Here is a 72,089-nt window from a genome sequence, read left to right on the forward strand (position 1 = left end):
ACCATTTTAACAAACAACTTTGAACACATGAACAGTTGAAGCTGCTTGCGTGTGAACACACACAAGACATCTGAATACGTTACATTAAGATATTTCGCACACTAACCCATCACAGGAACAGTTAGTTATTGTGAGAAGGCAAAATAACAGACTTGAAACAAATAACTTCACGTAAATATATACAAGCTTTAGCACACGTCTTTCACCGCGATTAAAATTTAATGAAGTACCAAAGTAGACTTGTCTGAGCTTTTTGTCTTCGAGATGTATATATTTTCAGGTTGCCCAATTATTTTATAAAATAACATCACTCAACTTAGCTATTAATTGATGAGACATCATTTAGAAAGTTGTCTGGCATGGTGAACATCTGAATCATGTTTCTGACGAGCCAGGTTTGCAAGAACAGTACACCATTTGTATATTTTAAATTGAGGTACAGAAGAGTTTGTTGGTGGTATTTCGTCAATTTTGTGAGCTCATTTTCAGTTAATTTTTCTTGACTTGCACAAAGTTAATTAGAGCACTTTTGGGGGCCTTTTTCACTATACACAGCAACTAAGTGGTACCTCAGTCAATAAAGAGATAAGGCAAGGGTAATACCTTGAACGATAAGAGAAAACAATTATTTAGCACAGAAAATTGGTAGTAACACACGGCTAACACAATTCCAAAGAGCTAAATAGATGGTCACCTGCACTTGCAATATCAAGTACCACAGAAATCGTGATAAAGGATAGGAAATGGTTTCAATGACTGGGCAGCCAGATTGGTGAGACAGTGAAAAACGCAAATAAATGCGTATACGAAAAACCAATGACCTCAATTGCGCAGGTAAAATGTTATTAAAATGCTACCAGAATTTTATTGCATAAAATACATAAAAGTTGCAAAAAAATTCGGACAAAGCAGTAACAAAGACGGAGGGCGATACAGCACCCGTGTTGAAAATAACAAGTGATATACATGCATATTTAAGCTCAAGACAATTTTTTATCCAATATTTACAAAAAGAGCCCATGCACTGACGGCATAAAAGAAGGTTCCTGCGCCTGCATAATGTAGCACAGTACAAAGCAGCGTTATGAGAACCGAAAACTAGAGCTTAGTATGTTTACAACGTACGAATACTTGCATACCTACAGGCTTGTGACATGTCATGCCTTGAATGGATGAAATTCATAAATCTCACACAAATGAAGTTACCATCACTCTTATTGGCTTCCTCAGGGGACTCCTTGAAGTTGAACTAGAAAAATGTACATCAGTGTTAAAAACTGAGAAGATAAGACCCTATAGCGTTCTTCCTGAAATAAACAGCGCAAATATTTCATGTATCAATTCTATGGACACTTCGCCAATTCGGTGTACATTTATATTTGACAACCACCCAAACAGAGACGAGAAGGATGAATTAAGGTAGGAACACACATGAACGCTGACTCAACTAGAAGTTTATTCGTGAAGACGAAGATTTTAAACCCATTGGCCAACTTCACAAAGAAAAGGCCATGGATGCGCAGCAGAAAGAGCCCGGCAGAACAAAAAAGGACCGAAAGACATGTCCTGTAGAACAAACATGTGCGTCAAAAACACACAAAAAAAAAACACATGAAAGCTGAAAGGTTTGTCCTGTAAGTGATATTAACGTGAAATGCTGCAGCAACTCTTTCCCACTAAGGGTCACAGAAATCTTGCTTATGAATTTTTCTTCGTGATCAATAAATAATTCTTCCATACGTTCTCTTGTGTGCTGGTCTTTGTGATGAAACAACCGTTCTTTCTGCTCTATACATCAACACCAGAGGAGTTCCAGAAGCAATATTTAGTGATCACAAACTAAACAAATGCATAACCAAGTTATCTGTTGCCCTTAGTGGGAAGGACTTGCAGTTCTCAAGAGTATTTCTCGTTGGGTAGTATCACTCATTGGACAAATATTTCGCTTTTTCGAAAGATTTGTCCGATGTTCTCGTTTTTCACACACGTTTATTCTACATGACATGGCTTTTTCAGATTTCTTTTTCTTGTCGCTCGTGGCTGTTTCTGCCACGCATACACGGCTCATTACCTTTGTCAAGTTGACCAGCGTCTTTAATACCCCGGTCTTCAAAAATAAACTTAGCTGAACTTGCGCTCGTGTGTGCTCCTAGCTATTTCGTCGTCCGTCGTCCGCGTCTGTTCGCGTTGCTGTTTCCTGTACGCACGTATCACTTGGTTAGGCTGGTAAACATTCTTGCAAGCAAAAGGAAATACCTCCCTCAAAAGGTAGCCCGTCCTTCACTACTAAAAGCCAGAGCAAACCGAAAGTAAGCCTTCACAGCGTCCATGCGGCAGCTAGTAAACCTCAGAGCAGCACAAAAAATACTTAAAAATCCCACTTGATGGAGAGTGGCAGCAGAGATGCGAGTTTGCTAGTGAATCAGCCACATATCAACGGGTGTCTCTTGCACGACGCCAAGCTGCTCTTGACGTAGAACACTTTAGCATCTGGGCATTTGCTGCATGTGTAACCTGCGAGAAGGGAATGCGGACAGAAAATGAGAGTGCGCGGATTCAGAATCTGCCACACACTACACATAACTACGCACAAAATAGAAGTACACACTATACTGGCAAGTAAAAATTTCCGACTCCACGAGTGCTGTCTAGAAAAGGAAGAAATGGGTCACTACGGTAAATGTTAGCTAAGACACGCACAGCGATGTTTCACAGCGGGGAGAAATATTCCCGGCTCTCTCGCAGAACCAAAGACCACGCGACAGTGCATAGCCAACACCAAGCAGATATCGAATCTTTGGGTAGAGGTCCAGCAGCAGGAATGACCTAAAGATACGCAGAGAGCGATGCGAGCGTGAGCATGCCTGTACGAGTGAGAACATGCACTGCTTCTTTGAAGCTAGCCGCTCCGGCGTGTCTCCGATCATCCCACGCGATTTGTGTGCAGCACGTCGCGTACACGCCCTTGCGTGTTTTGCGCGGTAGCGTCTGCGCAGTGAGCTAGCTTCATGCACGCGTCATTCTCCGCGCAAACGGTGCTCGAGTCGACAACGCGCCGAGTGGCGCTCCTTTCGCTTCTGCAAGCAACGGACATTCGGATCGGCCCAGCTCAAAGAGGCAGCAGAGAACGGTGGCATGTTTCGGTTATCCCCAATTAAAATTGTACAGTACGCCTTCAACAGAAACGCGCCGCGCTAGATAAAGATGCTTACCGCGGTAGTTTTGGCAGTGATAGGCGATAAGGCGAGCCCGTCGGCGGCTGTGTTCTTTGCCGACGTCGTCACCACACCTCTGTTCATTTGCGCTGTGTATCCGTGAACAGTCACCGCGCGGAAGCTGCGACTTATCGGTTGGCCGTTCTCCGCAAATCCCAAAGACGCGAAATATATTTTGCGGTGCGCCGCATCATTAGGCGCAACCTAAATCGAGGCGCGCTTAACTGCTACGGCACAAAAGGTAATCACACTAACCGTATGGTATACAATGAACCACTACGGATTAAAAAAATAATTATGATGTCCTACGTGCGAAACCAACGATCTGATTATGAGGCAGGTTGTAGTTGGGGACTCCGTATTAATTTTGACTTCCTGGAAATTTTTACGCGCATACAATGCACAATGCACAAGCGTTTTTGCATTCCGCTCCTTTGGAATGCGGCCGCTGCAGGGATCGTATCCACGACCTCGAGCCCCAAATTGCCACGGCGGCCGCCATAGTTACGAAATGCGTAAGCGTGACGTGCAACACCGCCGTCCGGTACGAGTGTGGTACGAGTGTGGTACAAGCGTAGCACAGCTGCACACCTGCTGCACGATTATTTGTCGGGTTTCTCCTAAGCTCGTAGTGTCTGCCTAAATACGTTGAAAGGCAGCGCGCCTCTCACGTATCGGAACGCGATAACAAGCGCTTAGATGGCCCACGTGAGCCCCTATGAAAGATGGCGTGGCCTCTGTACAAAATTATCGCTGCTCAGAGAAGCTGATCCTTATGTTCCAATTGTGTTCTCTCATACAAATTAAGGAAAGGTCATTGGACAGGAACAAATGAAGCGATGCAATTTTACGCACATGGGGCGCCGCTGCCTCTTCGCCTACTATTTTTCAAACGAAGTGACGGCGGCAGCGAGCGTTAGTATGGCGCGCTTTCGCTCTGGGGCATACGGTTTGCTTGAAGAAAGTGAACGGTGTACTTAACATGTGCCGCTTGTCAACGTCAAAATAGAAAAAAAAGGCTACGTGCCCAAGAAAACGAAATTAATTACCTATCTGCTGAAGTTCGGCTGCGACTGTTTCGGGGTGCCGTCTCTCCAACAGGCATCATGACCTCTGCCGCGCAGCTCATCAAAACAGCCAGGCTCGCACATCAGTCGAACACTAGTAGCTGGGTCAGGCAACGACTTCAACGGATAAACGTCCCACTTATCGTCGTTAAAGCATTTCACTAAAATGTGCGTCATGATGTCCGAAAAGAAAAATACTTTCATCAAAAGCACGACGCGTGATCCACCACACCACGGCAACCAACCACGGAGGAAGGAAACTAAGGAGAGGCCCTGACGTCACTCTTTGTGAAGCAAAAGTGAAGCCGGAATTTGGCGTTGCTCATGGCGATGCTCCGCCTTTTGGGCCACCCTCCTCGCTTGTTTACATCTTTCGCGAAACCACGCCGCGCAACATCTGGCAGAGCACGGTGCAGGTAACAAAGCGCAACAAGACACGGTGACTAACGCAAATCCGCCCACTCAGCGCCTTTGCCACGGCCCGAAACCTACCAGAGCAACACGTGTGAGCGCTCAAAACCATAACAACGCCGCCATTGTGGCCCAAAAGGCGTGGCCATACAACAGAAAAAATAAAAAAGCAGCAAAAAAATGAGAACCTACTACGTCATTTCCGCCACACTTTTCTCCTAGCGCGTGGAGGGGGTAGGGCCTCTCCTTAGTTTCCTTCCTCCGTGGCAACCAACTAACTGAGTCCGAAAGCCGTTCACAGCTTCACTATCGTATGGAGTTATAAAAACCTTTCAAACACAAAATAACCGCACGGAAGAACCACTAATTAATTAGTAATAATTTTTCATCCCCTAACCTTCATAAAGTTTTAAGAATGACCTAATTTGTAGCGTAAACAACAAATACTACGACCAAAATATGTGACTACGAAACTAGCGGTAACGATGTGTGCTGTTGCGAAAGTGTGCTCAAAACAAAGCTACAACGGTTGCAACCGCGTGCACACACACACACACACCCGAACGCTACCTTGACGTTTGTTGCGCCACCTAGAAATAAAAGTTCCTACTAAGTTTGTTATTTTTTCAAAAGTAATGCTATTAGAATCGTTTATGGCACCTCAGATGACGAGGTGACAAGTAAGGTATGATAAGAGTCCGTTACCTGTATTTCTTTCACTTCCCTTTGGTGTTCTTCTGTTTAACTGAACATACGGGACCTGTCCTGCAGGCTTGGCAGACGAGAGGACGACATTTCGGCGAGGCTCAAATAATTCGCATGCTTCTTGCAAGGCGAGAGTCGGGAGCAGCCGCCGATACAGCAATTAGCTGCGATACTGTTGCGGCTGTTTCTGAATCAGAAGCTCTTTGAAGTCAATGGTTATAGCGGCTGCGCGCTGCGATCTCAAAGCGTGTTCGTTGTTTGACCTAGTACCACCGCCGTTGGATAAAAAAAGCTATATTTACTTTGCGGATAGAGGGTGCGTCGCAGGAAATCCGAAGATCTCTCACCTGTATGTTTGCAGCGTGTGCGCCGCTTGCATCCTACGGTTCCCACAGCGCGTCGGATGCTCGAAGGTAGTGTCGTCGCGTGTCGGCGCCTGTCTTATCGCCGGCCGCGCTGCCACCGTGTCTACTTTTGGGGAACTCCACATGCGCGTATCGTGTTTGCGAGTGAACTTCGCATTCTTCTGCTCCACGAAACGTGCTCATTTTGGATCGTACCAATTGCTATGTCATCTAGTGTATGTTAAAACGACCATGGCATTTGTACACCGGCGAAGAAATAAATCGTCATGAACTTGGGTGGTCATGAAGCTAGTCTAACGCTGCAGTTTTTACAGAGCGAAAACGGCTACGAAAGTAGGGTGGTCCCGGAGATAGGCGCTTGAAAGCGCCAGCTGTAGCGACAGCACGAGGACGTGGCACGCTGCGCACGTGCCAAGCATTTCAGAACTTACTGGCTTTCAAACGAGAGGAGCATGCGCACGTTCGTGACCTAACGGTTAGAGCATCGGTGTCGACGGTCCACGATCAATGCCACCTCATCGGTCACACATTATTTTCTTTTTATCAAAACGAGGCGAAAGAAGAACCTACCTGCCGAAAAGTGACAGGAATGAGGTTGGAACGCTTCGCATTAAATTTTTGGAATGTCTTCATATGCGAGTCCTAATTATTGTATACTGGACTCAACGGTTACACAACAAAAAACCAACTACTAAAATCAACACAAATTACCCAATAAATTGTTTGTTGAGAACAACATACGGTTATATTGTTGTGCAAGTTTTGCGCGAACTCAATTTCTTTTAAAAATTTGTTGAAATCCGTTGTTTCAACGATTCCCCAACAATATATCAATGGTTAATCAACAGTCATTTTTGTACCGAAAGTAACACGAGACTGCCGGGCACAAAATGGACATCACGGCGACAGAGGTCGTAGCGTTACTTGTGCTTGTCTTGCGACAATTCTAGACGAGCGCGCGCAAGTTGACGAGCGTGGTCAGCATGGGCGATTGCATCACGGGCATAATCGCTAGTTGAAGCTGTGGCGGACGGAAGCACAGTGTCCTGTGGTAGCGTTGGTTCGCGGCCATACAACAGGCAAAATGGGGGAAAGCCAGCAGTTTCGAGACGGGAAGAGTTGTATGCAAAGGTAATGTAAGGTAGAGCCAGGTCTCAGTCACGGTGGTCGTCGGAAACGTATTTGGATAGCATGTCTGTAAGGGTGCGGTTCAAGCGCGCAGTGAGGCCGTTCGTTTGATGATGGTAGGAGGTGGTAAATTTATGCCGTATTGAGCAGGCACACATGATGTCGTCGATGACTTTGGCCAAAAACGCACGGCCACGGTCTGTTAGCAATTGACGCGGCTCACCATGCATCAAAATAATATCATGTAGGAGGAAGTCCGCAACATCAGTTGCCCAACTGGTCGGAAGAGCACGGGTTACGGCGTAGCGTGTCGCGTAGTCCACCGCGACTGCAACCCACTTGTTCCCTGATGTAGATTCCGGAAATGGGCCGAGAAGGTCTAAACCGACACGATGAAAGGGCTCGGCAGGAATGTCGAGCGGCTGCAGGTAACCAGCGGGGAGCAGGGAAGGCTTCTTACGTCGTTGGCAAACTCGTTTTCGTTGGTACGGAAAGGGGAAGACCCAGCCAGAAAAAACGGCGACGTACAAGGTCATAGGTTCGAGATACGCCGAGATATCCTGCTGTTCGTGCGTCGTGGAGCTCTTCTATAACGGTGGAGCGGAGGTGCTTAGGTATTACAAGTAGGAACTCAGAGCCGTCCCGATGAAGGTTACGACGGTACACAGTACCGTCGCGGAGGACGAAGAGGCGTAGAGTAGCATCGGCCGGAGAGTGCTCAAAACGGTCGATGAGTGCTCTGATGTAGCCGTCACGGCGTTGCTCGTCGGCGAAATGAAGCAGCTGTGATACAGAGAATACGCAAGAAGCACTGGCAATATTAGAGGAGTCAGAGTCGTCAACAGGGTAACGCGACAAGTTGTCAGCGCCTTGTTTCAGGCGGCCACACTTGTACACCACGGAATATGAAAATTCTTGTAGCCTCAAAGCCTATCGACCAAGCCGGCCTGTAGGATCTTTTAGCGAAAAGAGCCAGCAGAGAGCATGATGGTCAGTGACTACGGAAAAAGGGCGACTGTAAAGGTAAGGACGGAACTTCGCAACCAGCCAGACTACAGCAAGGCATTCTCGTTCCGTAATGGAATTGTTGCGCTCCAATGGTGTGAGAAGGCGGCTCGCATAAGCAATAACGCGATCGTGGCCACGCTGCGCTAAGACGGAACCTACGCCATGACCGCTGGCATCTGTACGCAATTCTGTAGGGGCATCAGGGTCGAAGTGGGCGAGAATGGGTGGTGAGGAGAGAAGAGTAACGAGACGAGAGAAGGCGGCGGCTTCTGTAGTACCCCACGAGAATTGTACGCCTTTCTTCAAAAGATTAGTTAGGGGTCTAGCAATTGCCGCAAAATCGAAGAAAACGTCGAAAGTACGAGCATAGCCCTAAAAAACTTCGAACGTCGGCGGCTGTCTTCGGAACCGGAAACTCTTTGACAGCGCGAGTTTTGTCGGGATCAGGCTGTACTGCGGAAGCGTCAACAAGATGGCCCAGAAGAGTAATTTGCCGGTGGCCAAAACGACATTTCGACGAGTTAAGGTGCAGCTTCGCCTTTCGAAATACATCAAGTATAGTTGTGAGACGTTCAAAGTGAGTGTCGAACGTTGGCGAGAAGACGATGACGTCGTCGAGGTAGCAGAGGCATGTGGACCATTTGAAACCTTGGAGCAATTAGTCCATCATACGCTCGAAGGTGGCAGGGGCGTTGCATAATGCAAACAGCATTACTTTAAATTGGTATAGGCCATCAGGTATGATGAACGCGGTTTTTTCTCGGTCTATATCGTCAATAGCAATCTGCCAGTATCCCGAACGAAGATCAATAGACGAGAAATAGCTGGAACCGTGCAGGCAGTCAATGACGTCGTCTATACGTGGGAGCGGGTAGACGTCCTTCTTAGTAATGTTGTTCAGATGACGGTAGTCTACACAGAAGCGCCACGTGCCGTCCTTCTTAACCAACACCACAGGTGACGCCCAGGGACTCGAAGAAGGCTCAATGATGTTTTTATCGAGCATTTTGTTGACTTCGTTTTGAATCACTCGGTGTTCCGACGCAGAAACTCGATACGGTCGTCGGTGAATAGGCGTACCATCGCCAGTAGGAATCCGATGCTTGACCGCGAGCGTCTGGCCTAAAGGGCGATCATCGATGTCGAAATTATCTCGGTAGGACGATAATACTTGGCAAAGCTCTTCAGCCTGCGCCGAGGACAGGTCCGTCGCAGCCATTTTCTTTATAGTGGCATCGGCACCCGAGGCTGGCGCGAGGGGCCTGCTAAGCTCGCGAGAACCATCGGTCGATAGCGCTGCCACGTATTGGTCGCCGAGACAATCAACGGTGGCAAGGCAAATACCTTGTGGTAGAATTTGCTTTGTTAATCCAAAGTTACAGACAGGCATGCGAGTGCGGTTCTCAGTAATGTTAAGTATACTGTGAGGCACTGTAACGTCATACCTTATTGGAATGTCCGGCAGAGGAGTGACGAGGTACTCGCCATCAGGAACTGGTTGGAAAGACAACATTTCAATGTAGGCTATTGACTTTGGCTGCAGGCGAAGAAAGCCGGTGGGACGTAAGCGGCTGTGGGATGCGTCAGAAGGTTCTGCGAGCATCGGCAACTCAAGGCGTAGGGTACTGGAAGAGCAGTCAATAAGAGCAGAAAGTGCGGAGAGAAAATCGAGGCCGAGAATGAGGTCGGGGGGGCAATGAGCAATTACGGTGAAGAGGACAGGAGTGTGGCGGCCGGCGATGCTGACGCGTGCCGGACACATGCCGATGATAGGCACAGTACCGCCATCCGCAACGCGGACGACGCGTGCCGACGCTGGGGTGAGGAGCTTGTTCAGTCGTCGTCGGAAGGCAGCACTCATAATTGAAAGATGTGCTCCTGTATCGATGAGTGCCTTGACAGGATAGCTTTCAACGTCAACGTCAAAAAGGTTTTGGTTCGTGGGTAACATGAGGAGAGGATTTGAGGGCAGGGTCGACAACGCAGCTTCACCTCCAGAAGCTGCAGTGCCTAGTTTTCCGGCTGGATCCGGGAGGCGATAGAGGGCGAAGACAAGCGACGGGGTTGGGGCGAACGAGACTGATGGCGTCGAGGTGAGGGCGAGCGGCTGTACCGAAGGTTCGGAGCAGGAGCATCAGCGGCAGTGGATTCATGGCGGGTTGTATAGGGAACGGAATGTCCAAAGGTGCGGGAATAAGCGGCGGTGTACGTCCGAGGAGGTGGTGGCCATCGGTTGCGGCAGTGACGAGCGACGTGGCCGATGCGACAGCAGTGGAAGCAGATCGGCCGGTCATCAGGGGTACGCCAATCGGACGGGTTGCGGCGAGATGGGGCGGAAAAGAACTGCCGAAGACGAGGAGGACCGCTAGAGAACTGGGGAACGCTGGGTTGAGACGTGGAACACACGGAGTTCAGACCCATGTTCTCAAATTCCTGTCGGACGACGGCTTGGATCATCGCAATGATGGTTGCTGGCGGGCCGGGAGGCGTCGTGGAGAAAGCTGGCGAACAGGTGGCCTCGAGTTCGCGGCGAACAATACGGGTGACGTCGTCACAGGTGGTGGTCTGACGTGGTCGACCCTCACATGTCGACGTAGCAGCAGTGTTGGGTAGCCGCGTGATGTGGTGTGTGATACGGCGGCTATTAGCTTGTTCAAGGCGACGGCATTCTTTGATGATGGCGTCGATAATCGAGACGTTGCCGAAAACAAGCAAATTGAAAGCGTCTTCTGCGATGCCTTTTATAATATGTGACACTTTATCGGCTTCGGACATAGCATCGTCAGCTTTGCGGCATAGAGCTAAGACATCGAGGATGTAGGAAACGTACGGCTCCGTAGATGACTGAACACGAGACGCAAGAGCCTTTCTCGCAGCAGCCTTGCGCCCAATGGGGTCGCCGAACAGTTCCCGTAGCTTCTCTTTGAAATTGTCCCAACTGGTTATCTCGTCGTCATGTGTTTGGTTCCACACGCGTGGGGTGCCGCCGAGATAAAAGATGACATAGGCGAGCATAATCGTTGGGTCCCACCTGTTATTAGCACTCGTGTTCATAGAGTTTGATCCAGTCGTGAACATCCTGGCCCTCCAGGCCAGAGAACGCACCTGGGTCGCGATGTGGGGCGACCGTGACGATTGGAGCAGTGGGACAAGCCGAAGCCGTTGCATCGGTGGGCGCGTCACCGGGAAGCATGGTGACAAGCTTGGTGTGCCGACCACTTCTGAGTTCCGTGGGGAGGACGGGGTTCGCTGACCTCCACCACAATGTTGCGTGTGGAAAGACACAGACAGAAGAGGCTATTTACAGACTATTTACACCGGAGCCAGGCAGGCAGGCCTACACCAACTTCATTGTTGATCTCACGGCGGCTCGTTTCTTGAGCATCGCTCGATGATATCGTAACACTATATATATATATATATATATATATATATATATATATATATATATATATATATATATATATATATATATATATATATATATATATGCATGGTGTTTCTGCTAACTTTAGGCCGAGTGTAAACTCTATGCACTCTATGACGACGCGACTAAATGCATGTTGCTCCCTTTGGTAAGTAGCGTGTCGCGCTATTTCTCTATTTTGCTTAATTAGCTGATTAGTCAAGGATAATTAACCAAATTCTGAACCAAGGAAGTTAGGAAAGAAATTGCATTTAGAAAGTTGCAGAGCAGTTGGCAACACGTCCGAATAAACAGTTTCTTTCTTTCTATCTGTTATTAAGTATTAGTGTTTTTCAGCTTACTGCGGATGCTCGCGAAATACAACAAACACCACGTGACATGCACGCCTGCGACTCGAGATTGCACTGCTCCTAAGCCTTCCGCGCACAAACGAAAACATACCATTTAACCGGTGTGAACACCCGTCTCCTTATCGCCATCATGAACCGCAGTGAGGGAAGCACGTCGCTGGCGTCAATACCACAACCAACGCCTTCGTCACTGCCCTGTCGCCTTTTAAGCGGCAACACACCCTGCTCGATGGTATGCTCGTTTAGGAGCGCTGCAAGCACGGCACGCGCAAGCGGGTATGCCAGGTGATATTTTTTTGTATTTCGCGGGCATCCGCAGTAAGCTGAAAAACACTAACACTTAATAGATAGAAATTTAGAAATTGCCTAATGGGACGATTTACAAAGTGCTCTAGAACTTTCTAATTGAAATTTTTCGCCTAACTTTGTTGCTTCAGAATGGCTAATTTTCTTGACTAATTAACTACTTAGGAAAAATTCAAGAATTGCGTGACACATACAAGAAGTTTGTAACATGTTGCTACATGTTGGAAACTACTCACGTGTAGATACGTCTATGGTTCAAGTAACGTGAAACAACACCCTGTATATATGCAATTGTGATCAAGTGATCAGTAATGCAACACATATGTGAAAAAGACGCACACATACATATGTGCGTGTGTTTTTCACATATACTTCGAAAGTCAATATTGCTTGTCACTCAAAGTTATTTAACAATGAGTTAACATCATTTAGTCAACGACTTTATTTTTGGAAACTACTCAACATTGGCTCAATAATACTCAATACTATTCAACAATATATCAACAGAATTTAGTCAATGACTTCATTGTTGGAAACTACTCAACAATGGCTCAATAATACTGAATACTATTCAACAATATATCAAGAGAATTTAGTCTACGACTTCATTGTTGTAAATTACTCAACAATGGCTCAATAATACTCAATACTATTCAACAATATACTAACAGAATTTAGTCAACGACTTTTTTTGTTGTGAACTGCCCAACAACTTTACTGTTGAATTATTGCTCTGTGGTTTCAATAATTGTTGAGGTATGGTTGAAAGGCTACTGAGTCAACAATTCCTCAACAATATGCCAACAACATTTCAGTAGACATTTTCATAAGGGAAGCCACGACGTATTCTTCATTCGTGGCTTTCTGTTGGGCCAACACCGCACCAAGGCCGCCACCATTAGCGTCGGTGTGAACCTCTGTCGGTGCAGTTGGGTTGTAATGGCGAAGAATCGGCGGTGAAGTCACCACATCGCGTAACTTGTCAAAGGCTTCATCGCATGCTGATGACCACGCAGAAATGCCGTTGGTTGCGGTGTGCAACTTCGTCAAGGGTGCGATAATAAAGACGACGTTCCGCACGAAGCATCCAAAATAAGACCAAAGGCCTATAAACTTCGCATGGCCATGATAGATGTGGGCTTCGTAAACTCGGCGACTGCGCGAAGCTTGTCAGGATCAGGAAGGGTACCATCTTTCGAGACAACATGGCCCAAGACAATTATTGTCGGGCAGCGAAACGGTTCTTCTTCAGGTTGAGCTGTAGGCCAGCTGAAGAGAGACAGGTCAGGCTGTCATGCAGATGGGCGAGATGTGTCGGGAAATCCTGTGAGAAACAACTATGTCATCCAGGTAACATAAACAAGTGTTCCCCTTGTGTGCGCGAAGGACAGTATCAATGATACGCTCGAAGGTAGCGGGAGCATTGCAGAGCCCGAAAGGCATAACGTTAAAATCGTGCAGGCCATCGGGAGTGATGAAAGCTGTTTGAGCGGTCAGGCTTAGCCGTGGGATCCATGGGATCCATCAGCCATGGGAGCCAGAGCAGGGGTCTAAAAACGAGAAGTATTCGGTACCTTGCAGACAGTCAAGAGCATCGTCGATCCGAGGCTGTGGTTAGACGTATTTTCTTGTAATTCTGTTCAGGCGGCGATAATTGATACAAAACCGAATGGTGCCATCTTTTTTTCGCAGTAGAACGACAGATGACGACCAAGGACTTTGAGAAGGCTGAATGATGCCGCACTGCAGCACGTCGTCCACTTGTTCCATGACAACGCGGCGCTCTTCTGAAGAAACGCGATAGGCACACTGTAGCAAGGGGGCATGGGAATTGGGCTCGATAGTACGAGAGACATTTGTCGTGCGACCCAAGGATAGTTCGTTGCAGTCGATCGAAGAAACGAACTCGTTCAGTAGAGTAAGAAGTTGAGTGCGATGAAACGGCGAGAGGTCTGCGGTGATGGTGTTGTCGAGAACTACTGAAGGTGTTATTGATAAGACGGAAGTTATGGCGTCCAGGTATAGAAGGGTGGCGCCATGGCGGACGTCAGGGTCTTTAATACACGTGACAGCTTCCACAAATCTTAAGGTCTTACCGCGCGGTATGGTCACTAGATACCGATGCGGATTAGAGATGGGCATCAAAGCGGATTCGGACCTAATAGTGAGGATGGCGAACGGGATTAATTGATTGATTGAAAACATCTTTATTTCCAGGATATTCGTAGAACTCGTGGGTGGGCCGCCTATTCCGGTAGCCCACTGGTTACTGCTGCTGCGCTGGCCCTCCCCACCAGCCAGTGCTGACGGTCAGGATCATCGCTGAGCAGAATAGCCTCCCACTGCTCTTTTGAGGGATTTGGAATGGGGTCAACTATGGGATTAAATTGGCAAGCCCACACCATGTGGTAGAGGTTAGCTACCTCTCCACAGTGTGGGCATTGCGGGGAGTATAGTGTAGGGTACCACTGGTGTAACTTAGCTGGCGTTGGGTATGTATTAGTTTGTAGTCTTCTAAGAGTGTTCTCTTCCAACTTATTGAGGGATTTATGTGGTGTTGGGTACTCCTTCCTGGCTGTTCTGTATGGTGCGAGATTGTCAGCATACACTGCTAAAGCAGTTAGGTCCCAGCACTCTTCACGGTCATCAGGGGGAGACGCCCGGTATAGAAGAGCTCGGGCATGCCTGTGAGCGGCTTCGTTTCCTCCTGGTAGTTCCCGGTGACCGGGAAACCAGATGACTGAGGCTTAGCTGGGTGGATGCTTAGTCAGCAATGACAACCCTGACTGGTGAATTAATGCATTATTGAAGTTGCGACAGGCGTTCTGGGAGTCAGTGAGCACATCGGCGTTGGGGTTAGAAGCTATAGCTACTGCAATAGCTGCTTCCTCTGCGTGAGTGGGGTTGGATGTTTTCGTCGAGGCGCAATTCACCATTAATCCTGAAGGCGTTCAGACCACAATAGTCATTACTCCATTCTTTGGCCCTGCGGCGTCCACATAGAGGGTGTTAGGTTGCCCGTCCCATTTCTTCTGCAGGGCTTCCCCTCTTGCTTTTCTCCTTTCGATGTTATATGCGGGATGCATGTTCCGCGGTATGGGGTACACGTTGATGCGTCTCCTCACATCAAGTGGTACTTCTTCCCTTTGGTCTATCGTATAGGGCAGATTAATATGGATCTTTTCGAGCAGATCTCTACCTGGTTTTGTGAGTGCGAGCCTATTGAGTTGTGAGAGGTATTGTGCTTCCCACATCTCTTTGAGGGTATTATGTACTCCTAGAGCCATGAGCTTTGCCGTAAGCGTGGAGTTTGGTAGCCCCAGTGCCGTCTTGTAGGCCTTCCGGATCAGTGTCTTCAACTTTTCAATTTCCGACTTGGAGAGGTTAAGGAATGCCGTCCCGTACATTATCCGAGAAATCACGAAAGCTTGCACTAAGCGGATGGCGTCCCTTTCCTTCATGCCATGCTGCTTATTTCTGATACGATGCATCATCCGGAGGATTTGCTCGGTGGATGTTTCAAGCTTTTTCATAGTGGTGGTATTCTGTCGCCCCTGCGGGATATACAGCCCTAGGATCTTGATCTCCGTGGGTTTCGGTATTGAGTTGTTGTCTATATACACCGTGATGTTCTGTGCCAGGGGTATCCTCGGGTTCTTCAGGATGAGCAACTGAGACTTTTCCGGCGCACACTGGAGGCCTCTTTCCCTGGCGTACTGGTCCACCGTGTCCGCTGCTGCTTGAAGACGCTCCTCAATCTCGGCGTCACTCCCCGAGTTGCACCAGACAGTGATATCACCCGCATACAATGTGTGTTTGATACCCGGGATTTCGGAGAGAAGGCCTGGGAGATCTTTCATAGCCAAATTGAACAAAAGGGGTGACAGTACCGCCCCTTGCGGAGTTCCTCTCGGGCCTAGATTGATGGGATCTGATTTTATTCCACCGAAGATTATAGTGGCTTGCCTTGCTGATAAGAAGTTTTTGACATAGTTGTAGGTTCTGGCGCCACAGTTGGTGTCGGCGAGGCTTTGAAGAATATTTTTATGCAGAACGTTGTCAAACGCTCCTTTCAAATCAAGTGCCAGGATGGCCCTTGTCTGTGACTTGGGGGGTGTCTCAAGGAGATCCTTGTACAGGTACAAGAGGGCGTCCTGGGTCGATAGGTGAGGGCGAAAGCCGAACCTCCTACCTAACACTCAATGCGGCGAACGGGAGAAATAAGTCCTTGCGGTGAGCAAGCATGTGAGACGGTGTAAATGGCACAATTGAGTCTGTCACGGCAGTACACGACAAGGTCACAAGCACCGACGTCTCCGGAGGTAGATCAATATCATCATCAACAAAGACTTTGCGAACACTGAGTTCGGCACTGACCGATGGCGAGTCACATAGCGGCGAAAGGGCCACTTTCGTGTGAGAACAATCGATGATGGCACTATTACGTGTCAGGTGGTCCCACCCGTGGGTGAGATTATGAGAACAGGAGGGCAACACAAAAAACTCGATGATGTACAAAACGTATTGGATGACTACACGCGTGGTGCATACAGCTCTAGGATGAATGCGTTGCGCGCTAGCAGTGCAGAGTGTCATGCCAGATGGAGAGGTTGTGACTTTTTTCAGCTTGCGACAAAGATTTTCATGGATGACAGAAACTGCGGCCCCAGCATAGATACGCGCTTAAGCGGATGCTCCGTCGACGTGGACGTCAATGATATTCTGTGGTGAAAATTGAGGCCATAAAAGATTCGATGAGCTTGCAGTTCTTGCCCCGGAACTGCGCTAGTCAGTTTGCCTGGCCAGTAGGTGGCCGACGACGCATAGGTGATAGCTACCGTCAACGTGGAGACGGAGAACGGCCACTGTCTGAACGGGGGTCGCGATCGAAGGGTCCCAGCGGCGAGTCAGCGGCATCTTGGCGGCGTACCTCAGCGGCATGTTGTGGCGCGTAGGAAAACTGGTCGAATACGTCACGGTGCGAGGGCTTGTTACGACGACAAAAGCACGCAACGTGACAACCAATGCCACAGGCGAAGCGAATAGGCCTGTTGTCTGGCATGCGCCACGTGCTGGCTCGACGAATAAGCTGGGGTGACTGCCGTGGAACGGGAGGAGGGGGAACCCGGTGCAGCAGAACTGATAGTTGCGCGAGTTGGTACGAATTCATACTGAAATAGCTAGCGCGCACAATCGACAAGGAAAAGTGAAGGAAGACACACGAGCGCTCGTGTGTCCCCCATCACTGTGTCCTTGTCGTTTGTGCGCGCTAAATATCTCACAATGAACCCGGTGCGTTGGTGGTGGGACGGGATATGACCGTGGGGGTGGCGGTGCGACAGCGGCAGCGTGGTTCCTGGCGGGTTGTCGGCATAAGAGAGCGGTGCCGTCGGAGGTGCGAGTAGCGGCTGGTAGTCAACATAGGAGAGCGGTGCCGCCACAGGAGCTGGCGGGCGAACGGGGGTAAGTTCGTAAGATATTTGGGCACGGATGGCTTGTGCGGCCGGAGGCAGTGTTGGAGCAGGTACCTGGCTGTGAGGGAGCAGTGACAATAGGCGAGCCACATCCTCGCGAATGAAATCCTTCAGCTGAAGGACGGGAGCAGAAGTATCGGTATGGCCAGCGACATCTGCAATGGCCGAGACCGAGTCAGCCAGTGGGACGTTTTGGCGGGCGATGTTACTTTGGCTGCGCGATTCGTCGAAACTCTGGCATAGGTGGAAGAGTACGGCGAAGCTGGTTGGACTCTTGGCCAGCAGCATTTGAAACGCGTCGTCCTCAATACACTTCAGAATATGGTCAATTTTCTCGTCCGCCGACATCGTTCGATTAACACGGCTGCAGAGATCCAAGACAACATCAATACAGCTGGGGAATATCTCGCCCAGTTGCTGAGCTAGCTGGCGTAGACGCTGCTCGGCGCGTAGCTTGCGGACAGGGGGCGGCCGAACACTTCGGCGAAATGTGTCTTGAATGCGGACCAACTCGGGAGAAAATGTCAAACACGTTATTTTTAAACCATAGATTTGCGACGTCAACAAGGTAAATTATGACATTATTGAGTTTATATTGGTCATGCCACTAATTGTGAGGGCTTACACGTTCCTAGGAGAACAGCCAGTCTTCGATATCATGTTGTCCGGTCCCGCAAAAGATGGCCGGGTCGCGCTGAGAGAGAACGCCGCGCAAGGGACAGGGGCAGCTATGGCTACAGTCGGTGCGTAGGTCGCATCAGTCATAGTGACGGTTGGCAACGTACGATAGCGGAGCTCCAAGGTGACCTGAAGGATTCCAGCAATCTCCACCAAATGTAATGGTGTTTAATTAAAGGTGATGAGCAGCACATAAACAGCAGCCTAGCAGCTGCGAACCCTGAACTCTCTTGCTAATCACCTCACGGGTCGTCGTCGTCGTCTCCGAGCTGCTATCGGAAACACGAGGCGCGTCTGCTTCATTACAATTGCGCCGGGTGTGAAACGGAGCTAGCCTTGCGACTCAGGGAGCAGAGAAGATGAGGGGGTCGAAATGACTCTTCAGCCGTCTAACATGCATCTGCTCCATTACAACACGCGCACGCGCACACACACACACACACACACACACACACACACACACACACACACACACACACACACACACACACACACACACACACACACACACATATATATATATGCAGTGCCACTAGACCATCAGTTGATCTTCGAATATCGAAGAGGCCGGACGCGTGTCGATAGATCTGAAGAAACACGTGGCAATGTGTTTAAGTCGTAAATGCGGAACCTCCGAGAGAGGTGCGACTTATGGCGAATGAATTTCTCTAGCATTTACCGCTCACTCACCATAAATTTTTTTACAAGCAGGTTATCTAAATTTGTGCACTTATTACCAACACTATGGCATTCTTCCAATAAATATAGTAACTGTTTCATGGTAGATTACCAACTTTATTTTGTCCATTTAGTAAATCGCATAATAATAGGCACGCAGTACATAAAAAGTCCTTTGTAACCTCCAAATTATGCACTGGATATTGTGGGAAAGAGGAGTAGGAAGTGGCTACGCGGAGTCAGTCATCCCATTTGCAGCAAGTTCTGTTGGTAGGGCATGTACCGTTCAGATGCGGTCTTGCGCCGCATGTTGGGTTTTTCTTGCAGTGTCCTCCATGATCTCGGCAGGTGTATAGCTTGCCTGGTGGTAGAAAAATAAAATGTTAGTACCAAGATAAATACTTTGAAGTCACTCTTCAGTTCGTTTTAGCGATATGTTCATGAGTTTCTCTCACAGGTTTGGTGAAACTTCATGAACATGATCGCGGTTCAGTAAGCGCATTGATTACTGCTTACACTTGTTTAAGGAAAGACACAGAGAGGGAAACCAAATGACAAAGGCTGGGAAGTTTAAGGGCCCCGGATTGACACATACAGGGTGATCATCTTTAAGCTTTACAGCTTTAAAAATTGCGTGCTGCAGATAACAAAGTTTAAGTCCTTTAGCTAGATTTTTCACCGAGGCGCACATTACAAGCATAATAAATCGAAACAGATACGCAACTAATTAACATGAATTTACTATTTATCTTTTGAAATAATTACTTTACGGCACATATTGTAATTTACGAATTGTAGCACGTGAGCTTGCACAATGTATACACTTGGAATTATTTTTCAGAATGACGCCAGTTTGGAGATATGCTCCGTCTAAGTTGCCGTAAAAAAGCAGTGCTGCTTCGCTTACCGCTTTAAGAAAAGGCTATTTTATGCATTGAAGCACAAAAGGAACTGAAACATCATGTATTTCATCGCACATTCTGCGAAATAATATCTAGAAACTGGTGTTATTCTGGAACTTAATTTCAAGTGGATTCGTATTTTAAGCTCACCGGCTAACATTCGTAAATTACAATATGGGACTTAAAATAATTAATTATGATTTAAATAGTGCTTTGTGCTAATTGGCTGAATATATTTTTTTCGATTTCACGTGCGAGTAATGTTCGCCTCTTCGACAAATTCAGCTCAAGGACGAGAATTGCTTTACGTGTAACAAAGGATTGAAAAAATGCCGGAGAACTTGAAGATGATCACCCTCTATATATATTTGCTTGCAATCTCGAAAACTGCGCTCTTACATGGGGAGACAAACTTTCCCGGTCATATTTAATCCCCGCGATCATTCTGTGCGTTAAAAGCGAGCTCCGGTTGCTTTCATATAGCATAATTATGTTCACGCATGCATGCTACGCAAGTTGTGCCCGTCCCTTCTAATCACAGCCGCTCTCGCAGTAGCTGAGACACGGTCACGGAGAAAGATAACTAAGAGAAATCGCACTACTCGGGCCAGCGCGGTCGAGTGTCGAATTAGCTTTGCGCATATGGCGAGGAGGAAACCAGTCTCAAGCACCATGCAGTAGACGGCACGAAGGTAATCTACCGCGCTCGCGGTGAAGCGTAACCGGCGGTGCGCGGCCACGTATCCAGATAATAGAGAGTTATAGCTGAGCGGGTTTACGGACTAGCTGTACCAGCAGGCGAACGGAGACGGCAACGGAGCGCCGTGCGAAAGGAAGAGCCTTAGCTCAGCGATCGCTCATTCGGTCGAGTGGAGTAGGGAGCCTACATTCAAACTCTGTTCGACGTTGATGACAACACCAAAATTTGACCGCTACTTAGCGCGAAATTTAGTGAGTAGCCATTATGATTCCCAATCTCGCTAGAAGTCGATGCGCTTTCCTGCTTTTTTTTAGTCACGCTATGATATACTCATACGGGCGCGTGATGTAATAAATTAATTTAATTTAGTTTGATACCAATGCCCACACAATAGCTGCATACATATTTAATATATTAGGGGCCTATATTCAATTTCGTTTACCACAAAGTAAGTTTTTTTCTATTGCATGTCGTTTGACACATGTAAAGCAACAAGTAGGCCTCCGTGTTTTCAGATAAACCAGAAAAAATCCAATAAGCACTCGCCAGTAAAATTCGTTACACTTCGAATTTATTCGTTAAACTCAGATTTTAACGGCCAATATGACCCCTGTTCTGTTCTTTACCGAAAACCTCTCGATAAAGGGGCTTTTCTAAGCGGTCACTGATACATCGGCCGGTCTGGCCGATATAAACTTTACCTCATGTCAACAGTATCTCGTAGACCGCACCCATCGCACATTTAACAAAGGGCCTATCAGCCACGGGAGCGCGTGAAGACATCTTGATCATCACTGGCACCACAAGCTTGTGGTAATGAATGCTTATAGGGTCTCGTGGCGGCACTCGAGCGCCAGGGGACCGAATCGAGTGCAGAAAGCCTGCTGACGGAAAGCATGGCATGCTCAGATGACGCATTTCTGCATCGAGGAACAGAAATTTTGGGCAAGCGAAGTGGGAAGGAAACGGAAGCTTTCGACCGACTACGTAAAGCAGCTTAGTGATTTTGAAGGGTCAATTAAACAAATGAAAATCAGACATCCACCCGTTCGTAGCAATTGCTACAAAGGAAACCCATACGGGTTCCTTGAAAGGAAAGCCTCGCAGTTGAAGAAAAATTGGTCCTGGTCCGGGACTCGAACCCGGCACCACCGCCTTTCCGGGGCAGCCGCTCTACGATCTGAGCTAACCAGGCGGCTAGCAGATAGCAGGGTCAACGTCACGTGAAGGTGTCATTGTTTGCAAGTTCTTTCGGGTGACAGCATTGCCCACGGCAAGGGCGCCTTGAGAAATGCGGAGCATCTACAATCGCAAGGCCACGTCCAGCTGAAGAAGCCCCATCTAGACACAGGTGTGTGCTCTTTTAACTGTTGGCGCTTTGAATTTACGGCTCTATGAGAGTGTATGTAGCATGCTTCGCACAGCCTGACACGCTTTCTCCGTTTATTGTGCACGCTTCATTCTAAGCCAGGTTTCTTAACAGACTTCACGCGGTCGCAATCTAATTTGTTCACATCGTCTTGATATTACTATTCTTTAGGCCAATTGTCACAGCAAAGCTCGTTGCATCACACCAGCCCAATCCAACAGACCTGACGCGGATGACATCCCGCACAAGTTTTACTGTGTATTCTGTCATACTGGGATTCCACTGCAAAAGGTCAATGGACCTCTTGGCAGCCTCTTTCGAAGCAAGTGTCCGATGGCGCGTGCGTTGCCAGGTAGTGATCAACTATATCGGAAACACATACATGAGGTCAGCGCGAAATATATTGCGCCAATAAGCTCCTCGATGAAAAACCTCGCCATTTACATCACCATCGAAGATTCGACGGAACTCCGCGGACGTCTGCGAGTGGCGCTGCTTGCAACATTATATGACGACGAGCTTCCTGGACGTGGGACCCTCATGATAGGCTTGCAACTGGTTCAGCAGTGTAGTGCAGCTTCAATTGGCATGTTGATACAAACCCTTCTTCAGAAAGTTGGGAAGGCCTTAACCGACGAAGCTGTGTTGCGCACTGATTCAGCTTCCTACATGCAGAAGCTTCACAAGGACTTGTACCTCTCCAGCCCCGATTTAAAGCTCATTTAAGGTAGTTCACGATTTTGTCGTGCACTTGCGCGCCATGTTGAAATCGTCGCGACAGCTGCGCCGTAAGTTTGGCCTTGGGTGCGTAGCCATGGGCATGAGCATGAAGTAGCTGAAGAATGTCCGTTAAGGTGGTTCTCTTTTTATGAAGCCCTAGAAGATGTTCTGCACTATTGGCGTGCCATTTTGTCTGTCTTGAGAAGTGACGATGCCCAGGGAAAGAATTGTGAGAAGCTCAAAACTTATTTTATCGCTTGAAGTTGTGCTCGACTTGCTGATTCAGCTGAGGCTTCTTAAAAGGATTCGTGTGCTGTGCATTTAATTGTTAAGGAACTTGAGGTAGAGGGTTCCCCGGTACACCTTGTTTACCCCATACTGGCGTTCGTTTGCACGCACTCCTCAGTCAATGGCGTGACCAACCTGAGGTCTTCACATCATATGTCGCAAGTCTGTTGGATCTTTATGACGAGAATGACCGCTCAACGACTGTCCCAGACCTTCTATGGATACTACGCTGCTGTCGCTGAAAAATGGAGACAGACAGATGACAGGAACCTTTGCGATGCACTGCAGTACACCAATGAATCGCTATGGTAGAGGGTGAAGCCTCTATACACACGGTTCACATTTGAAGCCTCTACACGGTTCACATTTGACAAGCCAAATGTGAACCGTGAGCTACCCCGCGCGTTCGAAACTTATGAGCCAACATTTTAGTGTTTCTTGAAACTGACGACATGAGCTAGCGCATGAGCGATTTCGAGAGCTACGAGACCTACAAAATCTATAGCCCTCTTAAATCCCTATCGTTTTGAAACTTCACACTCGTGTTCGAGACCAATGAGCGAATATCTTAGTGTTTCTTGAAACTGACGACATGAGCTAGCGCATGAGTGATCTTGCGAACTATCAGAGCTACGAAATCTATATCACTGTTGAATCCAAGTCGTTTTGGAGACTTCACACTGTCCAGTGGCAAGTGTTTTCTCTCTGCGCGCTGAGTCTTCTGGATCTTTCTGTTTCTAGCACAAACGTTGAAAGGGCATTTTCCAAGCTGATTAATACCATTCGAAAGCAGCACGCTTCCATCAGTGACAGCAGCCTCATAAAGTAAGCTTGCGTCTAATATAATAAGCTTTAAGGGTGTAATACGCACAAAGACATGCGTTTTGTATTCAATTATTTGTGCTTGTGTATATATGTGTTTGTGCGTTTCGAAATCGCTTCGTGTGTTCTGATGTTTTCCTCCCCGGATATCATTTTATCTAAGATTTTGGAGTATTGAGAGTAAGGAAAACTTAAACTCCGAATTTCGGAAAATGTGAGATTTACGAGTAATTAACTCCGATAAATGCCAAATTCCCGCCGAAAAAATAAACTACGAAAAATGCCCTCCGAATTTGAAGAAACATAAACTGCGAAAACACGAAGCCCTAGTTATAACGCACGGTGGCCTGCTCCTGGTAGTAATACCTCACCGCCAGAATGCGAACTGCATTAAGCGTTGTCGTTGCTTTCGACCTGTATGCAATGTATAATGGGTATGTTGCGAAGTGTGCTGTGTAAAATAAACGATCCGAGGCTGATCAGCTCTTTACTGCTTACATTCGATCTTCATCTTCTTCCTTTCTTTCTTCACTAACTCTTCCTTTTACCGGGACAGTACATCCTCCGGGTCTCTTATTGCCATCCTTCCGTGTATGGTAAGGCGCTAGGCTACCTACAGTTGTAACTTCTGTCTGGCCTGCTGCTCCATCAAAAACCACCGACTTCAGTATACCTTGCTCGTTCACCATTTTGAGGACCACATAAGGACCCGTGAAATCATTTTTCGAACTGTCAAGGCCTTTTTGTACTGGCACCAATGCTCCAGGTTTTATGGTGGGCATGTGTGTTGCATGGCGCGAGCCGTAGCATTTCTTCATTGTACATCTATATCTATTGCATTCCTATGACATCTTCCTGCGTTCTGGAATATGGATCTTGCCTACCACGTCAAGTTCACAATCCGCTGGTAACCACGTTGTCTTCTGAACGGCAATAAGCTGAGAGTTGCAGCCAAGTCCAGCTCTGTAACATTGATCGTCAGACTTTACGCTCCCTCAAGAGCACACTTCCGTCCTCCACGAAATTATGCGTTTACAGAAATGAAGGTCTTCGAGTCATGCATTAGGCGTTCCGCTCTTCATTTTATGTCCACATCTCGTGCAGTTATCTTAGGAGTCTGAAAACATGTCGTTTAGCGGCAGTAGGGCATTCTGGACCGTTGCAAGGAATAACTTTCTACGAAGGTTGTAATGAACCTACACATAACAAACATTTATCGCTCGTCTCTCAGACCATTATTCGTACTTCGAATAAATAGAAATACCGTACCCCGCATAGTTTACAAAAATACCGTTGTATATCAACCAAATGCCTTCTATAACGCATAAAGTTTGGGAGAAAGCGAGTATTCTGTAATTCCTTACAGGGCACATAAGCAACCTACACAGTTCTAATTTTCGCAACACGTCACCAAGAAGTGGCCCTCGTATCTTTCAATGCATGAAAGATCTGCTGTTTTTACTGCCACCAGGAAAGTAGTAGCTGTGTAGTTTTTATTCAAAAATAGTTTTAAAATGAAACTGACATAGTCAGAGATGGCACATGCCTTTAAAAAATTTTGTCGCTGTTGTTTTGGTGTTCAAATGGCTCTGCATGTTCGACTGAGGTCCATTTCTCGAACATCTATTACGATAATTCGTGATTGAACAAAGAAATTAGCCAGTTAGACTTGTAAAAGGTTTGATTAGATTTTTCCTAGTGAAAAGATACTGAGAGCGCAGCGCTGTGTTGGTTATCTCTGGACACAGATTGAATAGTTCCAGCATTTGAAATCCAACGACTTCATTCTGTAAGGCAAACCAATCGTTGGGCGCGGCTGATTATAATACTCTATGCGGACTTCCTTCTCGCCCACAGGTTAACTAAAGCAAGCTCATCGTATTTTCAAAGATGAATATAGTGATAGCAGAAAAACTGAACATGACGCAAATAACGCAAGATGGCGCTTGTTGCAGCGAGAACTGCCCAGCGCCAGGCCTTTTACTCAACGCGAGTGTGTAAGACGAATCCCGTGCGTTGCCGCGACAGCCCGTCCCAAAGAGGCACAAAAGACAATCCTCGCGGCTCTAGCAATGTATACGTAGCAAATAAAATCATTACTTACTTGGCCACTCCATTAAGAAAGAAAATAAAGCTTCAACTGTAGCTTTGTTCGACTTTCCTACGTGCCCCCGAAAGCACCCGCTTTTATAAGTGGGCGAGCAAACGGCATGCGTAACCTCCCCCCCACTTCTGACAGTGAGGAGGGGAACAAGTGTCCCCCCCTACCCTCTCTTCCCGCTTGATCAGCCTATGCGCGGAATGTCCTTGCCTTCTGGAAGAAATTTATCAGGTTGCTGGTTTGTTGATTACAGAAAGAGTTATACTTAGCTGCGTATTGGTGAAGCAGTATGCAGCTGCTCTCTTTTACCACGAAGCGACATATTACTCGTATTCCTTTCAGATATCTTTGCGAGTCAGTTTTTCTTATCAGCGTAATAAAGTTTTAAGGCTTCTGTAGTGTCACGTTTATGATGAACTGCAACGCTCAACCGTGCCTGCAACACTCCCCCCGCTAAGGTGAGGGCGCTAACTTGCGACGCTCCCCCCCTAAAAATTTGGGCAGATTTTCTTAATTCCAGCGAGGCGTACATCTGTGCAGTTTTCGTTGTCTGATTTTTACACGGGGCATTAATACAGTAGCCCATAGAGCGACGCGGACGTTCTTTGCCTTTATCCTTGTATACGTTGCCATAGTGTATCCGCTTACCAACTATTGTCGCTTTTTTTCCAGCGCAGCTCCAAAGCGCTCGTTCCTGCGCTGAGCGTCGGCGTCAGCGTACCTCTGCTGCGTCAGAGTAATTGAACAAACGAGCAGACCGAAGGGTGAAAGAGCAAATGCGGGGCGCAGCGGAGAATGAAAAAAGAGGCCTCTTGGCCTCGCGATAAGTGCAAGGGTGAAAGTGAAATAGGTCGCTGCAGTGAAAGCATGAAGCCTAATGTGGAGGAGGAGCGGAGGGGAGACGGTCTGCGTGTGTGCTGAATTGCCGGCGGCCACGGCATCCGCAACCACGTGGACCATCTCAACTGCGTTTTCGAGGGGGAGGGGGGATGAGCGGAGTTTAGTGGGGAGAGTTGTGCTCGTTTGTGTCGTCAGCTGCCGAGGTCAGTCCGTGGTACCAGCGCGGACGACGGGGATCACTGCTCCTGAAAGGGGTGATGGCGAGCGGCTACAAGCAATGTCGATGCTACACCAGTCCGCCGGGTGTTTTTGCTGCTGACACAGGGGACACGATTTCGCTGCGAGAAAGGGCCGCTCTCGTGGTTGGTGGAATGAAAGTACGAGAAGCGTAGTGGCGCGCAAGACGGGCTGTGCGGAGAAGATGGCTGCGACATCGCGCCAGAGTAGCGCACCTCTTCTGTATGGAAACAGCGCTGCATGAGAGCAGGTAGGTTGGCGGCGGCTGGTTTGAATTGCACCCACGCGCTGCCTATCGCTGTCTTCCGTTTAGCGAAGCAGTCGCGCCAGACGTACTCAGTTTGCAATATGCTACACGCGACAGATTATCCGCGTCAGCTATGCTCCTCACAGCGTTCTCTTCCTAGTAGGAACCATGTGGCTATAAAATAATATTACAGAATATCGATACACAAGATGAAAACACGTAAAGAGCTGCGCTCAATTTCGCATTAGGAAGTATCATAATCCGTCACCATTTTTTTTATCTCTCATCTTCGTGATATAACGGTAGCAGCACTGCGTAAAGCAATTAGACTACGGAAAGCCCGGGTTATATGAACTGCTGAAAGGACTGAAACCTCTCCATGTTTTCCGCAATTAAGTCCCACCACCTCGGCCAGCAGAGCGCTCTGATCCCCGCTCGCGCGTCGCCGGTCATAGTGGACGTGAAATAAGCTAACATTGAAACAGACATTTTCGGTGGGTCCAGCCAAACTCTATACAGGAAATTATTATGCCGCCGTGAACGCGATCAATGGCAAGTTAGAAGTAGCCCGGCATGGTTGCATAGAGGCTGTGGGGTTGGGTCGTGGGATTGAATACCGGCCGCGACGGCGGCATTTCGGTTGGGGAGAAATGCTAAAACACCCCTGTACTCAGATTTATGTGCATGTTAAAGAACGTCAGGTGGTCGAAATTATTCCGCAGTCCCGACTTCGGCGTGCATCATAATCGATCGTGGTTTCGGCATCTAAAACCCCATAATTGTTTAATGTTAATAATAAGGCGCTAAGAACCAGAACCGTTAACAAGCCTGAGATAGCCCTTCCGCCCCCTCCCGCCAATCCTCCCTCAAAAGCAGCGTGTTACCAATATTGCTGAGGTAATTATTTCTTGTGATTTGTTGCATGCTCTCTAATTCGCCAGTATTGTATGTAGCCGAATTCTATGCCATGGCATCAACTAACCGCTACCTCCAAAAGTTGCAAAGCCTGAAAGGGCACCTTTAGTGGACGCAACGTCGTTACCACAGCAGAGTGGTAGACATAATAAACGTAATACTAAAGTTAATAATACGACTAAGTATCGTAATAAGAAACACGTATCAATAGTGTAAATACTGCTGCTATTACTGGCACAAGAAAATAATGAATAACCATGCATGCATAGTTTTGTTCTTTCAAGTCCTACATACTTCTTTCTTCGACCAGCACACCGAGTTCTCTGGTATTGGTTTCAGTTTGTAGCTCTTGTAATTGCATCAATTTATTGGGTTGTACCATTCGTTTCTCTGAAATGTAAAAAAAAGTTTTCTCTCAAAATACTTCTGCATTAAGTTGACATGCTTGAAAGGTCTTCAATATACAAGATGTAACCCTTCTACAGGTTTCAATTACAACAGTTGCAGTGGCCACAAGTGTACAAGCATAAACCGCAGTGAGTTTTTTACTTCGCGCCTCTAGCTTCATGCCTAAACAGCATCCCTTCTAACCTATGTAAAGACGTCCAGAAGACGTGAATCTAGCATAGGACACCACATAAAAAAGGCAAGAAACCTAATAGAGCAACCTAAGTGTATCAAACCTTTAAATTATCGCTCGTCTTTTTCTGAAGAAAAAGCATGGCCAAGTTTTCTTGATACAACAAAGACTGTTTTCAAAACCTGACTTGAAGCTGTGGTTTTCAAAGAAAGTGAGATATTCATATGCTAACAAAATGCCTACTGCATTTCAACCCTTCAATTCCTCCTGGCAGCGCCATTCTAGTAGTTTCTACGAGCATTAAAAGTATCTAGGAATGCGCTCTCAATAGCTTACTGGAAATATGTACACTATGAGCCAGTGCTTACGCTTAAAGCATGCCTTTTTTCCCACCACCTACGTGGGCACTTGCCCTTGGTGCGGAGACCAGCCAGCACTCGCGCACATACGTGGAAATCCGAGCTCAGACCACCAAAACTAATGTGCCTTACATTCTGGCACAAAAATTCGTGACGGAACGTTGGGAGACTTGGCTCGCCAGCGAGAAAAAGGAAGCCCAAGAGGCACTCCTCGACCAAGGACGGCAAGTTGATGAGACCAGTGGAACCCTGGACTAAGGGTCCAACCGACCTGCTTCCACAACCCTTTCCTTATAGAAAAGCATTTTTTCAATGGATGGTTCCTGCTTTCACCTTTCTCATTTGCTGTTTAGAAGAAAACTGCTTTAAATTGTTCGCGATTTGCTAATCGTCTTGAATTTCCATCTCGCATTCACTGTGTATTCTCTAGATCGTAGTAGAGCGATTTTGTATTACAAAAGTGTAGAAGTAACTGTGGGTTTTTTATGTTAAGCTACGCTGTCCCACAGTTCTTGAATACCTCATTAGATGACAATACTAAGCACTGTGCTTTTTTCCGCCATTCGCAATAGCTTTATTCAGCAATCTATGTTACCGTGATTTCAAGTCTTTGTATGTTAATTTACACTGTACACTATGCGTTATAACCTTGCAATTACTAGCATTACTCATCGTTGTCGATTACGAGACATGTGTGTTTTCTGCCAATCTTGTTCTTTATAAGTATATTTCCACTTATACTCATTTTTTTTCCAGAGGTAGTTGTTTTGCGTAGTACACGTCATGTCACAGCCATCTTACTGCGACGTGACGCGTGCGATGACGCACGCACTAGGCACACTTTTAGTCACCCAGAAACCTGGGGCTGCCGTGCCTTCAGAGAAGCATGCTCCTCTCGCACCCCGGAAGCTCGGGTTCAATTCTCAACCATATCGATGTGCAGCAAATTTCCTTTACAAAGTCACTCTTTACGGCGTGTGCAGGAATCTCCCTGAACCCCCGCCACATTTTACCATCCACCCATTTATCAACCCGGATTTTTTTACTATAATGCTTTCAGATTAAAAGTCTCAATCAGAAAACAAACAGGAGGAACCTGTGCCCAGAGAAGCAAGTGGCACACAAAGCCCAACGACACCTGACCCGCCGTGGTTGCTCAGTCGCTATAGTGCTGGGCTGCTGAGCACGAGGTCGCGGGATCGAATACCGGCCGCGGCGGCCGCATTTCGATGGGGGCGAAATGCTAGAACACCCGTGTACTTAGGTTTTGGTGCACGTTAAAGAACCCCAGGTGGTCGAAATTTCCGGTGTCCTCCACTACGGCGTTCCTCATAGTCAGAAAGTGGTTTTGCCACGTTATATCGCATAATTTAATTAATTTTTTTTAGAGACTGTGCGGTATTCCGCTACTCAATTGTGCCACCTACGCAGACGATATTGCATTCGGGGTCACAGGAGGCCCTACCCCTCAAAAATCAGAACTGCGTGTACTGCCTTCGGCGCGTGACCCTGAGGTCCTACTTAGTGGAATCATCATTCCATCGTTTGATATTTTGCACGTATTGAGGCTTGTTCTCCAAAAAGGCGGAGCGGGCGCCCCTTCCCCCCCCCCCCCTCACTCCGAAGAAGTTTCAAAGCTCGAGCGCTCAAGACACAAATTTGGCGGAACGAGTGGCGAGCAAACTACACGGTGTCAAGGAAGAAGACGCCCTAAAACTCACACTAGCCCTGCCACCAGCTTTTGTACACTTTTGTACTTAAGTCTGAAAATCCACAGAAGTCAAACTTGTACACAGTAGCACGTGTGAACACGAGTTCTTGAATTATTCGAAAGCACATACAAAAGATCTCGGTTCTGCAGACGAGCACACAACGCATATGTGCCGATATGATAGCAGTAACAAAAAACGCCAAGCAATAAGCAATGAAAAAGATGTACCAAGCGAACAACGTATCACGAGAAGCCGAAGTCAGCAACAATAATCAACATAAATGCTCGCAGTCTCGTTAATAAAGTAGATCAGCTAAAAGCAATACTCGTGGCACGTGCACCAGATATCGCCAGTGCTACAGAAACGTGGCTGCATTCCGGTATTTCTGACAAGGAAGTTGTACCCCCAGGATATGCGATAGTGCGCAAAGACAGGGAATCACGTGGTGGGAGTGTCGCGCTTCTTTTTAAGGAAAGGATCCACTTTTCTAATATACCAGACGTAAAAGATACTGAAGCTCTGTGGTGCAACGTGCATCTTCAAGATACCATCGCTAAAGTGGGCGTGTTCTACGGGCCCCCGAATGCTGAATGTGTGTGCCTTGAATCTTTACTTAACTATATGCAATCGCACGTGCACGGAGGCTCGATTGTACTTGCTGGTGATATTAACCTTCCTGAGATTGAATGGTGATCCCTTGCCCCTGAAACAAAAGCTCAAGGCATCGTACTGTGCATTATGCTTGGCTTTAATCTTGATCAGCTTGTTTCCGCCCCAACTCTTGTTCACGGAACGTCATCCTCAATATTAGACCTTGTCTTTGTCAGTAACAGTCTTCCTATAAATAGGTCGCTAGTCGACATACTTGATGGATTATCCGAGCACAAAATGGTCTTATGCTCATTGCCATTCACTAGCCCACCTACATCACGTGGCCAATTAAAGCAAATACCCTCCTTCAACAAAGCCAATGATGATGCCATAATGACGTACCTTGCACACGAATACCCTGAATTTCATGATTTTTGTACCGGTGATCGTTAGAGTATTGATGCGGTTTGGCTAAAATTCAAGTTTCATGTCCAGCACTGTATGCGTAATTTCGTCCCAACTGTGTACAAATCACCCGCCGTGGTTGCTCAGTGGCTATGGTGTTGGGCTGCTGAGCACGAGGTCGCGGGATCGAATCCCGGCCACGGCGGCCGCATTTCGATGGGGGCGAAATGCGAAAACACCCGTGTGCTTAGATTTAGGTGCACGTTAAAGAACCCCAGGTGGTCCAAATTTCCGGAGTCCCCCACTACGGCGTGCCTCATAATCAGAATGTGGTTTTGGCACGTAAAACCCCATAATTTAATTTTTTTTGTGTGTGTACAAATCAACTCAAAAACGCAATCCGTGGGTCACACGTGAAATATATCCTACTAAACGTAAAATCAACAGGTTACAAAAACTAGCAAGCAACGGAATGTTTCAGGCTACCGTTCTCAAGTAAATTCCCTTACTGGATTACTTAAGAACAAGTGCGTAACGCTAAACAGAAGTTATGTGGCTCTACATTGCACGAGTTTATTAAGAACGCGCCTCACAAATTCGGGCAGTAAATGGATGCAAAGCTGGCTAATCCAGCTTCACAAGATGCGCTAGATCAGGCTAGAGCTCATGATATTAACGACAATTTTTTTCAGTTTTCACAACTGAGAATGGTACTGCGAAAATAGATCCTTCCTTTTACAATCAGGATAATCGATTACTAGGTACGCCTGCTTTATCAGAGGCAGGCATCCTTTCACTCCTATTAAGCATCAATGAAAAGCGAAGTAGTGGTCCAGACGCAATTCCCAACAGCTTTTTGAAACGGTACGCGGAGCCAGTCAGCAAATATCTTTATCTCGTATATTCCAAATCTTTGAAAGACGGTTGCCTTCCTGCTGAATGGAACATTGCTAAAATTACTCCCGTACTCAAATCAGGTAATGCAGCGTCTCCTTCTAATTACCGGCCTCTTTCTATCACTTGCACTTGCAGCAAAATTCTATTACACATTATATTAAAATTTTTAATAAGTTTTATTGAGTCGAACAATATCCTCCACATGAATTAGCATGGCTTTATATCAGGATAATCATAGTTACACAGCTTGTCGAAACACTGCGTCACCTCGCCCTCAGTATTAACGAGCGCATTCAAACTGACGTCATTCTTCTGGATTTCTCGAAGGATTTTGACCGCGTCTCGCACACTAAACTACTCCTTAAACTTAATTACATATTATGTGATGGCCCAAATTATCAATGGAAGAATAATTACTTAACTGACCGCTACCAATTTGTACAGTACGGCGCTCACTCTTCCGAGCTTGCTCCAGTGTTATCAGGCGTTCTCCAGGGATCCGTATTAGCTCCAGTTTTGTTTTTAATATTTATAAACGACATAACTAACTATGCTGACGTGAAACTCAGGCTCTTTGTTGATGACTGCATGCTCTATAATCAAGTACGACACCGCGGTGGTCAGGTGAAATTAAATAATGCCTTAAATAATATAGCTCAGCGGTGTGCACATTAGCAAATGACAATAAACATTGATAAAACTGTATTCATGTCCATTACAAATAAAACGTCTAAGCTTTATTTTCCATACCATTTTAACGATGTGCCACTTCGAAGTGTAAACCAGTATAAATACCTAGGTCTCACAATATTGCTACGCAACAGCCGCCACAGTGTGGCTGCACTGAGGAGAAGGAAGACGACGTGGCCACCGCTTGATATAGCGTCGCCATCATTGCCACTGTTTGTCTACGTGTAAATATATTGTAAATAGACTCGTACGTCAGCTACACGTAACATTAATTTGGTGGAGGTGGACGTTCCCCGTACCCGTCATGGAGCTCCGCAGCGGTCGCAACGGCGACAGTGCAACTTCGGCTCCTGCTGGCGGCACTTCATCTACGCAACCGTCTCCGCCTGCAGCTCCGACCTACGTCGCCATTTCCCCACCTCGGGATCCTGGTGTTTTCAACGGAGTCGGCAGTCCTGATGTTGACGACTGGCTCCGCTTATACGAACGTGTCAGAACCAGTCACAGGTGGGATTCGACTATTATGCTCGCGAACGTTCTTTTCTACCTCGACGGAGCTCCACTTGCATTCTCGACGTCTTGGCCCTTTGTGCCAAGGCTGACCCGACCATGTCTGAGGACGATAAGGTAAATCACGTCCTCAAAGGGATTGCTGACGACGCCTTTAATTTACTGGTGTTTACCAACGTCACCAGCATCGATACGATCCTCAAGGAGTGCCGCCGTCTTGAGCATGCTAAAGGCCGCCGGGTATCCCAGCACATCACGCGACTTCCCAACACAGCTGCTACGTCATCCTGTGACGACCTCTTCCACCAGCCGTCGCCATGTGACAACTTGACCCGCATCATTCGTCGTGAGGTCGAAGTCGTACAACCGGCGGCCCCTTCATTTCCGTCACCTGATCATTCTCCGGTGACATTCTCCTTGATCCAGGCCATCGTCCGTCAAGAGCTATCCAACGTCGGCCTGCACTCCATTCGTGCCGCATGCTCGGAACATCTCTCTCCACGCACGGCCCCACCGCGCCCTTCTTACTCTTATGGACAGCGCAACCCCTCCGAATGGCGAACCGTGGACGACAAGCCGATCTGTTTTAACTGCCGACGCATTGGACATGTCGCTCGCCACTGCCGCAGCCGCTGGACTTCCCCGACACGCTATTCTCCTAATTACCACCCTCGCCACTCTAGTGCGTCCTTTTCCTTCGGCCCTTCTATGCCCACCCCATCATCTGACCCTGCGACGCCTTTGACACGACCCCGCTACTCCCGCTCGCCTTCTTCCTCCCGTCGTCAATCTCGCTCGCCCGCGTCTCGCCGTGCTCTTTCTCCGACCTACTCGCCGCACCCCCGACCGGAAAACTAGACAGCGCAGCTTCTGGAGGTGAAGCTGCAAAGACGACATTGGCTCAAAATCCTCGCTTCACCTTACCGACGAACAAGAATCTTTTGGACTTCTCGTCGACAATGTGCCTGTGTGCGCATTGATTGACACCGGGGCGCATGTGTCCATTATGAGTGCTGCTCTTCGCCGTCGGCTCAAGGAAGTTCTGACGCCTGCCCCGAACCGATTTGTACAAGTCGCCGACGGAGGGACTGTCGCTATTGTTGGCATGTGCTCTGCCCGACTCACCATTGCTGAGAGACACACCGTCGTTCTCTTCACCGTCATCGAGCATTGCCCTCACGAACTCATTCTCGGTCTGGATTTTCTTGCCCATCATTCTGCCCTCATTGACTGTTCGGCCGGCTCACTTCGCCTTGACTTTCCTCTTCTTGCCGACCCTGTGGACCCGCCTCCCAGCCATCTGAGCTGCATAGATTTTATTCGCCTGCCACCTCACTCTATGACACACGTAGACTTGTTGTCCTCGCCAGCTGTACCTGAGGGCAATTACGTGGCCGCACCAATTCCGGCCGTTATGCTTACACATGGTGTTATCCTGCCGCACACTGTGCTGAAAATTACTGGCAACCGCACCTGCTTTCCACTCGTCAATTTCGCGCTAACCGCGCAAGTTCTGCCTCAGGGGATCTCCTTGGCTATAATTCGCGCTTTGCAGGATGATGAGGTCGAGCCATTCACAGTGGAAGATCGTTACAGCTCAGCCCATACCGTGACGTCATCGCACAGTACTGACGTCGACATTAAGAAGATGGTCTTCTCTGACCTTCCACCTGCTCAAGCTGCAGCCCTTTGCCGCGTTCTTGAAGGCTATCGCGACATTTTTGACTTTGACAATCGACCCTTAAGTCAAACGTCCGTCGTGACCCATTGCATAAACACTGGCGATGCGAACCCTATTCACCGACGTCCATATCGTCTTTCTGCGTCAGAACGAGCTGTTATCCAACAGGAAGTCAAAAAGATGCTTGCAAAGGACATTATCGAGCCTTCCTGTAGTCCCTATGCTTCTCCCGTCGTACTTGTCAAAAAGAAGGATGGAACGTGGCGTTTTTGTGTAGATTATCGCCACCTGAACAAAATCACAAAAAAGGACGTGTACCCTTTGCCACGTATTGATGACGCTCTAAACTGCCTGTACGGTGCCACTTATTTTTCTTCTATCGACTTACGGTCCGGATACTGGCAGATATCCGTCGACGATATGGACAGAGAGAAGACTGCATTTGTTACCCCTGACGGCCTTTATCAGTTCAAGGTGATGCCTTTCGGTCTCTGTAACGCGCCCGCCACGTTCGAACGAATGATGGACTCTTTGCTTCAGGGGTTCAAGTGGTCCACCTGTTTGTGCTATCTGGACGACGTCATCGTTTATTCACCCACATTTGACACGCATCTAGACCGCCTTTCAGCGATTCTTGATGTGTTCCGCCGCGCCGGTCTCCAGCTGAACTCGTCAAAATCTCACTTCGCTCGCCGCCAAATCACCGTCCTTGGACACCTCGTGGACGCCAGAGGCGTGCGACCGGACCCGGACAAAATTCGCGCCATTACGAACTTTCCTGTTCCGAAGTCTACCAAGGACGTTCGTAGTTTCGTAGGGCTGTGCTCATATTTCCGACGCTTTGTGAAGGATGTTGCGACCATCGCCCGTCCCCTTACCGACCTCTTGAAGAAAGACGCCCTATTTTGTTGAGGACCTGACCATGCCGCATCTTTTTCGCAGCTCACTACTCTCCTTACCACGCCTCCAATTCTGGCCCATTTTGACCCGTCTGCTTCAACGGAAGTTCGAACTGATGCCAGTGGTCACGGCATAGGAGCAGTATTAGCACAACACCGGCGTGGACATGATCGCGTTTTAGCCTATGCCAGCCGACTTCTATCACCCGCCGAGCGCAATTATTCAATCACAGAGCGCGAGTGCCTCGCTCTTGTGTGGGCTGTTGCCAAGTTTCGTCCATACTTGTACGGACGCCCCTTCTGTGTCATCACTGATCACCACGCGCTCTGCTGGCTATCCTCGCTCAAGGACCCCACTAGACGACTCGCTCGCTGGGCGTTACGCCTGCAACAATATACCTTCTCCGTGGCATACAAGACGGGACGCTTGCACCAGGATGCCGATTGTTTGTCCCGCTACCCCGTCGACGACCCGGCTGATGCGGACACCATCACTTGCGTTTTCTCTGTGTCCCAGTTGCTCGAAATCGTCAATGAACAATGCCGCGATCCTTCCTTACGAGCCCTCATCGACCATCTGGAGTCAACGCCTGGCGACGCCTCTCTCCGGATGTTTCTCCTTAAGGAAGGGACACTACACCGCCGCAATCTCGATCCACACGGCCATGACCTTCTGCTCGTAATTCCATCACACCTGCGTTCGACTGTCCTCCAACAACTTCACGACGCTCCCGTGGCTGGACACTTGGGCGTCTCGCGCACATACGACCGTGTACGCCGTCGATTCTTTTGGCCGGGTCTCGCCCGCTCCGTGCGGCGCTACGTTGCCGCTTGTGAGCACTGTCAGCGCCGAAAGAAGCCCTCCACACCTCCAGCTGGATGTCTTCAGCCGATCGACATCCCACCGGAACCCTTTTTCCGTGTTGGTCTAGACCTTCTTAGACCGGTTCCTCTCTCGGGCTCCGGAAATAAATGCGTCGCCGTCGCTACTGATTATGCTACGCGGTACGCAATCACCAGAGCCCTCCCGACAAGTTGTGCTACTGACGTTGCTGACTTTCTGCTCTATGACATTATTTTAGTGCACGGTGCCCCGCGCCAATTACTCACTGACCATGGCCGCAGCTTTCTGTCGGCAGTCGTCGAGGACATCCTCCGCTCCTGCTCGACTAAGCACAAGTTCAGCACGTCCTACCACCCACAGACCAACCGCCTCACGGAGCGCCTCATCCGGACCATCACCGACATGCTATCCAAGTACGTCGCGACCGACCACCACGACTGGGATCTTTACTTGCCATATGTGACGTTCGCGTATAATTAATCGCGTCACGACACCGCCGGCTATTCACCATTCTATCTCCTATATGGCCGAAAACCCGCGTTGCCGTTGGACACTTTGTTGCCCTCGGCCACACGTTCAACCACTGAATACGCCCGCGACGCGATCGCACACGCCGACCACGCGCGCCAGCTCTCCCGCACCCGTCTCTAGGCCTCGCAGGAGCATCAGAGACGCCTCTATGATTGCCACCATCGCGACGTACAATTTACTCCGGGTTCTCTGGTGCTTCTCTGGTCCCCCATTCGACGTGTGGGCGTTTCCGAAAAGCTGCTGTCGCGCTACACTGGCACATACCGTGTGGTGCGACAAGTGACCGATGTCACGTATGAAGTCATCCCCGCCAACCTCTCAGCGTCATCGTCGGCTGTAAGTGACATCGTTCACGTGGCGAGACTAAAGCCATATCACACACCTTTCGCAGCGGATGTGTAGATTAAGCACCGGGACGGCGCTTCTACTGCCGGGGGTGATGCTACACAACAGCCGCCACAGTGTGGCTGCACTGAGGAGAAGGAAGACGACGGGGCCCCCGCTTGATATAGCGTCGCCATCATTGCCACCGTTTGTCGACGTGTAAATATATTGTAAATAGACTCGTACGTCAGCTACACGTAACAATATCGTCTAATCTCAGCTAGACAGAGCATGTGCGTCAAGTGTCAATTAAAGCATCAAACAAACTGTTCTTCATTAAACGGGCCCTGTGGTATTCTACACACGAAACAAAGGTTGTCGCCTACGTGACTTTTATCCGCCCAGTCTTAGCATACGCCAATACTGTATGGTTCCCTCACGCTGCGAAAGATATCGCAATTTTGGAAAGGGTGCAGCGGAAAGCGGTGCGTTTTATCTTTCACAGACACGGACACCTTGACTCGCCTACTGCTCTGTTACAGCTTGCTGGTCTAGCTTGAAAGTTGCGCAAAGCTTTTTCGGCTCAAATTTATATACCAACTACTGCATAGATCATTCCGTATAAACCCTGACTCTTATATGAAATTTCGTGATATAGACCGGCCAGAAGAAGACACGCATGGGAACTTGTAGAATATCCGTTCATTAATAATACGTTTCGTTATTCTTTCTTCCCACGATCAATTCGTGAATGGAATACACTGGATGTAGTCGCGAAACAGCAACCAACACTAGCAAAGCTTATGGAATTAATTGAACATAATGTATTAGCCTAAAAGTTGTCAATATAAGTAAATTGCGTTTGCCATGCAATGCATCCCGATTCAGTTTGTGATAGGAAAGCACTTGCCTATACTTTTTGTTCTGTGAATCTTGTATTTGAATGATGCTTTTTACTCTGCATTTTTTTCTCGTTTCCCTGCTGGTTGATGTACATTGGCTTCGTTGTGTGTATTATGTATAAATGTAATACTGTTATTCTTGTATAGCCTCCAATCATTATGTGCTCTTTTTCTAAAGAATGTTTTAGTAGTCCTCAGTGATGGGACTTGTTGCTCACCGCTGTAGTAATTCCCATGGGGGATTGACAGTATTTCATAAATAAATAGACAAATAAATATACAAAATAATACGTAGCTGCTCGGAAACATAAGAAGCTTGCATTCACATGACACATCTGTTTTTTTCAAATGACACTCACATTTATTGCATACCCGAAACAGTGGGGTCTTCTCCAAAAAAAAAGTATTTAAGCGGTGAAGCGCTTCTGCCAGAAGTCCTACTTCTCGTGATAAACCCATCATTTTTTTAAGAGAGAATGTTCAATGATCTAACAAACTATAAGATGAGTTCTCAATTTTCGCATTACGATTGTGCGTCTGGGTCGCTCTTATAATAAATGATCGACATCTTTATTGGACACCTATTCTTCAAAAGAAAATATTATGGACACTATGCGATGAAGCCACCAGTTGAGACTGCAAGCGAAGCAATAATATTGTTTAAAAATACAGCAAATGACCATTATATATGCTGACAAATGGTGCATGGTTATTAAAAATGCATCTGAAGCGCTGTGCTTTCAGTTACCACAGAATTGTTCAACGCAATACGTGAAAGCACCGAACCGACTGACTTGCTTAGTTGTGAGGCAACGTGTGCGCTAGCTAATAATTATACGCTTACTTTTTCTAGTCACTGCGGTAGTTTGCCTAAAGCCACTTTATGCAGAATTACCAGCACATTCATGACATACCAGAAGAGGATGCCGCTTACCAATGAGAAGAAAAAAGCAGACAAGGGATATGAAAACACCGTATTTCATGGTGACAACCCTGCTCGATCTCCGGCTTCGTTCTGCAATGCCCGTCAGCGGGCTTTCTCGTTTTTATAACAGCCAAAAGGAAAGTCTGGCATTTGCTTCTGTCGTACCTACGACGTCAGGGGTCAGATATAACGTGCCATTGTGATGTCTAGAAATCGGAGGAATTTGTGAGAAGTCACACGGAAGTGTTGTTTTTTCTTTCACTTCATATTTGTTTGTCACTCCTAATAGCTAAAGAGCAGCTATCAGTACGGCTGAAATTTCCGCTGTAATCTGAAGACGCTTATGAAATTTGGAAAATCATGCAGACAGCAAACAGTGCCCACCCCAAAAGATTATTTGCTAACCTTGGTTTAAAGAATGCATCCATAAGCAATGATGAAGATTTACCTTGCTAGCTATTATGGTCGATGCTACTAAAGAAAACTATATGTTGATGCCATTATAGCACGTTCGATTCGGTTTGCTTAGTAGGTGTTTTCCTTTTTTGCGATGGGAAATGGGAAATCATATAGAAAACTACCGGCTGGAGTTATCCGACACGTGGGATGCACCAGACAGGAACACTCTAACCATAAGCTTACAAACAAGATAATGCACAGACAAGAGTTCTTTCGCATGATATATTTTCTTGAATAGAGGCATATGGTTTTGGCACGCTATGCCTCTGCGGAAGGGCGGGCAGCGATATCGACTCAACGACTAGCGTGACGCCGTACACCTAAGGCGCAATGAAATTTTAAACCGTTCTCTAGCATGCTTTAATGTTCGGAAGAGTGCATGTGTTGCGCATTTTTCCGTTTTAATAGCGCTGGTGCTCGCGAAAGCAGGGCGCACATGCCTTCGTGATTAACGCGACCTGTTACATTAGGTTTCTGAACAAATAGAGCGAGCTGATAACTCCACATCTATTTTGTAGGCAATAGAATGAGGTTAGAAGTAGTGGTCTAGTCCACATGTTACAGGTAGTGAGACTCTTGGTTAGAACAAAAATTACGAAGAGTTTCAATTATGAAGAATTATGAAGAGATGATGTAATTTAATGTTACTAGAATAACAGCTTATTCGTAGTTTATGGATACATACCTGGGTAAAAAGGCCACATTGCACTTTTTATGCATTTCGTGCAGGAGGGGAGAAGAAGGAATGTCGGTAAGCGCGATTTTTTTCTAATGCAGCCACAGCTATACGTAGAGGAGCTCGCTCGCCCGCAAAGGGAAGAAGGTCAACGCAAGATAGCTGATGGATTCCTGTGCTCTCTGTTCTCGCACGGCTTGTTCGCACTGAACGAAAGGCAGCGCGAAGGGCAATTCGCTCGTCGCTTCGGCCGCTCTTCTTGTCGTCAGCGCTCAAACAGCGAGTGTCTGCAGTCATTGACTGAGACATGTTCATAGTTGCCTTGGCGTGCGTCAAATCATGTTTGGTAATTTAGTTAGTAAGCGAATGTTTACAGTCACATCTCCCACTCTCTTAGGCCAGCGGTTGACCTCAGCAGCAAAGCGAACATGTCATAGTGTGCCTCTCTGTTTTCACTTGTGTACGTTTTAGGTTTTATGCGAATAAACAAATAGTCTCAAAATGTATCATGCTTTTCTACAGCGACATGTGAAAATAATTATTTCACGCAAGGGAGTGAGGTTTAAGATCAACTTTCCTTTTTTCACTTCAGTGGGCTTGAAGGCCACTGGTGCATGGATATGGCTGCAGCGAACTGGATGTGCGAAATGCGTTGCGTTACTCACACGCTCGACAAGAGTGATTGTATTCTCGAGCGCAGGTGTACAGGCTGTGCCAACAGTGGCGCTCGCGGAGCCATTTGTTGCTATTCTGTACCTGCGAGACTTCCTGTCGTTTTCAAGGCCCAGTTTTCAGTGCTAGTGACCCACGTCATTGTGCGCGCGTCCGAAGCAACCCTACCGCCAGCTGAAGGAGAAGTTCTACCTTGTCCAGGAGGGCTGGCGCGGCGACTCCTCATGGTCCGTTCGTGAGTGAGCGTTCGGGAAAGAAAACGTGGGGCCACCTCGCGAGATCTTGTACACGAGGTCGTGTTCTTCTCAGTGCTAACCTGCACAACACCACATTCAAAAGGCGGGAAGGCAAAGGCGCTAGCTCTACGTTGGAGAAAAGCCAGCTGGGCAATATGCGGCCAGACAACTCCAACTGCCGAACATCTGCTGTCCGACGTATCCGTTCGCCAACGTCCCGGACCTGCCGATATCTACTACCGAATGAAATGTACGCTGCTGGCTCATAACTTCTGTGAATTCTCACATTTCTACTGTGTGGCGCATGAAATGTAATGATAATTGCCGCATGTGTACATGTGTCTTTACTGTGTCCAAGCACGCTCAGTACACCTGAATAAATGTCTACTCTCTGCTCGTGCTTCCCCGCGGCGCTTTTAGAGAGGAGCTGTGACACGCTAGGTTCTGACGGTTTGTGTGCGTAGGCAAAAAAGATGGCGGCACCCCCGTAGTTAAAAGAGCTAAATCATAAACAGAAGCGCAGCTTCTGGTATGCCCCAGCCGCGTTTATTCGCAAGAAGTGACAAAAAGTATTGTGATAAATATTCAGAGCCATTCCACTATGTGAAGGACGATGACTAGCGGAGCTGTACATGTGGTGATAAATATGTAGATATTAAATATGGTGATTTAATATGGTTACAAATATGGTGAAATATGGTGACTGAAAATAAAATACACATACGACAATGATTTTTGTTTTCAGCTATTCTTGTTGTATTATTAAGTTGCGTCATCAATGCTTTTTAGATTTTTCACCTTGTTTTGTTTTGGGGCGAGCTTATTATTTGGTCACCGAGGGGATGAAATTTATGTTTCACACTTCTTAGGTATGTTAATGAGACCATGTTAGACTCGGCACTTAAAGGTGAAACGTAGAGGGTTTCCTTTGAATGGAGAACACGCGGCGAGAAAGACGTCACAGACAAATGCGGAAAAAAGGTGCAAGCTCCAACAATGACCTTAAAAGGGTGCATAAACAACAAAAACTCAAATAACGTCCAAAGAGGTGTTTTATCGGGGTCATACGCTGCGACCGGTATCTCAGTGCAAGCCTTTGAAGATTTTGATTTTTCAATGTCGTGAATGCTAATATATTAATGGCGTGGTCCGTTTAGGTACATGCGGGCAATAATCATATAAAGTTTGCACGCTTAGAGAGTGGTAATTGGCGAAAGAACTTTCGATGCTAGTTTTCTTAAGAATCAAATTAGGTGAAGGTGGAGAGCTAGTTGATAGTGATGTAACTATAACTGATGATTGCAAAGCAAAATATGATCATTGCAAAGCAAAATATATTTTCACAAATATCGCATAGTCTCAAGCATAAGCTACACTGCACTGTTTTTAAGTGGTTAATCTATTACTAATGCCGGAAGCTCAATAACGACAATTATACATCTTTCACTTAGCAATAACTATTTCGACTCGGGGTATTCTGAGATATATATGTTAGGCTCGGTAAGTCACGGTATACTATCACAAACAGCCGAAAAGCGGTTGCTAAGTACATGTTCGCTAAAGACAGTGAGAATATGATTTTCGCAAAGATCGGTACTCGATGCAATACTGTTCTCGCTCTTCATTAAGAATTTTCCAAGATATCTCACATCTTCGCATTATCTCCTATAGACGGCTCATGCAGATCTAATAATTCCAAGGAAGTCACTACAAGAAGATTAAGACATCGTTCGGAGCGAGCTGCAAAACAGTTAGGCATGCTTTGAAACCAATAAGCGCGCTTTAAACTCCAAAAACATAAACTACACATTACCTGCGTCGAACCTAAAAACTTCTCCAAAAAAGTGCAACTTGTTGCTTGTAGACAAACAAATCCAACAAGTTTGCAGTCACAACCATTCCTGAATAAATCTCGACTGACGACTACACTGCATACACCATGATGAACAAGTTACTAAAGTAATAGTTTGTTGTTTTTATACATAAGAAGCCGCACAAATATACTCATACTAAAACGTCTAGTTTATTTATTTATTTGTCTAGTTTAGTTTATTTATTTCAGCATTTCTCTCATCTTTCGCATCGCCTTCTCACTTACCCCGTACAGCGTAGCCAGCTAGACGTAATCACTCTAGTTAACCTGAATGTCTTTTTTCTTTTTGCTTTCTCTCCGTGGCCTTATTGGAAGATTACATATTGTATAGAATCACTGGCTTTCAACTACGCCTTTTACATTGACGCTTTATATAAAAAATAAAAAAAATCGTGCGCTGACAATATTACCAAAAGCCGGAACGGATGCGCTCTTAGCACAAATGTTTCCGTAGCTAGATACAGTGCAAATTATATAGACTCGGCTGTATAACAAAGCTGTACTGATACAAAGAATGCTAAACGAGAAAAAGCGAAATCTGACATAAATATTTCTCTAGGCAACAAGAGATACCAGATTGGCTGACCATAACAAGTTCTACTTGCCGAAAACTGGTTAGCAATACGGTAAACATTCCCTATAACTTGATGGAGCAAACATTTCAAATGAAATACGTACTTTCATTAGAAACCTTGCAAATATTGTTCCATACTTAAAGACTTACTTAAAATTGTGCCTCTAATATACATATCTTCGCATTTTGCGTTGAATTCTAATTTATGCTGACTTTTGTGGTATGGATTGAGAACGAGCCACATGCGCTCAGGATCGATGTGGTACTCTCAGCGATATTTCATCAAATAAGGCAGGAATGAAAATTACTTTTACTTCTAGAAAAGGGTTGAGTCTGTTTCCACATTTCTCTCGTTTCATTTATTTATTTATTTATTTATTTATTTATTTATTTCAATACCTTCAAGGTCCGTAGGGCGTTAGAGACGGCAGTGGTTGTTTACCAACATATTAGAGAACAAAAAAAAAAGACCTGGTAATATACATGGAGAATCGGCAATTAAGATGACACAATCAAAAGTACGAAATCCGTCATGGAAACTAAACACGTGACAAAATTTGTTACAATTCTATAGCAAATTTAAAAACACTGTTATTCAGATACAAAGTAATGCTTGACAGCGGTTTTGAAAGCGACACTATCGGAAAGATTTGCAATAGAGGACCGCAAGTTATTTCATTCTTTAGACGTATTCACAAGAAACGAATAAGAGAATGAATTGGTACGGGCGAGAGGAACATTTACTTTTTGCTCGTGATCAGTACGTGAAGATAGGTATAAATCCCGGGATACATGCAGCATACTTTCATGGCGAACTTTGCCCGGCATAAATAGACGCTGCGGGACGACGCCGATGGTTCGCTGGCACATTGGCTGGCATCGCTTACATTCATTCAAAGGCAGGTGGACACCAGCGCGCATTTGTCAGTGTTGCCAGACTCAAGGAATGTGTTTTAGATAAGAAAAAAAAGTAAGTACGCTTGTTATTTTATTATTTGTTGTTATTTACTAAAAAACTTGGAAAAAAAGTTTGATAGAGGCGCTCACAAACGATTTCCGCACCATTCATTGAGCGGTAAGCGTTTTAGCGGGCTAGCTTTTCGCCGTCTGACTACGCTGAAATGTAGTACCGCGGAGCGCAAACGTCGCAGAAGGTTTTGTAGTTCTCCAACAGGGACATTAGTGTACTTTGTGAAATAAAAAAAAACATATTGTGGTTATTCATGTTTACTTCAGTTTCAGTTCCTCTTTTAAGGTTTCCTCCAACAACAAGTGATCAGTACTGCAACCGGAGAGGATAGAATCATCGGTACTTGGCGTGAAATGGGCCTGTCAGCGGCTCTCGTTCGCGATGCCCTAGGCATTCCGTGCGCCGCCTGGGCCCACAGAGACGCAAACAGCCAGAAGACCAGGCATGGTCGGCTTGTCGTCGCTCTTTTCCCTCAAGGCACTCGAGCAGAAAGGAATTATGGTTGTAGTAGAGCAGGGGTGCACAAACCAAACTTTGCGAGCACGCGTGCCGACAGCGAAAAAAAAAAAGCAGCTTCGGGCGCCGCGAACGACAAACCCATTTGGGTGGCATCACACACACAGAAAAGCAGTGCAATGCACACGCTATCTTGCGCCATGGTACCTTCGATTGGGTTGGCAAGAAAACTGCACCCCACTTATATATATATACCTGTTGCGTGAGCACCTCACTTAAGTTTGTAGAAGAAAATAAGTTTACAAAAATTCGTGCTCTTAAACAATTGAATATTCGGCTGTAATGATCAACGGTGTCGGTCACACGCGCAGAGAGCCCGAAATTGCGCGACCAAATTAGCCCAAACGCCCGCATTACGTCGCGCGGCGTCCGTCGCGTCCGCCGCGCGACGGACGCTTTGATGGAAAAGGAAAAATACAAAAAAACCGACCAGCTTACGGAAGTCGGAGGGAGATCGATCATCGTGACGCCTGGTGAGCGCGCGAGGCGCTCCCACCACTTCCGACGGCGGTTTTCCAATCGGACCGGGTAGCCGGCGGGAGTCAAATCGTTGGACGCCGAGGGGCGAGCGTTTGCCGCCGGGGCGTATTTCGTCGCCTGGACGCCGGTTTTCAGCTCCATGTATCCCGGGCTTAAGGGTGCTGAATAGAGCTCGCGTTTAGGATTCGTGTTGTGGTGGTAAATATTGTGGAACAAACCGAGGCGAATCAATTTCCTGCGGAAAGAAAGAAGAGGCAAATTAAGCGAAAGTTTCATGGATGACACGCTGGAAGTACGATGGTAGTCTGATAGCATAAAGCGTGCGCTACGATTCTGGACCGATTCTAATGTGTTTCAATGGTGATCGAGGCCTGCATCCCATACCAAAGAGGCGTACACGTGTTCTGAGCGGAGAACGGTTTTATATTGCAAAAGCTGTAGTGACGAAGGTGCCATGTACAAGTTCCTGCATAAATAGCCAAGCATCTGGCTGGTGTTGTTACAAATGTACTCGATGTGCTTCTCCCAAGACAGGTTAGGGGTTATGTGCACTGCTAGATATTTATACGTCACTTTCTCTTGCACTGAAGCTTCAAGATAATATTTCTAAAGATTATTACAATTTGCGCTCCGTGAAATTCTGATTACTTTGCATCTGTTAGTATTTAGGCGCATGTTCCTGAAGCACGCCAAGCCGAAATAATGTCAAGATGAGATCGAAGCACTGTAGAGTAAAACATATTAGAAATTACCCGGTAGTTCACGCAATCATCGGCAAAGAGTTTAATCGAGGAGTTAATAAAATTAGGCATTGGAGAAAGGGATGAGTTGCCGTCATTAGGGGTTACAAATTAAGTCCGGTTTGAAAGAAAATTTTCGATCCATACATTTGATGATCGATGTTTACTTTGCGTAGTTGAAGAAATACAAGTTGGTGAGAAACGAGATCAAATGCTTTCGAGAAATCTAAGAATATACAAGCTATTACTGATCTATTTCCTTTGCAGCAAAAAGGTCACGCGTAAAATAAATTACTTGTGTTTCACATGAATGTAACTTACAAAACCCATGCTAAGATTCAGAAAAAGTTAATTAGCCTCCATAAAAGTAATTGATTGCGAATACACGATATGTTCAAGAATTTTACAAGAGACGCTAGTTATCGAGATCGGCCTATAGTTGAGCTGTGATTGTTTGTTGGCTGATTTATACAATGGTTTCACTTTGCCTACCAGATTGGAGGGACACGGAAAACAATTTTGAAAGAATAACAGATGAATAAACTTAGGTGCTCTTTAAAAACTTTGTGTTAATGTCATGAATTGCACATGAACAAGAAGATTTTAAACCATAAATGTTACACTTTACACCAACACAGTCAATGTGCACATGATACATGGTTGGAAACAGTGAGCTAACAAACTTAGGAAGACGAACAAAACGTAACTGGCAAAATGCTTTAGAACATACTTCATTAAGCACATCGCAGCACTCGGATCCTAAAAAATCAACAGTGTTGCTATTAGTTAAAGATACACAGTTTTCCTTTAACAATTGACCAAGTTCCAAATGTTTTTAATATATTATTTTGCGTTAGAAGCGGGGAAAGCGTATCCCGGTAAAAAACAAGTTTTGCTTTCTTTACTGCATCTTTGTAGTTTGCAGTAGTTTGAGGATAATAAAGGCACTGGTCATGCTAATTCGTACTGTTTGCTTTACGAAAGAGACGTGTTTTCTTATTGAGTGAACGTTTCAATGAAAGGTTAAAACAAGGGGACCGATGCTTACATCATATGATGCGTAATGAGATGTATTTATTTATTAAGTAGCTAGCTGTTTCTTTAAAGAGGGTCCGATTGCATTCAACCGAGCGTTCGTCAAACTTTGGCGTGTAAATATCAAGGAACATTTCAAGTTCTTGGTTGATGACTGCAAAATTCCCTTCGCTCTAGTCTCGGATATATTTTGGTCTGCTCAGCGGGCGGATAAAATTTTTTTTAAGCACAAAGTGATTGAAACGATGGTCACCTAGGCCTGGTAGGAAGGTTAGTTCGTGAACTAAGTCGGGAGTAGTAGTTAAGACGAGATCGAGGGTATTTGCGCTTCGAATATGTTCGACTATGAGTTGTGCGAAGTTAAAATCTGAGTGCAATTTTACAAAGGCTGTGGTCTCAGATGATGAATCACAAGCTACTGGACCGGTAGTACACCAATTTGTTTTCGGAAAATTACAGACTCCTAACAAAGAAAGAGGTGAATGCGGGAAATTGGTCACAATGTTATTTAAAACGTCGGGAAGGTCGTCCGAGAACGTTGAGCAAGAGTGGGGAGGACGATAGCAGCAAAAAAAGGCCATACCACGATGGTTTATGCGCATGCACATGCAGACTATCTCCAGGACGCATACGTGCGGGAAGGAATAAGAGTGTAAGTGGTCAGCAAAGGGCGATTGGCCCTCCTCCACCAAGCCTATCTTTACGGTCACAGCGATAAATAATAAATGTGTTGTGTCCTTGAAAAATTTCCTCGTTAGATATGTTAGCCGACAACTAAGTTTCCGTTAACAACACAATATCGGCACTACACGTTTCGATAAATGATGGTAAACTTTCACGTTTATTAACCGCACCGCGAACATTCGAGAAAAACGATACCATCAGATATAGAGGGAGCATGCTCCGTGCATGATACCTACGCTGTAGTGGACTCAAGAGTGGCATTAATAATGGAATTTTGCTCGTAGATTATTCACGGCCGACGTCGGCATGGTCGCGAACCGTTAGATCGACTTAGCACACAGTGTAGCACGAGGGGACATATGTATAGCACTTTTTACCTATAAGCAGCTTGTTATAGCGTACGGTGAACTTTTGACCACTTGATTTCCCAAAATCAAACAATTTCCTTCCGCATGTACGGGTAGCGGGAGAAACTTCTTCGCTCACGTTAATTCCAGGTGCTTTAAGCTCCGCCTTTGCGAAAAGAATCTTTGGTTTTAGAACTTGAAGATATTACAATGAGTGGGCGGCCCTTTCCCGGAAGAAGTTTGCCAAGCCTGTGGGCACGAGAAATTGCCAGTTCAGGTTGTAGCCTTTTAAGTGTGGAGATGAGAACGTCTCGAAATTTTTGCGCCGATTACGTCCGCACGTTTTGGACTGGCTTTGGGCGAGACCATGAAAAATCAAGTTCTCCCGCGTTTATCGTCCTAGAATTCGTCCAATCGACGAGCCACAGTGTTTGTTTCTTCTCGGATGGCGGCGGATGCAGAACCACCTATGTCACACTCAACGCACTTTTGCGAGGCAGCAATTATCTCCTCTACTACCGTGAGCCTGTCTATTCATGTTCTTCATCTGATGTTCGACGTTCAGCTGTACTTATTTTACTTCTCTAATCTCTGAAAGCACTTCGCCATGGTTTCTGTCTATTTTAGCATTCACAGGTTTTAACAAAGTAACACGTCATTGCTGCTGGTGGGGGCTTCCTTGGGAGGCCCTGGGTTGAGTTGAATATCTCCCCCCAAAAGTAGACGCTTCGTGACAAGTACGCAGTCAAAAATAGTAGTCACACAAACGCTGGTGCATGGAAAGAGCAACAGGTTGGCGTTACCAGTTGTTTTACAATGTAGGGAAGGGCGTGAACCGACCTGCAGAAGAAGGCAGGAAAATAACTGGCGCGTCTGCATGGTTGCCGCGAAATTGTGAGATTTCGTGAATTGCGAAATTCTTTATAGGTTAGGAAAGACACGATGCCGGTGCCGATGTGAGCGTTCTCGGCCACGAAAAAGGCAGTGCTAAGTCGTTGACTTGAAATTCCCACACGGGGCATTTGTGATTCGTCATCAATGTTGCACTGCGCATGTGCAGGGGTCCAGGCAAGGTCGCTGACGCGCCGGGTAGGAAAAACGGAAGCTCTGTGCCAATAGACGATCGTATGTACCAGTCTGTTCATTGTACATGCACTCTTCTTCATTGTACATGTACATGTACGCAATGTACATGTACTGTTCATTTTACTGTACATGTACTCCCCGATTAGGTAATCCACATTAGTCAATACGCTATGTTTGATCTTTGCACCATCACAGAGAAGGTAAAAAAGACAATGTTGGTTGTTATTCTTTGTATTCTATACTTTCATGCAGTGATTGTTCTTTTTTTGCTATACCGTTGTTCGCACCTTTCATCAAAGCATCTCATCGCGCTTAACATTATTCATCGTCTTTTCAAGCGAGCAGGCGGGATACGCTTGTTTTTCTATGAGCGTGTGTGCGTGCGTGTGATTTTGTTTACCTTTATGAATTTCGACTCGTTATTGTTTATGTGCATTATGACATCGAACGTAGAAAGCCACCAATAAAGCTTGCGAGCATTTACAGCATTACAAAATCAATATATCCAAATATCAGGTCACTTGTGGTAAGTTTTAGCACCGCTGAAAGACACAGGTTCTGAAATAGGCAAGCTGTTGTGTACCACATTGGTGCTGCGCACAGCCACTGAGAAATTTCAATGTGCGGACGCCAAATTCGAACTTCTTAGTGATGATAATGACACCATGTTCGACTCAGCACTTCAGAATCAAATAAAAACGTTTCTAATTCAAAGAAGAACAACTGGCGATAACGACGTATCGACAAGGCGGTAAACAGGGCACGCGGTGAACAATAACTTTAGAAAGACGCCTACTGGTTTCCGCTGCATTCGTTCGCATGAATGTAACGCGGAATAATTAAAACAAGTGAAATATTATCAGAATAGGTGTTTTATCAGGGTACATTGATACAATAGGAATCTAAGTTCATGCTTTCGAAAATCCAGCTTTGATAATATCCTGCATGCCCGTACTTTCAAGGTTCGACATTTGTGTGATAAATACGGCTAATCACCGCGTATCGTCGTTATGTACAGAGGGAGATAATCGGTGAAAGAACCGTAGGTACCAGTTTCCTTCAGAATCACATGAAGTGGCGCCGGTCAGCTACTTGAAGGTGATGTAGCAACAACTATTCTCCAATAAGTATTCTATCATGTGAAATAATACCTTCCAATAACTGCTTTATGACGTAACTATACGCTCTTCAAAAAAGCGATTGCTAAGCACGTCATATCCTATGTTGAAAAGTATCGCATACTTTCACACGCAAATAACACTACACGGTTTTGTCACTGGTTGACCTATTACAAGAACCGTAAGCTCACTAAAAGAAACTACGAACAGAGATCTCAAAAATAACAACTTCGCACCCGGCGTATTCTCAGATGTGAACAAAGTTTGAGTTGGTAGGTCACTGTATACTATTACGAAAATCCGAACAATAATGGGTTAAAAAACAAGTACTTCATTTTTCCCGGAGCGTGTTTTTAACAAGTCGTAAACAATGCGTGGTTGTTGGAGACAAGAAATGCTCGCTGAGGACAGTGGGAACGGCAGCTCCGCAAGGGTCAGTATTGGGTGCAATGCTCTTCTCACTGTTCATCACCAATTGTCTTAGATTGCTCAGCTTTTCTCATTCTTTCCTATATGCGGATGATGCAGCCCTGATAATTCCAAGAAAGTCACTACAGGTAGCAGGAGACATCGCTCGAAGCGAGCTGTAGAATATGGAAGGATGCTTTTATAGTAACAAACTTTTTTAAACTGTAACAAAGTGAAGTATGCATTATTGGCCGCAACCAAAAGCTTACTCGTAATGAGGACAATCTGTACACACGCGCAAATCGAATAAATTTGTGGTGATAAATGCCTTGGAATAACTCTCTAGTGTTTACTGCATTGGACACAGCATAGTCAATAACAAACTAAACTAAATTGTTTTCGTTGTTATTAAAGGCGCACAAACATTCCTATCCTGAAGCACTACCTCTGGTTTATTCGATCAATCTTTATTGCCAATTGCCATATTGTATAGAATCGTAGGCGTTCACATACGCCTCGCACACTGATCCTTTAAGCAAAATTTCAATAACCTGCGGTGGAAATATTACCATTGGCCATTAACGATGCACCGTGTATACAGCTTTTCGCGCTGTTAAATATAACGCCACTTTTCCAAGCTCGGGTCCTCAGCACTGCTACGCTGATCCATAGAATACTAACCTCGAAAAATTGAGATCTCTCGTCAACATGTCGCTCGCCCACTAGGGATGTTACAATGGCTTAACACAAGAAATTCTTGCTGTAAACATATGGTTAATCCGGTTAGCTTTCCCAATAATTTGCAAGTGCAATATATTGGAATAACATATCCACCTTGATTGCAAGCCTTGAAAGTGATGTTTGATCATAAAACCATCCCTTTAAATTATTTATATCAGTTGCCTCTTATTGTTTTTTGTGTTAAATTGAATTTATGCTGACATTTAATAGATTTAGCCGTATAAGCTATGGATAAAGATGATACGTTCATACATATTGACACGTGTACTTATCTTTATCGGGTGACCACGTTTCACCGCCTGACAAATGTTATCGCACAGCGCGGGACGCGCCTGCATGTATCCGAAGTTTCTGGAAAGTTATCGATGCTTCTATCCGCTGTCTGTTGTCGCCGAACCTTGAGTTATCTGATTTCATCGCCTGACGCGAATAGTGTAGAACTTTGTGGAAGGCACGGGGGTCCGAACAATTAGTCTGGAACCTTCGACGACTGCTGTATAAAAGCCGACGCACTTGACCCGCTGATCAGATTTTCGACGATCGCCGACCGTGTTCGCCGCTATTGTTGTGCTCTAAGTGTAGCCTGTTTTGTGGGCACAGGTTCGCCCAATAAAAGTTAGTTTTGTCTTTCACAGTATTGCTACTGTGTTCTTAACGTCACCACCACGTGACAATATTGCAATACACAAGGCGGCAATGAATATTTCTTGTTCTTACGAAAGCGTTCGGTCTGCTTCCATAGTTTCTCTTTGGAACATGAGGTTTTGTCTTATTCTGTATAGTGCACGACTTTCATGAAGAAACATTTATCAGAGGTGGGGGTGGGGTTACGCTTGTTTACAAATTTATTAAAGTGTCTTGCCGCGCGCAATTTATTTTATTTATTTATTTATTTTATTTATTTTTTATAAAGTGCCCAGAAACTGTTGTACGCCTTAATATTAGTGTGCTTCTGTTACATAAAGAACATAAAACCGAAAAACAAATCAGAATATCCCCAACAACAGTGGCACAAAGTAAAATAAAAAATGAATTATTCAGGCAAGCGCGGTCATGAGGGAGCGCGCGGAGGCGGAGGCTCTAGCTAATCATGAATCAGTGGAGGAGCTGGCACAGCTAAAAGAAGTCGCTGCAGCAATGAAACAACAAATGGCAGTATTGAGTGAGTAAAATAAGAGATTAAAAGAAGAAGTTCACAAACACCAAGTTGAAAAACGAAAACAGAGCGAAAATTCAACAAACACAGTGGAGTGCGAGAATGCGAACATGGAAGAAAACAGCGATACTCCCCAACTTAAACGCAAGACCAGAGAGATTATTGACAACAACGGGACCATATCAAAGAAAACTGAAACCGCAAACTTAAGAAAGGAACGCCTAGAAGAATTTGAAACCAAACTTCAGCAAAAGATAGAAGAGCCCATGAGCCAGATGGAAGAATCAATTAAAGCGGCCATGGTCAGCCTAGTCGCGCAACAACAACCCGTACAGCAACATCTTGAGGATATAAATGCAAGGGTAACGAGGTTGGAAGAAAGAATGGACGCTGTAGCCCCTCCAAAGAAAATAGAAACAGTCCAGGCAACTCCCAAGTCCTCCTTGCTGCTCAGGCCGTCGATACTACACCCGAGGGCCTCTAATATCGCAGCATAATCATGGCCAGGGAAGGAAAAAGCAGATATACCATATGTCAGTGGAATTGCGGAAGTTACCGAAATAAAAAATCGAATCTGTATCAATACGTCAAAACAAAAGACACGTGAGAAGTAATAATTTTACAAGACACGAATGGTATCGCCAAACTGCCAGGGTAGCAATCCATAGGCAATCCCGTAGGAGAAACCAAGGCCCTTACCACTCTAGTCAGTAGAGACAATACGGTTGTACATGATGCATGAATCCCAGACATAGACAACATACTAATTGAAATTATACCATCAAGGAAAACAAATAATAGTATATTCATTCTAAACATATAGAGCAGTCCAAAATTCAAGAGGCACAGATTCTTAACACTATTAAAACGCACGCTCAACATAGCAGGTGACCGGAGGGTGATAATAGGTGGATACTTTAACGCCGCCCACAACACGTGGGGGGTACAAGTACATCTACACCAAAGGCAAACACCTATGGCTCGACTCCCAACAGGAAGGACTAACCCTCGTCACGGACCCAGCAACGAAGGCAACAGCGTCTGTGACGACTCCACACCAGACTTCACCTTCGCTAAGAATATTCAATCCATAAGATGGCTAAATACCCAGGAAGACCTGGGAGCAACCCCTCCATAATTGAAATCTAGCTCAATGGAGGCCCAGACAAACGCACCGGTAATCAACTCAAATTAGTTGATTGGGTGAAATTCAGGAAAACAAGGGAAGAGAGGAACATAGAAACCATTGCAGACATTGACCAGTGGACAGCCAACCTAAAGGAAGACATCTCCAAATCAACGCAGTTTATCCCACTAGAGGCTCAGCTAGAAGCGATAGACAGCAGGCTCTCGCACATGTGGGAGGCCAAACAAGGGCTGCAGAAACGATGGAAAAGGCAGAAACATAACAAGAGATTATGGAAGAAGATAGCCTTACTAAACAAAGAAATAGAACAATATGCAAAAGAGCTCCAAAGACGACAATGGGAGGAACCATGTACGGAGATGGATCAGCAACTTAGCACGAGCAGAGGAAATCTTAACCCAGAGGAAACAAAAACAGTGCACAGGCAAAACAAGCACAACATCCTGTACGGGTGTAAAGCAACAGAGCAAGATATTTTGCTAGAGGTCGAACTCAAATACGTATCACAGGCATAGCCGTGTATTCATCCCGAATACAAGGGGGAACAGAACTCCAACCTCGCTGGAGAGTTTAGCGAAGTAGAAATAACAGCAGCCTTGCACAAACTCAACACCAAATCGGCACCGGGCCCAGACGCTGTTACAAGCAAGACACTCAGAAACCCGGACGACGCGTCCATTGGCAAACTAACAGAATATATGAACGAGTGCTGGAAACAAGCAAAGATACCGCGGCAGTGGAAGACGGCACAAGTCATCCTAATACCAAAGCCTGGCAAACAACTACACAGCTCGGGAATCCAAGAACCATATCATTACCTTATGCGTGGGCAAACTAATGGAGCATTCATTTCCTCGTGAGGCTCACCAACGATAAGAAGACAACGACTTACTCCCAAACACGTTGATAGGATTCCTAAGAAACCTGTCTGCACAAGACGCCATGCTGCAACTGAAGCACCAAGTAAAAGACGAACCTGGCTGATCCACTCGAGCCATCCTCGAGCTAGATCTGAAGAAGGCATTCCACAATCATCATCGTCATCATCAGCCTGGTTACGCCCAGTGCAGGGCAAAGACCTCTCCCATACTTCTCCACCAACCCCGGTCATGTACTAATTGTGGCCATGTCGTCCCTGCCAACTTCTTAATCTCATCCGCCCACCTAACTTTCTGCCGCCCCCTGCTACGCTTCCCTTCCCTTGGAGTCCAGTCCGTAACCCTTAATGACCATCGATTATCTTCCCTCCACATTACATGTCCTGGCCATGCCCATTTCTTTTTCTTGATTTCAACTAAGATGTCATTAACTCCCGTTTGTTCCCTCACCCAATCTGCTCTTTTCTTATCCCTTAACGTTATACCATCATTCTTTCGTTCCATAGCTCGTTGCGTCGTCCTGAATTGAAGTAGAACCCTTTTCGTAAGCGTCCATGTTTCTGCCCCGTAGGTGAGTACTGGTAGGACACAGCTATAATACACTTTCCTCTTGCGGGATAATGGCAACCTGCTGTTCATGATCTGAGAATGCCTGCGAAACGCACCCCAGCCCATTCTTATTCTGATTATCTTGGTCTCATGATCCGGACCCGCCGTCACTACCTGCCCTAAGTAGATGTATTCCCTTACCACATCCAGTGCCTCGCTACCTATTGTAAACTGCTGTTCTCTTCCTAGACTGTTAAACATTACTTTAGTTTTCTGCAGATTAAGATTTAGATTTAGATTTCTACATTCCACAATGTGGCGCACCAGACCATACTGCACCAAATCAGCAAGCTTGGCTTGGGCGAGCGGACGTACAACTATATTCGAAACTTCTTAACGGATAGAGAGGACAAAAATCACGGTAGCAGATCTGACCTCCGAGAAAGTGCCTATTTGCAGTACAGGCACTCCGCAGGGATTGGTTATATCGCCTATGCTCTTTAATCTGTCTCTGATTGGTCTTCCTAGCAAATTACAAAGAATCGAAGGACTTAACCACACAATCTATGCAGACGACATCACGCTATGGATAAATGATGGCAATGATGGATCGCTTGAACAGAGACAACAAGAAGCTGTTGAAACAGTCGAGAAATACCTAGAAGGCACTGGTCTAACATGCTCCGCCGAAAAATCCGAGTTGTTGCTGTACTGACCAACGCTCATGATGCAAGATGGACAACCCATACGCAAAGTCGAGAAGATAAGGGTGTTGTGAATAATCATAGAAGCCAAGGGCACCAACGGAGAAACTATTCGCAGAATAGAAGCCAAAGTTTCTCAGACGATGCGATTGATCAAGAGAATCACCAATAGGCACGAGGGAATGAAAGAAGCAAGCGACATGAGAATCATCCAGGCGTCCGTCATAAGTCAGATCACTTATGTGGCAGCATACCACAGGCGGAGCGCCGCAGAAAAGAAGAAGCTAGACGGCCTGATTAGGAAGATGTATAAAGAAGCGATTGGACTCATGCTGAGCACCAGCACGGCGAAACTCCTAGAGCTGGGACTGCACAACACGCTAGAGGAGCTAATAGAAGCGCAAGGTATAGTGCAATACGAACGCCTCTCCAAGACGATGGTGGGCAGACACATCCTAGATAAATTAGGGATCCCCTACCCCACACAACACGGAGACAAACGGCACATACACAAGGAAATAAGGGCCAAACTCAAGGTACCACTCTCACCCAAGAATATGCATCCTGTAACCACGATGGCAGGATAAAAAGCAGGGCAAAGAACATGGCAAAGAGAGAGAGAGAGAGAGAGCAAATGGTAAATGAATGGTAGGGAGGTTAACGAGGACTGAGCCCGGTTGGCTACCCTACACTGGGGAAAGGGAAATGGGGACGGAAAGATTAAAGAAAGAAGAGAAAGTCCACCGGGGATATCGTTCAGTCACTCAGTCCGTATCACAGACGCTGACTCAATCCTGTATCTTTCAAATATCGCAGCAGCGCTTTTGTGGCCTTTTGTAGCTGCGATATGCGAGGCCATGGTCCCAAGATCTTGTTCAAGGTGAACGGTTTTCTATCTAACTGGTTGAGAGCTGTGCAGAGTTCTTGTCTTTCATTTTCAAATGATGGGCAGTAGCACAGTAGATGGTCTATAGTTTCTTCGACACCGCAGGCATTGCACTCGGCGCTATCAGCCATTCCAATTAAAAACCTGTATGCATTCGTGAATGCGACGCCCAAGCGTAAGCGGCACAGCATTGTTTCCTCATTACGCGGAAGCCCTGGTAACAGCCGCAGTTGCATAGATGGATCGAGGGAATGCAATCGATGTTGAGTGAAATCAGGTGCGTGCCACTTCTCCAATGTCATACGGTGCGCTAGCTTGCCTAAGTGTTGGGCTGCGTCAGTCCGCGATAAAGGTATAGAAACAAGGGTTGCTCCTTCATGTGCTTTCTTAGCAGCTTCGTCAGCGACGTCGCTGCCGGAGATACCGCAATGGCCAGGCAGCCACTGAAACATGACGTCGTGCCCTTTCGCAATCATGTGATGGTGCATTTCTCGTATCTCCGATACGAGTTGTTCACAGGACCCGCGACGAAGAGATGACAGAAGACATTGTAAGGCCGCCTTTGAATCACAGAATATTGCCCACCGATTAGCCGGTTGGTTGTTAATATAATCTACGGCACCTCGGAGGGCAACAAGCTCCGAACCAGTCGATGTTGTCAAGTGAGAAATCTTGTATCGGATGCTTAGTGATCGTGATGGTATAACCACTGCCCCGGTGGAGCTAGTCTGGGTGGAAGAGCCATCCGTATATATGTGGACGTGGTCAAAGTAAAAAGTGTGCAAACAATCCAGAGCTGCTTGCTTCAAGGCCAAGGTAGGCAGGTCGGTCTTCTTTCTTATCCCTGGAATCGTAAGACGCACTTGAGGTTGCTTTAAACACCACAAAGCTGAAGTTGAACGTGCTGATGGTGTGAAGCCCGATGGTAGGGAGGCACGATGCTTGCTGACCTCGTTGGAGAAGGATGCCTGTGGTCGTCGTTCTGGCAGACAGGCAAGAAAGCTTGATTGAATCCGTGAAATATGACGAACATGGGCCCTAAGCGAGTCGGTGCTGATGTAAGTCGTGATCGGATGGTCTTGAGCCATTATAATGGTTCCTGCAGTTGAGGCGCTCCGCGGAAGGCCTAGGCAAACACGTAGTGCCTGTGCTTGCACGCTCTGAAGTTCTCGAAGATTTGACTTGCATGTTTTAGCAAGCACGGGAGAACTATAGCGTAGAAATCCGATAAAAAGTGTTCGATATAACTGTAGCATGGAGCCCACTGACGATCCCCATGTTTTGCCGGCGATGAACTTGAAGATGTGAGCAATAGATGCGAGCCTCTTCTTCAAGTGGGCAACCTGAGGGCTCCAAGAGAGGTCCCGGTCAACAATGACACCCAAAAACCGATGATTTTTCTTGTAGCAGATAGGCTGGCCATAGATGTACACTGGGTAACCAGACATCGCTTTTCGCGTAAAAGCGACTAACGCACATTTTTCTGTTGAGATGGTAAGCCCTTGTGTCTGAAGATAGTCAGATGCCTGTGTTGCTGCTTGCTGTAGCCTTGCGCGAACCTGCAGGCGAGTGACCGCTGATGTCCAGATGCAGATGTCGTCGGCGTATATTGAAACACTCACTGTTTCCGGTAGGGATTCAGCCAGCCCAAGAAGCGCGAGGTTGAAAAGAACAGGGCTTAGAACACCGCCTTGGGGAACGCCTCGGCATGTGTAGTGGTCGGTAGTCGGACCATCTTCCGTACGCACGAACAAGGACCTTTGTGTCAAGTAGTTTCTGATCCATCGATATACTCGCCCTCCTAGTTCAACTGTCAGAAGTGCGTCTAGAATGGTTTGATGGGAAACATTGTCGTAGGCGCCTTTCACGTCAAGAAAGAGTGCTACTGATAATCGCTTCCGAGATTTTTGTTGTTCTACAGATGATACCAGAACAATGACACTATCAATCGATGAACGGCCTCGTCGAAATCCCGCCATTGAGTCAGGGTAAATTTTGTTGTGTTCAAGGTACCATTCGAGACGCATGAGGATCATACGTTCCATGAGTTTCCCTACGCAGCTGGCAAGTGCTATCGGCCGATACGATGCCAGTTCGAGCGGTGACTTTCCAGTTTTTAGTAGCGGTACCAGGCGGCTTCGTTTCCATTCCTGTGGGGCGACACCATCTCGCCATGAGCTGTTAAAAAGGCTGAGGAGTTCTCTTCGTGCTTCGTGACCTAGGTGGCGCAAAGCACTATATGTTATCCCATCGGGCCCTGGTGAAGATGAACACCTACAGAGCGCCATAGCAGCTTCTAACTCTTCCACAGAGAATGGAGCATCCATACTTGTATCTCGTGGACCGGGGATGTCACCTAAAGTCATGTCAAAGACTAAATTTGTGCCGCCGGCGACTTTCGCACAAAATTCCTCCGCAACTTCTATCTCGCGGCGGTTTTCATAGAGAGCAAGGGCGTTGAAAGGGCGTCGTTGCTGGGGGCTTGAGCTAAGACCCCGTAGGGTACGCCACACACGGGATAATGGCTTGCGGGGGTCCAGTGACTCGCAAAAGCATTTCCATCTTTGATCCGCTAGCTTATCCATTCGCCGCTTTATCTTCTTTTGCATGCGCCGAGCTTCTCTGAGGTCAAGAATTGACTTCGTGCGCCTGTACCTCCTTTCAGCTCGGCGACGTAGTGCACGAAGCCTTTCCAACTCAATGTCATTTTCTGTGCGCTTTGATGAATGTTTGAAGCAACGCGTGCAATCTTGCATTGCGTCAGCAATTATTTCTTCTAATTTGCGTGCGATACGTTTCTTGCATATGTCTTCTACACGAGCTTGAAAGACTGACCAGTCGATTTGGCGAGATACAACCGGTAATGCGGCGTCTAATCCATCGATTCTCACATAGGTCGGAATGTGATCACTTCCATGGGTTTCAATATCGGTGAACCACTGCACGCTCGAAGTCAAGCAACGTGACACAAAAGTCAAGTCAAGGCAGCTGCTGTGCGTTGTTCCTCGCAGAAATGTCGGGCTTCCGTCGTTTAGAAGACATAGGTTGTGGCCTGATGCAAAAGATATTAGTGACCTGCCCCTCGAGTTTATCCTGGAGCTTCCCCATATATGGTGGTGAGCGTTGAAATCCCCTGTTATTATCCAAGGACCGGGAGTAGCAGTCATGATATCTTCTAGTCTTTTGCTATCAAACTGACTGGTTGGGGATAGGTAGACGCCAATAAGAGTAAAAGACAGCCTCTTCTTTTTCACAGTAACACAGACGTATTGGTTACCGTCGTGTGGCGCTACGGGTTGGGAAAAATACGTAAGGTCATTGCGGATGTAAGCCAAAACCTTACTACTTCGGACAGACGTGGTTGAAACAAAAGGTTCATACCCTGATAGTCTTATGAAGGCTGATAAGTTCGGTTCGCAGATAACCAGTATAGGGAAGTGGTTGTCAAACACGAACTGCCGCAACTCCGAAATACGTGACCTCAAGCCTCTCGCATTCCATTGGAATATGGAGGCACTTCTAACATCATCCCGGAACGATCGCTGTTGTTGTCGATGAGCCGTGGTTCTGCTGTAGAAGGCCTGAAGCACTGGACTTCTGAAGGCTCTCAAGAACCGGATTGATGGCATCCAGCACTTGCAACGCACTTCGAGCTGTTGGTGTCTGGAGCTTGTCCAGGAGAACACGAATAGCACTCATCAGAGAGCTTATCATGACAACAACTTGTTGATCCTGGTCTGACAATTTATCCGGAACAGATGAGGTATCCCTTGCTGTAGAGCTCTGATTTCGCTCAGTAGGGGCATGTAGCCGCGGGAGTGCAGGCCAAGCGTCAGCAGCCGTGCTGTTCGATGCACCTGTGTCCTTTGAGCTGACTGCGTTTGGCCGGGGCGGAAGAGCGGGTGGTAATGTCCGCGGCTGGCGTTCTGCAGAGGCTTTGGAGGTTCTTGATCGACGTCGGCGACGTGATCGTCGTCGCTTAATAGATGCTGCTGCTTCTCGGTGAGACGAATGGTCTCTAACCATTTTTTTCAATATTGCCATTTCCTTTCGTATCAAAGGGCATTCCTTCGAGGATGCATCGTGAGGGCCGCCACAGTTTGTGCACTTCAGCACATTGGCCTTGCAAGTGTTAGTGGTGTGGGGCCCAGTGCAGCGAGAACAGACGGTAGTGTTCTTGCACACACTACTCACGTGTCCAAACTTCATGCATTTCCAACACTGCAGCGGTTTTGGTATAAACGGGCGAACTGCGTGTCGAAAGTGGCCCACTTTTACATGCGATGGGAGGGATTCGCCCTTAAATATGATCTTCACACACCGTGACGTGCCGAGACGAAACGCGTTTGTGATGACGGTGTTTTCGGTAGCCGGCTTGATTAAGATCGACAGATCGGAGTCGACAATGGTCTCGTCAACATTGTAAATTACGCCAGTACTGACTTGTTTGCCGAGCGGAATATGAGGGCGGACTTTCATCCCGTCAAGTTCCGTGACATTGCGCAAAGAATCCAACACAGCTGCGTGGTCTACGTCAATCGCAAGGACGTTCTTACGGGTGTTCACTCTGATGTCTTTGATTTCATTCGGAACTAGCGCTTCTAGATGTGAAGACACGGCTTGCCTGTTGAGGCGTCTCAGGTTGTCAGTGGCGAGAACTGGCGCGAACAGGATGGTGAGCTCCTCGGTATTGCGCGAAGATCTCACGGTGGAGTCACTCGAATTCGATGATGCGCTGAGAAATCTTCGCTTGGCTTTACGACTCCGCACCAGCTCGAAGGTGTCGTCACAAGAATCTTCACCGCTGACATAGTACTGCATCGTGTCGTCGCTGTCAGCGTCGCTCTCGGTGCCGTTGCGGTTCCTGGAGGCAGCCGTCGCGGGCACTGCCGAGTCCGGCGGACGCGCGTGAGACTCCATCTCCGTCGCAGTTAAGGAGGAAACAGCAGTTCAAGGCAGAGTCCAAGAAATTCACAAGATGAGTAGAGCTGGAAGACTCGGCGTTCTGCCTGAAAGGCACTTTCAACATGGCAAAGAGCTACGTAAGGAACAAGGACGTGGTCTTTGTAGACGCTGCAGGTTACAAACACAAGCGCAGCTTTGTCGCAGCAGTACTTAACGACAGCAGTGCTGCACAAGCTTGACTATAAACAGGACACGCATCGAAACGGCGGAGGAAGCGGCTATAGCGTTAGCCATAACCCAAACCAACGCATACTATATAATCAGCGATTCTCAGACGGCAGTACGCAACTTCGAGAACGGCCGTATCACAGCTGAGGCGACAAACATACTCATAAAAGGCAAACCAACAAGGGAAGGCGCGTGCATCAAAATCATATGGATACCAGCCCACACCACCGACTCAACGGGAGAGGACAACCCTAACGCGGCGGCACACAACGTAGCTCGAGGACTGGCTTTCCGAGCTTCGATGAACGTAGACCCCTCGACAGGGCCCTCCGAAGTCTGGGAATGGGAAGACAGATTGACCAGGTTCAGCGACATCACCAACCATTACAAGATGCAAAGATGAATTTATCCTCCACCGCATCCAGAACTCACTAGATCGCAAGCTGTACAGTGGCGAATACTACAAACCAGATCTTACAAGAACCCGATACTAATGCACGCTATTTATCTAGAAATATACACAACAGATAGATGCAAAGTGTGTGGCACCAGAGCCACGCTACAGCAGGTGCTATGTGAATGCCGGGAACTAACAGGACAATGCGAGCGCAGCCTCCATCGACAGCCTCCGCGCGCGATGACAGGCCACGCTCCTCAGCTCAGCTCTGGGCAGTCCAGCGGGCCAAGGAAGCCGCCGAGAGGCAAAAACTCTTGGCCGTAACCTCGGCGGGTGCCCCAGCCTAATGAATCGCCGGACGCGAATCTTTCTGATTCGAAATAAAATTTTCTCACTCATCCAGAGACAGAAGTCAGATAATGAGCAAGTATTAGAAATTATTGTATCAAGATCATCAGCAAGTTATTTTGTTGTCTTGTAAGGCGTGTTATAGCGTTAGAGGTGCAAGAGCAATTCACGTAGAAAATGCTACGATTACGCAGGTTAGGGCAAGGCACGCAGAACGTTACGGCTCACAGTAACCGCTGACAGGAGAAGTGGTTGTGAATTTGTTTATAGAAAAATAATGCACCACATTATTTCCGCCTTACTTCTAGGGGTGAAATATTAAACATGCGCAGTCCAAGCCCATAGGCATAAGATACACGTCGTTCGAGAAATCGATCGTACAGGACACGAATGAAACGTCGCTGAACACATTCAATTTTAGCAACATTGGTCAAATTAATACAGTTACATACAACAGAACTAAACTCTAACTTCGATCGGTCAAAAGAAGAATGCAAGAGAACAAAGCAGTTCACATTCGTAAACTTTTTAGTCATCGTTGGTATCAGGCCTAGCTTATGGTAGGATACATTGCCGATGCGTGAAACATGTACTACGAAAGTTAGCCGGGAGACAACCAATATTCCTAAGTCGTGCGTACAACTCGCTCTTCTCAAAGGAATGTTGACAATTGAGTATCCGATTAGTAAAGGGCACATTCTTGCGATTAAAAGCAACAACAAGTGTCTTAGATTAATGCGTAAAACGTGGGAAGCACACCACTCCGCAATAGAATTAACGTCATCCTGTAATAATTCCCAATCCTGCACTGATTCTATGTCACGGTAAAGATTAATATCATCAGCGTATGAAAGGAGACGTGATTAATGCAAACATCCTTCAAGGTAATTCACAAAGATAATGAGAAATAATGGGCCTAAGATCGACCGTTGCGGAACAGCGGAAGTTGATTACTAAGGTAAAGAGTACTTAGCACCAACGCGAACATAATTCAACCGAGTTGACAGGTTGTCTTTAATAAGCGTGCATAGGCTAGCGCTAACGCCGTATGTCAAGAGTTTATGGATAACAAGATCATGAGAAACAACTTCAAATGCTTTTGACAAGTCGAAGTATACGGTGTCTAACTGTTTTCGGTTAGCAACAGCGGGGCCTGCAGCATCAAAAAAAGAAACAAGGTTTTTTTCCACAGACCTGCCATGAACAAAGCTATGATCGTATACACTAATCTTATGCTTAAAGAAAAACGACAGATGTGTAACCATAGCTATTTCAAAAAATTTTGCAAACGGAGACAAGAGTGGCGCGAGGTGATGATTTTTTATGTCGCTCATGCTGCGTCTCTTATAAATTGGCACAACTACTGCATTCTTCCAACAAGAAGGAAATACACTTGTACGCACATCAAGATTAAAGATGTGCCCAAGGATAGGAACAAAAATAAAAGAACAGCCATTGATACCAAAACATGGTATGCGGTCGTAAGCAAGAGAATGCTTAGGGTTCAACTTAGTTAAGTCCGCCACAATATGGTGTTCGGTAAAACTTGAAAAGTTGAAGTGGTCACAGAAGCTATCCAGACAATCACCATAGCTAGGAGCATGCGCTGTATCTAGGAAATATTATAAAACAGTTCAGCGAATGTATTTGCGATATTCTCACAGTTTCTAAGAATACCACGGGATGGACAATTCACAACATGAATCTCAGCCCGCTCACAACTGTGATCACTTACATAACGCCATAAATGTTTTGGATCACATTTGACGCGCTCTTCGACAAACCTAACGTATGCATCACTGTCTCTGCGCATTACGCATTTCACCTGGCTTCGCCAGACACCACATTTTTTGTACCACTCCGAGGATTGTTTTCTTGAGATTCCTATAGTACGTTAGCTTTTCACGGAGTTGACTGCGTAATTCCTTAGAAAGCCACGTAAGATATTGAGGAGGACAAACTCTTTGCAGGAAATATGGCTTCCACAGCACAATTTACTTTACCAGCAAGGACCTTAACTACTTTATTGATACCTTTGGCACGGTACAACTCAGACCAGTCGGCATCATTCAAGTATTGATAATGACCTAGATAGTTGCCGTTTGGAAAAAGAAATGAGCGAACAGGCTCGCACAACGCATGGATTGCCTACAGAAAAATTGCGAAATCGAGCGGGACATGCATATGGTCGACACCAACCAAAGCGATAACAGCAACAGAAAAATCAGCAACGCAGAAATTAGCCAGAATCAGATCTAAAACATTGCGAGCAAAATTTGAGCCCTATTAAACAGTGCATCACAGCGAGGGGATGATAAAGGCACGGATGGGGCACGAGAAGAATCCCAAACGATAGACGGAACAATGAAATCGCCAGCTACAAGGACATTATATTTTGCAACATGAATACCTTCAACTAAGATTGATTATCTTTCAATGCTAGTGAGCGGGATGTGTTTGTCCTTCAAAGTGCGCGCGTTTGTGTGATTTTCCTACCTTTGTTAATTTTGGTTTGGTTTCTGCTATATCTATCAGACCATAATATGCGAAATGTCACCAATGAAAGCTGCGTACATTTAACCATAGCCAAATCAATCAACCAAATATTTGACCTCTTGAGGTGAGCTTTAATACTTCTCAAAGACAGCCTCTGCGATTGGGGACGCATGGTGTACCACACTGGTGAACCCCGCAGCAATCTGCAAATTTCAATGAGCGGACGTTATATTCACACTTGCTAGGCATGATAGTGAGGCCATGTTCGACTCGGAACTTCAAAATGAAGCGTTAATGTTTAAGTTTGAAAGGATAATTCGTGGCGAGAAACACGTCACCGTCAAAAGGGGCAAGCTACGAACAGTGACCTTAAAAAGGTTTCCGCTGCGCACATTCGGTAAATAGAATGTGTACAAACAAGAAAATGTCACATAATGTCAGAATATTTGTTTTATGAGGGTGCTTTGGTGTGAGTGGAATCTGAGTGCAGACTTTTGAAGATCTGAATTTGCAAATGTTGCGAATGCCCGTAAATTGATGGTGTAGCCTGTGAAGGTACATGTGGGTAATGATCATACGTGGCTCTGATGTTTGAGCGTCATTATTGGCGAAATCACTTTGATGTTATTTTTTCGATGAATCAAATGAAGGGGATCTGGACAGCTAGTTAAAGGTGAAGAAAAAAATATTTAATGTTTTCATCGTGGAACTCGATTACTTCGCGTAACTAGGTCATCATGTAAATATGCGGTCTCCTGAAAAGTGATGGAAAAGCTTGTGACCATGTATGTTGAAAACCACCGCATACATTTCAATCTACACTAGGCTACGCTATGTTCTAACTGCTTACTCTATTACTACTGCCGTAAGCACACTGACGGAAATTGTAAACCAAGCACTCATGAAGGGCTACATCGACTCGGGCTATGTTAAGATATAGAGAAAGCTTGACTCAGTAGATCATGGCGTACTATTACAGAAACCCGGGCAGTGGTGGTTAGGGACAACATATGATCGTTAAATACAGTGAGAACTGTACTTACCCAAGGGTTTGTACTGGGTGCAATACACTTCCCTCTCTACATTACGGATTTCCTTAGAAATCTCAAAATTTTCCAATTTGTCTCATGCGCGGATGATGCAGCTCTAATAATTCCACTATATTTACTACAAGAATCAGATGACATTGCTCCAAGCGAACTGCATAATAGTTAACATGCTTTCCAATTAAGGAGTATGTCTACGAAAATGATAAACTACACGTTATCAGCCTCAAACCTATGATCTACCCCAAAAAGATGTAACTTGTATCTTACGAAGACCATTATCAAGCTAGTTTGCAGTTATAATTACTTTTTGATAACTCTCGACTCTCATTGCACGAAAAACAACATAATGAAGGTTATAAAGGTATGGTTTCTTCGCGTACATTAAAAAGGCGCACAAACAAATCCATATTCTATCATCACGTCTAATTTATTTCAGCAGTTCTCTCATCTATCCCATCGCTCTCCCCCTTCGAGGGGGAGAGCGATGGGACCTACTCCTCCTAGAGTGTTCCTACGCCTCCCTAGAGTGTTCCAGTAATGAAAATTTAAGAAAATCTTGGGGTGGTAGTAATGCCAATAGCCACAAAGTATGCGCTCTCTGCATTACTTTTCCGCAGCTAAATACAATGACACTTATTCAAGTTTGGCTCTAAATAAAGCTATACTGATTCCCAGAATACTGACCGTGGAAAAGCGAGATACCACATCAGTATTTTTATAGGCTAAAAGGCTGAGTGTAACAATTTCTACTTGACGTAAAGTGATTATAAATGCGGTCAACATTCCCTGTCACTTGGCAGTGCAAACATTGCGAATGAAATATCTAGTTTCTTTAGAAGAGCTTTCAAATAATATTCCATCCTTAAAAACGCACTGCAATCGTGCCTATACGATTACATATTTTCGATTTTTGCATTAGACTGTATATTATGCTGATTTGTGGTATGGATCCAAAACTAGCCACAATAGGTAAGGATTGATATGGTACTCTCAACGATATAGAAGTAGATATAGAAAGCAAGGTTGGTGGTCATTTCGTCTATTCCATATTTTCATTTAACGACTGTCTTTTTTTACTATACCCTTGTTTACACATTTCATCAAAGCAGCTCATCACGTCCAATGTATTTATTGTCTTAGGCAGGATACGCGCTACATCCTATGAGCGTGTGCATTTACCTCTGTTGAATTTCACTTCTAATTGATTATCGTTATCTATTATGCCATTAAATCTGAAAACTCACATATAGAGATTGCGAAAATCGCAAGCATTACAAAAGCAATAAATCCAAGTATCAGATAATTAGAATAAGTTTTTGTACCGGTGAAAGACACGGCTTCTATCATAGGGAACGCGCTAAGTACGTCATTGGTGCACCGAATGGCCACCAGCAAATCCCAGTGAGCGAATGACAAGTTCACACTTTTGAGAGATGATAATGAGACCAAGTTTACCTCAGCACTCAAGAATAAAATGTAAATGTTTCCAATTGAAAGGAGAGGAGTTGGCGATAAGCACGCCATCGACAAGGAGGAAAAAAGGGCACGCGTCAAACAATAAAGTAAGGAAAGTGCCTAAGGGTTCCCGGTGCATTCGTTCGCATGAATGAAACGTGCATAAACTAAAACAAGTGAAATAATATCGGAATAGGCGTTTTCTCAGGGTCAATTGATCCGACAAGAATTTGAGTTCACGCCTTCGAAAATCCAGTTTTAATGCTATCATGCATGCCCATACATTCATGGATCGACCTGTTGTGATCAATAGGGGTAATTTCCATGTATGATTGTGATGTTCAGAGGGTGGTAATGGGTGAAAGAACCGTCGGTACCAGTTTTATCTTGAATCACATGAAATGGCGCTGGTCAGCTACTCGAACATGGTATAGCAAAAACATTTATCCAATACCTAGTATATGATGCGAAAGAATAACTTCCAACAGCTATTTTATCGCGTAACTATACGCTCTTCAAAAAAGCGTTTGCGAAGCGCGTCACAATGTAGTTAGAACATACGGCGTATTTTTAACGCAAATAAAGCTAAACGGTTTCTATAATTGTTCAGTCTAATACAACAGCTGTAAGTTCAGTAACGGATATTAGGAACTGAGAACTTAACGAGAACAACTTCGGATCGGGGACTTCTGAGATACAAAAAAAGTTGGACTCGGCATGTCACGGCATACTATTACTAAAATACGAGCATTATAGAGTTAAGAAAAAAGCCCTTGACTTCTCTTGCAGATTTTTTCGCACATCGTAAACAATGCGTGGTCGTTAAAGAAAAGAGACGTTCTCTAATGACATTCAATACTGGAATTTCGGAATGGTCGGTATTGAGTGCAATACTTATTTAACTCTTTATTATCAATTGTCTGATATGTCTAAGGTTTTTTTCATTCTGTCCTATACAAGCGGATGATGCAGGTCTAAGAATTCCAGAAAGTCACTACAGGAAGCAGAAGACATCTCACGGAGATAGCGGCAGAATACTGAAGGATGCTTGTAAAGTATATTGCTTTACACTCCAAAAAATAGTCAACTCTACAGTATCTGTCTGTAACCTAAAAATACTCGTAATAAGTGCAATTTGTACTTCCTAGACACATAAATCGAACAAATTTGTTGTCATTCACGTCTGGGAATAATTCTTGACTCCTTCATTACTATGGGCACACACTAATTAACAACCAACTAAAATAATTTGCTTTCGTAATTATACGGTATAAAAGCTGTACAAACATTTCTATGCTTAAACACTACGTGTAATTTATTTGAGCATTGTTTCTTGCCATGTAACATACTGTATATAATAATGAGCTTACACCTACGCCTCGTACATTGATCGCTTAGTCAAAATTTTGTTAACTTTCGGTGAGAATAGTACTATCAGCCGCTTAGGATGCGCCGTCTCTACAGTTTTTCCCGCTGTTGAATATAAAGCCACTTTTCCAAGGTCGGGTCCTAAGCACAGTACACTGATCCACAGAATACTAACCGCGAGAATGTGAGATCTGTCGTGAATATTTCTCTCGCTAGCCAGGGATAATAGACTGGGTCAGCACAACAAATTCGTGGTGTAACGTCATGGTAAATCCACCCAGCTTTCCCAATTATTTGCTGGTGCAATTATTTGGAATCAAATGTCGAGCTTTATTGCCAGTCCTGAAAATAAAGTTTGATCATTACAGCAACACGTTAAATTACGCATATCAGAATTCCTGTTATTGCTTTTTCTGTTAAATTGAATTATTACTGATTTTTAAGCTGGGCATCCAGATTTAACCACATTGGCTAGGGATCTGAAGGATACGTTCAAACACATTGTAATAAACTAGGCGGGGCCGAATATTTCTTCTTCTTACGGAAGCGTTTGGTCTGCTTGTACACTTTCTCTTTGTCACATACTGTTGTTTACGTATTCTGTAGTGTATGATTTTCACGAAGAAACAGTGTTCTGCGGGGAGGAGGGGGGTACTCTTGCTTACAAATTGCATAAAAGCGTTTCGCCGAGCGCAAAAGATTGACCATCTTTCGAAGCTAGTAGCTAGTAGGCTGGATATGCTTGTCCTTCTAAGAGCGCGCGAGTGTGATTTCACTACCTTCGGTAATTTTACTTGGATTTCTGTCTATATATATTACACCACAAGATCTGAAATGTCACCAATCAAAGTTGCATACATTTAGCTTTTACCAAATCAATCAACCAAATATCTGACCGCTTGAGGTGAGCTTCAGTACAGCTCAAAAACAGCCTCTGCGTTTGGGGACGCATCGTGTATCACACCGGTGAACCGTGCAGCAAGCTGCAAATTCCAATGAGCGGGCGTCATATTCACACTTGATAGGCATGATAATGAGATCATGTTCCACTCAGAACTTTCGCATGAAGCGTTAATGTTGACGTCTGAAAAGATGATTCGTGGCGAAAAGGACGTGACTGATAAATGCGGAAAAAACGGCAAGCGGCGAACAGTGACTTTAAAGAGGTTTGCGCTGCACACATTCGACAAATGGAACGTTCACAAACAAGAAAATGTCAAATAATGCCAGTATATTTCTTTTACGAGGGTGATTTGGTGTGAGTGGAATCTGAGTGCAGACCATTGAAGATCTGGATTTGACAATGGTGCGAATGCCCATAAATTGATGGTGTGGTCTGTTGAGGTACATGCGGATAACAATCATGTATGTATGTGGTGTTTAGAGCGTGATAACTAGCGAAAACACCTTCAACGCCAGTGTTCCTATGAATCAAATAAAGGGACGTTGGATAGCTAGTTAAGTGTGGAGAACAACTAATTGCTATCCAATGGCATTTTTATGATGTCAATCGATTACTTCCCGCAATTATTTCATCATGTGATTACGCAGTGTTCAAAATAGTGATGGCAGAGTGTGTCAACGTCTTTTGTAAATAATACTGCACACTTATGAACCTAAACTTCACTCTTTTCTAACTGAGTACTCTATCACTTCCGCCCTAACCTCATTACCGGACATTATAGTCCCAACAATTAACAAGGACTACTTCGACTAGGGGTGTTCTCAGATATGGAAAAAGTTACCTCGGTAGATCATGATATATATTTCGAACACTCGGACAGCGGCTGTGAGAAGCACATGTTGTATGGTATAGACAGTGAGAACTGCTGTTCCGCAAGGTTGGCTATTGGTTGCAATATTCTCCTCATTCTTCATTAACAATTGTCTCAGAAATATCATGTTTTCTCAATCTGTCCTATACGCTGATGCTACAGCTCTAATAATTTAAAGACAGTCACTGCAAGAAGCAGAAGACATCGCTTCAAGCGAGTTGCAAGATATTTAAGCATGCTTTTAAACTAACACGCATGTTTGAAACTGCAAAACGATAAACTACACATTATTTCGCTCTAACAAAAATACTACTCTATGAAATTGCAACT

The 72,089-nt window shown here is 45.9% G+C and overlaps 1 long non-coding RNA gene across 1 annotated transcript; it reads right to left on the minus strand.

Annotated features, from left to right (window-relative positions):
- Positions 1–18,957: 18,957 nt before the first annotated feature.
- Positions 18,958–46,484, minus strand: LOC129386525 (uncharacterized). Its single transcript, XR_008613885.1, has 3 exons — positions 46,218–46,484; positions 28,248–28,343; positions 18,958–19,173 (listed from the first exon to the last, which is right to left on the minus strand). It is a non-coding gene; the product is annotated as an uncharacterized lncRNA (long non-coding RNA).
- Between the last annotated feature and the right edge of the window lie 25,605 nt (positions 46,485–72,089).

This window comes from Dermacentor andersoni, chromosome 4 (genome assembly GCF_023375885.2).
Source record: "Dermacentor andersoni chromosome 4, qqDerAnde1_hic_scaffold, whole genome shotgun sequence".
Taxonomy (NCBI): Eukaryota; Metazoa; Arthropoda; class Arachnida; order Ixodida; family Ixodidae; genus Dermacentor; species Dermacentor andersoni.